The 70,983-nt window shown below is 36.9% G+C and overlaps 6 protein-coding genes and 1 non-coding gene across 7 annotated transcripts; 1 reads left to right on the forward strand and 6 right to left on the reverse strand.

The window, feature by feature from the left end:
* Positions 1-5,012: 5,012 nt before the first annotated feature.
* Positions 5,013-5,217, reverse strand: LOC145221158 (small nucleolar RNA U3). The gene has a single exon (XR_013858653.1). It is a non-coding gene; the product is annotated as a small nucleolar RNA U3 (small nucleolar RNA).
* A 1,352-nt stretch (positions 5,218-6,569) lies between these two features.
* Positions 6,570-13,442, reverse strand: LOC145220451 (scavenger receptor cysteine-rich domain-containing protein DMBT1-like). Its single transcript, XM_080087659.1, has 13 exons — positions 13,339-13,442; positions 11,962-12,125; positions 11,542-11,692; positions 11,268-11,443; positions 10,805-10,955; positions 10,173-10,218; positions 8,929-9,094; positions 8,606-8,763; positions 8,046-8,217; positions 7,790-7,860; positions 7,498-7,687; positions 7,178-7,286; positions 6,570-6,788 (listed from the first exon to the last, which is right to left on the reverse strand). Exons 1-13 carry the CDS (start codon positions 13,397-13,399, stop codon positions 6,634-6,636), a joined length of 1,770 nt encoding a protein of 589 aa, XP_079943785.1. The 5' UTR covers positions 13,400-13,442; the 3' UTR covers positions 6,570-6,633.
* A 1,756-nt stretch (positions 13,443-15,198) lies between these two features.
* Positions 15,199-22,559, forward strand: LOC145218477 (uncharacterized). The gene is made up of 5 exons (XM_080085882.1): positions 15,199-15,480; positions 15,561-15,639; positions 15,703-22,217; positions 22,298-22,376; positions 22,440-22,559. The coding sequence occupies exon 3, from the start codon at positions 16,109-16,111 to the stop codon at positions 21,842-21,844; it is 5,736 nt and encodes a 1,911-aa protein (XP_079942008.1). The 5' UTR covers positions 15,199-15,480; positions 15,561-15,639; positions 15,703-16,108; the 3' UTR covers positions 21,845-22,217; positions 22,298-22,376; positions 22,440-22,559.
* Positions 22,560-25,087: 2,528 nt separating this feature from the next.
* LOC145219426 (uromodulin-like) lies at positions 25,088-28,583 on the reverse strand. The gene is made up of 8 exons (XM_080086792.1): positions 28,550-28,583; positions 27,926-27,971; positions 27,255-27,420; positions 26,709-26,866; positions 26,140-26,311; positions 25,835-25,905; positions 25,545-25,734; positions 25,088-25,233 (listed from the first exon to the last, which is right to left on the reverse strand). Exons 1-8 carry the CDS (start codon positions 28,581-28,583, stop codon positions 25,135-25,137), a joined length of 936 nt encoding a protein of 311 aa, XP_079942918.1. The 3' UTR covers positions 25,088-25,134.
* A 3,510-nt stretch (positions 28,584-32,093) lies between these two features.
* On the reverse strand, positions 32,094-33,605 carry LOC145219427 (transcription factor Adf-1-like). The gene is made up of 6 exons (XM_080086793.1): positions 33,545-33,605; positions 32,988-33,143; positions 32,712-32,874; positions 32,545-32,648; positions 32,364-32,482; positions 32,094-32,303 (listed from the first exon to the last, which is right to left on the reverse strand). The coding sequence occupies exons 1-6, from the start codon at positions 33,603-33,605 to the stop codon at positions 32,094-32,096; spliced, it is 813 nt and encodes a 270-aa protein (XP_079942919.1).
* Positions 33,606-41,884: 8,279 nt separating this feature from the next.
* LOC145220084 (uncharacterized) lies at positions 41,885-44,867 on the reverse strand. Its single transcript, XM_080087377.1, has 13 exons — positions 44,810-44,867; positions 44,365-44,480; positions 44,118-44,244; positions 43,960-44,051; positions 43,742-43,904; positions 43,417-43,571; positions 43,289-43,365; positions 43,118-43,223; positions 42,709-43,058; positions 42,524-42,609; positions 42,271-42,448; positions 42,087-42,175; positions 41,885-42,008 (listed from the first exon to the last, which is right to left on the reverse strand). Exons 3-13 carry the CDS (start codon positions 44,230-44,232, stop codon positions 41,905-41,907), a joined length of 1,515 nt encoding a protein of 504 aa, XP_079943503.1. The 5' UTR covers positions 44,233-44,244; positions 44,365-44,480; positions 44,810-44,867; the 3' UTR covers positions 41,885-41,904.
* A 7,421-nt stretch (positions 44,868-52,288) lies between these two features.
* LOC145219428 (uncharacterized) lies at positions 52,289-55,885 on the reverse strand. The gene is made up of 15 exons (XM_080086794.1): positions 55,798-55,885; positions 55,446-55,550; positions 55,232-55,380; positions 55,143-55,167; positions 54,755-54,918; positions 54,490-54,625; positions 54,341-54,432; positions 54,123-54,285; positions 53,806-53,951; positions 53,659-53,747; positions 53,489-53,594; positions 53,272-53,424; positions 52,883-53,010; positions 52,711-52,796; positions 52,289-52,467 (listed from the first exon to the last, which is right to left on the reverse strand). Exons 1-15 carry the CDS (start codon positions 55,883-55,885, stop codon positions 52,289-52,291), a joined length of 1,809 nt encoding a protein of 602 aa, XP_079942920.1.
* Between the last annotated feature and the right edge of the window lie 15,098 nt (positions 55,886-70,983).

Raw genomic sequence — 70,983 nt, forward strand, 5'->3', positions numbered from 1 at the left:
TATATCTTTTATTTATATAGGCAATCTTATAATATTTGTTTAGAAGAAAATAATGCAGGAAATATTTTCGTCTATGCTATCAAATTCAGAATTTGCAAATGTGTGTAAACTGCAGTGTAACTCAAGTAACAATTACCAAAAACAATTTTTAGTTTTTTATTGATTATCAGAAATTAATCGACAATCTTTTGGCTTTAAAATAAATTTGAAGGTACGTATTAAAAACAATTCCAGTCATAACTGTATTATATTACCTGCGTAAACTCCGTGACTTGAAACTATCTACTGATATTAGGTAAAACAAAGGTAAAACGTACCTCTGGATTATTGACATAAAACCAAACATCACACAAGCTGGCATATGACGTTCCATTTCTACATTGCGATTGAAAATGCAAAAAGAAATCGTTGATAGTGTGGTTTCCCTCGTAGAGAACTACTGAATCAGTTACTGGTCTTTGACTGTATAACTAAAACGAACAAAGTTTAAATGGATAATTGAAAAATGTCATAACGCAGTATAAACGTACTTCGAAATTCATGTAATCAAAACAGTGGTCAAAATTTCCGATACCAAACAAAGCAAAAAAGGGACGCATTTTTCGACTTGAACTCATTATGTTTCCAATGCCGCATCTTTTACAGTTGATTATTTAGTTAAATTTTAACAACAACAAAATTGCAATTTAAACATACGTAGCATCCAAATCATAATACACATAACGATTATAATGATCAGAACAATCTATTTGATATTCGTATGGATAATTGCAACGATGTCTTGTGTAGAATCTGACCTGAACAAACACTTTTGTTATAATTTCCTTGATCATATCAGAATGGCAATAGCATACCCTCATTCCGTAATTGTTTCCAAACAATTGACTATCATCCATCAAATAAGAATGAGAACCATAGTTGTAAAAATAGTAATCAGTAATTAAACTCGTGATTTCTGTGGATTTTTTCTCAAGTCGATTCAACATTGAATTCACATCAGGATAAAAAACTTTAAGCAAACATAAAACTTGCTTTAGTTTAGAGCGAATTAATTTACCAAAGTTGGGAAGATTCCCTGCATACGTTTTTTAGAGTTCAACCGCAGGCTAATATACACTTACTGTTAAAATACAGAAATTCATACATAATTATTTAGCGATTGGGACTTTCAACATTTATACTTTAGTGCACTTTAAAGGCAATCAGTAATGCTGAGAGGTACATAATCTTATATTTGCAAAAGCTACATTTAAGGGTATTTCTTACCATTCTTGGAACTTATTTGATATCGAGAATTAAACATTTTTTGCATATTTCCTCCATAAAATTGCATAAATCCGTTCTCTGTTTGATATTGCAAAAAACTTTGCTCTCTGCTGATCTCTAGTGGTGTTTGGTTTAAAACATGACGTAACATAACATCTTTTCCCTGAAATTGATTTTTCCATTGTAAAAAATGGGTTAAGTCACTTTTTATCAATATTTGCCTGATATTCAAAATAAGCTTGACTTTTAAAATCTGATCGTGTACAAGTAGAAAATGTTCCAAATGCGTTTGTGTTCATCCAATTTTGGTAATCTGGAATTCAAGAAGCACGTAAAATGTTTTCTTGCATTAGTACAATATAACTTACCTATAATATTATCGTTGTTGTTTGACGATGTAACAAACCACAAATCACTATAAATTTCTTCTAAACTTAAATCATTGTCGTTGATAGTTGCAGCGAGAATCCATCCACCACCACCAGCAACCATGTCACAGTAAACCTGTAAACAAAACTCGTTCGTAAGAGTACATTTGTTATTCTAAAAGTTGCAATGATGTCATTGATGGATTGTCAGAAAAAAAAGACAGACCATCTTTTTTTACATTAAAGGCAGAATTCTCGTTAAAGGCAAAATTGTAAACAACTCTCAGACGCCAGGCCCAGTGAAGGCCTTTCACCGACTTAGCCGGTCACCAGATATTTTCCACATAGATTTTTCGGTATAACGCCAACAATAGGCCTGGCGTGCTGTCATTTATATATGTGTGTGCCGTGATTGCTGGTGTGCATGAACGCTTCCGGGCTGGTCTGCAATCAAGTAAACATCGTCATAAAATATAATTCCACACCTCAAACGATTTGAGTGACGGTTGTATGACGTAAATTCCATCTTTGAAGCCTGTGTCTCTCAGTTGAATACATGAACGAGCAGGATTTGGGAAAGTACCGAGCGGTGATTTTGTTGTCTCAGATTCTGTTGTGTTCAGAGTTGTTTGTCCTGTTGTCGGCGGTGCTGAGCAATACAGAAATTAAATTAAATATATCCTTTATTCATGCAAAACTACGACAACTTTGTCTAAGTGGCTCCTTCAGCAAATTTTTTATTCAGTTGTGTTTACAGTTGTTTGTCCAGTTGTCTGTGGTGCTGAGCAACAGAAACACTATTTTTAATGAAACTTTTAGTTCTACAACACTGCACTAACTTTATTTAAGTTTTCAACCTCCCGTAATTATACTTGGAAAGTCGTTTATTCTTACATTTGTGTCAAAAAGAAACATATAAGACTTACATTTAGATTAAAATGTTTGATAACAGCTGACTGCATAATGGCTGGTTAATATTTTTTGGATATGTTTAAACCCAAACATTTATTTTCAGTCAAGCTTAAAGTTAAAAACGTTTACAAAAATCAGTCTGAAGTACTCGTCAGAAACTCGATTATGGTTTATGACTTACTGTGATCAGTTGCTTCGTCTAAGTTCTGAAACAATAAAACGTGCAGTTTGCAGTCAAACGCAACAAGTGTAACAAGTTAACTGCACCTGTTTTCCTGTGAAATTGAGTATCCCGAAAACTAGACCCAAAGCAGCCAGAATACCAACTGCGCACACCAAGACTACAATCCAGTTTGATGTGTTTGGTTTTGCAAAAAAAATTCTTGGACATTTTTTACCTGACTGCGTGTCGACAGTTTCTGTATAAAATAGAAGTCATTGTTTCTCTAAACGTAGCCTCTCCACCACAAAAAAACAGGAACTTTGTTGCATTAAAACCTATTGAAATAGGATTAGACTTAAAAATAAACTGTTTGAAATAAATTAACTGAGTTTGCAGGAGAAAACTGTTTTTTTTTGCGCTACAGTGGTCATAAATGATGCAACAACCGTAGTTTAAACACAGTTTAAAATATTGTTTGGTAGCACTCAACACAGATTTAAAATGTACTGCGAGTGTTGTTTTTTTTATCAAGCATTTACAAAACAACTTACCAGAACTGTGTACAGTTTTAGGTGTTGGTGTTGTTTTAATGGATTCTTCATATACGTCTGTGGAAGATTCCACGTACACATTTGAGAAGGGCCCCTGTCGTTCTGGTTTGAAGGGGAAAAGTCACAGTAAATATTCGAGAGTAAGTATTTGTGGTTTGTGTTATGTTTCGACAAACATTTTAAATATGTTACACAGCATTTTGGACAGATGTAAACAAAAAAATTGAAGAGATTTTTTGCAAAGTTAAAAATATCCTTTAAAATATTACCTCGTTTCTTTCTGTTTGCTGCAGGCTGGTAACGACCTTGTTTGATCTCAATAGTTTCGTAGTCACCAGCATCATTGTTCACATAAGTATGAGCCATGTTTGATTTCTGTTATAACCCGTAATACCTACCACTGACCTTCAACCTTAGCTGCATTAAGTATAACATACATACAAATTTTGGGTGTTTATATTGCTTTCCTTCAAAAATTTCTCGGTTTAAAGTTTTGCATCTCTATTAAAACATAAGGAAACGCCCTAACTTCAACAGAAAGTAGTCCAAGCCTTATGTCTATTTTTCAAACTGCCGAAAACCTGACTCGATTTAAAGACCCGTTACCACGAATTACACCTTAAAAAGCATTGTATCGAAATCACAAAGATTCTACCCTTTAGCTTTTTCCGGTCTCAACGTTTTATTGATAACATACGTCCGTGGTCTGAATCTTTTTTGATCTTGTTTCGTTTAATTCTGCTGAGGTACGTTGACTCAAACAAAATAATTAAATTAGAAGTCACACAATGGACAAGAACTTGCGTCATTGTAGACTATGTCCTAAAAGTTTCTCTCAGTTCATTTCAGTTAGAATTCTTAGTTACCAATTTGCAATCTTTTTTGAATTTCCGAATTAGATAGAAAGGTATTCACATTTCTCAACAGTTGTGTCTGTTTCAACATTTTAACCAAGATTTAATTGGGTTAAACTAATAAATACAAAACGCATATGATCATTTCATAATCATTGCAATATTACCAAACTATACAATAGTATACATTTTTAAAACATTTAAATGACTGCTGTCTGCTCACGCATCGTGTTACAAATGCTAAACAGAAAGTAATGTACATCACGTTCAAGTGGTTTTAACGGTAGTAAACCTATCGCCTTAAAAGAGTCGTTATCACAAATGGTGTGCAATAAAACCGTCAGCAAGGTTGTTCAATGTTTGTTAGGGTCGTAAAAATCTCCGTACTTGTATATTTTGCTGTTTCGCGTTGGGTTTTTGTGTACGAATTGTGTCTCGTACAATACAAACCCAAGTTAGTTTAAACCAGTCTAGTAATCCTGCTAATGTTATGTTTAAAATCCAAGTGTTGGTAAAAGTTATGTTACAGAATATGGCGCAAACGCTTGCTACTAACAAACTTTGAAATGCAAAAACTAACAAATAGCAAACGCAAAAAGGGAACCTGTGGGTGTGTGATTGTATGACTATTTTTAACAGCATTGTTTCAAGTAAATAAACTGTTTCTGCCAGGCAAATTTGTAGCACTTCCAGTAGCTACCACTGCGCTTTTTGTGTCTCATCGCCCTTGTTGCTTTGTAGCAACTCTGTGTTTTCAATTTATATCACTGATGATGGTGTCTCGTATGGGACATCGAAATGTCGGCATATTATCAGAAAAACTGCTGGAAGAACTACAAGTTTGTTAAGTGTTTCTTCGGGCATTTAGCAATATAATAAAACGTTGTTGCTATTTACAACTGCTCAGAATATCCTTCTGCCTGCAACCGATAATGGGAACTGCCCCAATCTTTGAAATTTTTGACATTGTCGTAAAATTCTATGCAACACCAAGCTTCATGCTCAGAGGAACCGCTTAGTCTCATCATCGCAGTTCAGTCTGACATACTTGGATGACGTTTTCAAGATATTTACAAAAGATTCCTACAGGAAAAAATATTCATCTTGAACTAACAGCTTGACGACAAACACGACCTAGCGTCTTGAGAAATTTGCTTCTATATTTTTAAAAAAGTAGAGATTATGATTTCGATTCTTCATGTAGACAGACAGCATTGTTACAAAACCAATACACTGTTACATGTTTAAGTTTATTACTACGTGATCAGGTTGCTTTTTTGAATGAGTTGCATCTAAACCCAACATAACGCAGCTTTACTGGACAAAACTTCAGCACTACGCAACTACTCAAATATACCGCTAGGTGGGATAAAGAGAGTCCAAAGCTCAAATCAAGATACTACTCATCCTGGAGCACTCACAATAAAAGCTTAGCAAAGTTGATATTATGCATTCTTCTTTAGTTTTTTTACATTTTGCGCTTGGAAATTCTTCGTTAAAAGTTACCTATTTTAAATAAAAACACAAAACTAATAACTTTTTGGTTTATGGTAGTTTGTTTTATATTTCATATATTTTCATGTAACTTTATTTCATATAAGAATAATAAACTCGCCACACAAAGTAACAATACAGATAAAATTTCACAGCCCTTTTCTTTTTTGTTTCTGTTTTGAAAAGTTTTGGTTTAGACAAAGTTTTAGGCTAAAAATGGTTTTTATAGTATTTTGCATTTTCAAACGTGATGATTACGGTAAATCACCCTTAAGCAAAACACGGTCAAATTTAGCCTTAAAGTGGTAGCAGCTAACTACATTGTGACTGCCCGATTCCCTGCTTTCAAAACGACAGAAGATTCACATGTTAACAACATTTTTTGTGTCTTTTGCTTTCTTGCACTAACAATTAGCAGTTATGCATCATTTGGCACAGTACATTTTTTAAAATAGCCACCGTTGATAACAAGTGTTGTGATGACTTAAAATTTAAGTTGCTGAAAACATAATTGTAGGAACTCAGTTGCACTAAAACAATAACCAAGCCGGAAATAGCTGCTCAAACCTGAAACGCTATAGTGGAAGGCGCAATTGGTGGACAATGTCTAAACGCGCTACAGCTGCTTCGTATTACAAATCGTTAAGCGAGGAAAACTTGAAACACAATAAGTTTGGCGCACTGTAAGCAAAACTACAACTGTTGGAAACGTTGATTTGACCACTCAAGAGGGCTCAAAGCCGTTAAAGTAAACTTTCCCGTAATTAAATCTGTTTTATCACAACTAAGTTTGTGAATTGCTGTGTAAAATGTAGCTCATATTCATAGAAAACAACACTTAACCAGCATCAGTTTTGATAATATTGGAGAATTAAAGTTTCACTTATAAAACGTACTTTATGTAATTGTTGAGTAATTGTATTACATACGGAAAGCAATGTGAGCTTTACCCAAGGAATTTACCAACGACAAATGTTAGAATGCAAACACATAACAATCTTGAGTATATGGGGAAAAACTTATATCTACAGACGAATTTGTTTAGCTGTTGGGTTCAGGGAAATTTTGCTCCATACAAGGTAACCAGCTACCATCACTACAGCAGCTAGAAGAACAAACATCCCAAGTTGGAAGATGTTGTGAGCTGCTTCATTGGCTTCATCTCTATCTCCTGCAGTGTCTGCAATAAAAAAACGTTTAACTTAGATCTACACATATGAACGAGAACATATTTATTACATAAAATCTGCACTCAATTGAACTTTTAGGTTGGTCAACTTTAAACAATACTGTATATATAAATATCATCGTACGCCAGACCTGGAACTGAACTTATATCTAATTAAGAACCTTAAAAAGGCATCTACATACAATATGAGTTAAACTAAATTTATAAAGGGGCAAGCATTTATTAAGTTTACAACTTTTTGCTTTTAAAGATTTTGCCAGAGACTTTGGTTGCGTATTCAAAAAGCCAATATTCGCTTATCGAAATAGGTATTGGAAATAGGAGATTAGAATAAGGTTGCAAGTTAAGTATAAATGATATTTCATTTGTTGTGCTGTTACCTTGCACATGCAAATACTTGGTAGTTTGTAGGATGTGCACTGGTCCTGTAGAAAGTCGTTGGTTGCGTCCATTGTTGTCAACAGATCGTCGACCTACACCTCCACATGTCTGCGAATAAATTAATACACTCTAGTTATTGCATTAGGGATTTACCATTAAGTGTTTTAGTTTAAAAACTTGAAACAAATTTAGACACACCGAATCTGTCTAACTCTAAAAGATAATAGTGACAAAAAACTCTTAGGTAAACTTTTAACTTGGTTAAGAGCATTTTCTAGTGTTTCATGTTTCGGAGAGAAATATTATCAACCCAACTCACCTGTCCAGGGCATTGTCCAGTTGAGTTTTGACAGACGGTCACGTCGCAGTGGATGTAGATAAATTGTTCTGCGTCGGTAAAGTTTGTCCACACAAAGCTCATCACCTTGAATGTTGCAAAGTTGGATTCGTAATTTCGCATCAACATTTTTGCGTCGGCAGCCTCGCCCTCACTGGGTGGCGCGTCGCATCTAATATTTTGACACGAGTTACGCACTGTCAAATAGGGAACGAAAGATAAGAAATAAATAATCAAATCGGTAATCCATTGAGAGTATACAAGTAAAGCTTACCCGCTTTGTACAACCGGGTAGTTCGGCAAACCACTGGAGGTTTCAACGCGTGTGGCCCAACATTCTTCAAGCTGTGCACAAAAGTTGTAATTACAATCTATTCTGCGTAAATGGAAAATTGGCGAGATCAAAACCAAATTACGAAGCCCGTTTGATAAACATCAGGTGAGGCACAACTTTGACATTTTCAAAAATATTCTGGAAGCTCTAATCGATAATTCTTTGTTTCACAAGAATCTTTTTGTATTCAACGCACCCGAACAATATAGTCATCGCTGCTTGGAGAAATTTCATTTAGTCTGACTTCAGCAAAAATGTAGTTAGGTACAGTGACTTCTCCGGGCAAGCTTTCGTTGAAATGTTGGTTGGCAAAGAGATTGAGAGCGATATCAAAGTTTCCTGTATTCTGAGCTGAAATTTCAGCGGATCTACAAATAGGTTACATGTCTCAGAAATTGGTACTTTAGGCTTCAAGGTATCTTGATTTGAAATTTCAAGTTTCTATGGGTAAAAAGTAATGCACATTTTTCTGAGGATTTTGTCAAATTAACTGTAATTTCGAATTATTGTCTTTACCGTTTATTTTTTCCATGTTTTTTGACTAGCACTAAAAATCAAACTAAATTTCCTCAACAATTTCCTGCAAAAGCAACGCTTGTGTGTGGCATGTTTTTTTCGCATTAAATGACGTTTGTCATTTTTATATTTCGCATATTGTTATTGTTGACTGTGGCATGTGACATGGGCTCCCGCATCGAATGACATGTGCCATGTTTATATTTCTGATGTGGTCTGCTTTTTGCTTTGGTTTCTCACCCTGCTTGTGGTTGGACGTGGGATGACGAGAGAAATAGGTCTGCTTCAAATAGACAAGTCACATTGAGCTTGTTTTGAACGTCACGTTGGATCACGGCAGAGGATGGAGCTAGGTATCTCCAGATCAGGAAAGACGCCGATACATTGCCGTTCTCATTCTGTCACATATACAAATTTAGAAGCTGATCAAAATGTACAACAGCCAATCGCAACTTTATAGAATACAGACATTAAAGAGCTGAATACAATGTACACTTTCAATGCACACTTACTTTGATTTTGCTTTTGTAATGTATTTTAACAACTGATATTTTTCGTGTCACCTTGTAGAAGGCTTCGCATTGGCCAATGTCAAACACGAACACTGGATCTGATCCCGTGACCTTGCAGCTGTCATTGAGTTGAGAAGGGGGAGTTTCCCGGTTCAATGCGATGTAAAGTGTGTCACCGAGTTCGTAATCTAATGTCATCTGTTCATCAGCTGTGACTCTGCAATGATCAGGTTTTTGCTATTTACAGATCAATTTAATTCAACATGTCTTCAAGGAATACATAGTAAAACCTTTTTTAGAACCACTATAAGAGAGAAAACAATGACTAAGCATGACGTGACACTACTATTACATCAAATGTGTACAATATTGTAAGATGTATACATCGCTATTCTATCTTGAACATTATGTAGCCACGGTGTAGCTGCAGTGCGTTTAGCGCTCATCCGTCAATTGTGCCCTGCGCTGTTTTGCGCTCTATGACGTTTTAACGCTGCGCAGCTATTTCCGGCTTATTGATTGTTTTAATCCAGTGGTTCCCAAACTTTTTCATATTTTTTATCAAAACGGTCCCTTTGCCATTATTTCGACGGCTCGCGGTCCTTAAGCCTAAACGTGTATTTCATAAAAACGAAAGTTGATTGCAGGGTTTTAGCTAGTTATGCAAAATTGCGCATAACAATCATCCAAATACAGCATATGACATCACAAACAAGACAAAAAACATTACGATTGTGCGCGAACAATTGCATTTTTGATAGTTGTCATTCAATAAAGGCCATTGTTTAGCAATGGAGACAGTCGATTCTCAATTCTACTTTGATTTAAACTTATTTAGTGGCACAAACTGAGGCCAAATAAGATTATAGAATTACTTCAACCGCTTGGCGGTCCCCCTAAAATTGCCTCACGGACCCCTAAAGGACCGCGGACCCCAGTTTGGGAACCGCTGTTTTAATCCAATTGGGTCGCTATGCATTCTTTCATCCAGTAAAACAAACTAAACTCGACCATTTCACGGCAGTTACTAAATTTGACGCGACAATTTTCGATACAGTGAACGTTGGTTCAGTTGCAATCGAAACATTTTCTTTGTTTCATGCCGCAAAATGTATTTTTTGCCCTGCAATTGGCCTCATAGTAACGTTATTTTAACGGGGAAAGTATAAATTAGCACTTGTTGGTAACAACGTGTATCCCTTCGTTCATATAGCTTGAGGTAGTTTGTTTTCGTTTTGAAAGTGTTCAATATATTATTACTCTATTGTTAGGAGCTAACTACACAACAAACTCACCTTATGGTCAAATCTTTTTCGCTGCATTTCACTGCTTGCTGCATGTCTAAAAAAATCCACAATAATCAATAATCATTCTCTAACTTACAACAAGCAGTTAAACCAAAACAATTAAAATTTAGCTGATTGTTTTCCGTTCCGACCAGTTTGGCTGCATTTGGTTACTTTAACCTTGCAACACAGCCTCTTTAAGTGAGTGGTTTTCAACCTGTGGGACGTAACCCATTGGGGGCGTTAGCCATTTTAACTGGGAGTCGTGAAGGCCGATAAATGGTATCAAACATTAGTATTCATAAAATCCAACCGTTTGATTTACACTTGCCATGTAGTGAACTATGACTATAAAAAACAAATGCCTTATCACGTTGCTATTACGAAGAAATGTTAATGCAAGTGACCCCGGCGCGTGTAAGTGTCGGGCATGCGTTTTGGGTCGGGTTCGGTTTCAGCATTATACTTTTGGGTTCGGGCCGGGTTCAAACTCGAGTTTGTGCTCACTGACCCACACACTGATGGCAAACTTGATCTCAGAAGCGGCATGAGATCAAAACCCGCGATAAAAAGAAAAAAATTCACTCACCTTGTAGATTTTACTGTCGCATTAAATTTAAAACAAACAGTTTTTTACATACTTTCTTCTAGGACCACAGTTGCATTAAACCCCATTCCGCCAACATTTCTGTCACTGAGAAACATAACAGTGAGACTTGTTGCGTTAACTCGGTGTTCAAATTCTTGAAGTAATCCACTAAGTACCTCCACACGATTATTGTCGATCTTGAACTGAATAAAAAGTTGTAAATTATCAATTAATGTAAAACTATCAGAAAGCTTGGTCGGTTTTCTGTCCGAATGGGCTACATTTCGTTATCAAGTTGCAGTGTAATTTAATAACAGTGGTTTAGATGATGTCTTTCGAGTTTTAGGTCAACTAGATTTGGGTTAGATTTCACAATGTTTTGGCGGTTTCCAAGCACTAATTGGCGACCCCACCCCCAATGAATAGAGTGTCAAAAACAATGACTTTTTTATTTAAAAGCAATAGGTAAAGGAACCGCTCTCATTATTTGAACTGGAACGTAATGATAGACTTACGAATAACATATCATAGGTGTCTTCCGTGTCGAATGCTGAGAATTGGAACAACAATGACTTTCTGGTATCGAGTTGAAAATTCCATGTGCACACTTGATTAGTTGGGTAGTCGCTCGGAAAGTTTGGAGACATGAAATTAAACACTGGTACAGTTGCATCTTCCCCACACAAATTTGCTGAAATGTAACAGAACGAACGCAATGAAAGCTGCTTGATTCGGACCTGACTTTTCGCTCGTTTCGCAACTTTAAGGTAAATCTATATATTTTCTTACCTTGAAGAATTCTGAAATTCACCCTTTCTGTTGTATAGTTTGTTACACATTGAATGAAGGCTCTAGGGCCGGTCAAGACCACAGGAAAAGACGGGCCTCCTCCCTGCAAAATCCCCACGAAATTGCCTGTGTTGTCAGTTCCCTCGTAAACCTAGATAATGAAAAAGAGATTTCGGTTTCAGATTGGATTTATATATGATTCTCGGAGTCTCGGGGTGTCGTGGAGCCGCTTGGCATCGGGTTGTCGGAGTCTCGGGGTCTCCGAAGTAATAGTAAAGTGTTATAAAACGATAGTTGAAAGCAAACATGTTGTGGCGATATGAAGTCACTCAAACCCAGCATTGTAAACTAAAATAAGATTCTTATCAACCCCAGTAAGTGCGAACGTAGGCGATTGTGCAGTTTTGAAGGGAAATTTACCTTACAGAAGTTATCTGCTGCCAGCTCGGCTGCTCGTGTATAGGCGACCATTTTGGCGGAACCCAGAGTTGAATTGAATTGAAGGTTGAAACTGTCACATGATGTTTCAATGTAGCCCACATACTCATGGTATGTCGACATAGCATTGCACTGAGCATCCGAAACTAAAATGTATTTGCAATGTCAGAAGAAATATGAAGTTTGTCACAACCAAGCATTTCATCAAACTCGTATATGTGAATTAAACAAATAGGTTTTCAAAGTATTAGCCTGCATAGAGTTTGACTGGCTTAGTATGGACATTCGTCAAAGCTTCGGATAATTTGCCGAATCAACCGAATTAAATTTGACGTCACCCTGCGATTCTGACGAAATTACATGAGTTTTGCTGAAAAGTACCGTATTTACTCGATTGTTAGCCGCACAAACACGGAGGGTAAAACACCTTATTAGGTCAATACGAAGTTTTTATAAAATGCCTAAGCGAAAACTTTATTCCAGTACTATTTTGTTTAGATTCTGCTTGCGAAAAGTTTAATCGGACTATTGTACTCATTGACAAAAATGGGTATTATTAGCCCAAGTTTTAAAGCAAGAAGTGCTATTACAATGTAGCGACTCAATTGCATCCAATTAACTTACCTCCGTGTAATAAACTTAGACTGGATAGAACAGGGCAATTTTGACAAGTCGACTTGCCATTTTTAACGGTTTTATCAAAAAAAACTGTTATATAAATATAAAAGTTATAGCTACAAACATATGACCAGCGTTAATTGCAAACTAACAAATTTAAATGAGTATCAAACGATTCCCCCAGTCGTGTTTACCCACAATGGACCGACTTCCCTTTCCATAACGTTTGACCGTTACGCATCTATTTCCAGGTTGGTGACTATTCGGTGCGATTGTGTCGCTTTGTTTTGCTTGACCAAGCGAAATAAACTCAATGGTTTCACCCACGAGTTTTTACCTGATTGCACGGTTCGTGGCCTAAAGTTTTACGAAGTACACTTTTCAGTTGTTGCAGTCTTTCGTTTGTTTTTTGTAAAATATCTTATCTTAAGTAAGGTATTTTATGTGTATTGTATAACCACGGGGATTTTTATGCTTTATGGTGAAAGTAACGGCCCAAATAGACGTAAAAAGCGACATGCTTATATATTTCAAACGTTTCGGCAAATGCTCATGCCATCATCATTTTTATGTTTTTTGTAGATAGTGGTGATGTTATATATACGCACACATATGCATATATAACTTACAATCTTAACGACAAATAATTTTTTTTCATGTAAGTTGCTTAAATCTAAACGATAAGAACTACACTTAAAACAAGAATAACTTTTGATAAAACAACATTTTGAAACCACTTACTTTTGTGTAGCAAACTCATCGAGAGGACAAAAAGAGCAAACTTTAGGAGTCGAAGTGACATTTTTTACCGTTTTTTTTTTTTCAAATGATTAACTGTACTAACTAATCAACTGCCAAAATATGATCAGAATATAATACAAATTATACCAATTTCACACCCAACACTTTCATTTATGTTGCGCAAATGCAAATGTTTTTAAATACATCACTAAAATACTAATTGTACAGTACAAAAGCTCGTATCCAACCTTCTTACAACTAAATACATTTGTTTTCGGCAGAGCTGATATTATAAAGCTACCTCTATGCTAAAACCTTGTGCCAAGCGGGTTTCCTCATCTGCGTTATAACATACAGTGGCCTATTTAAGACTTACAGCCGTAAACAGCGCGAGCCCCGTAACACAACGCAGGTGATTCAAACCGGATCAATACAGTCGCGTCGCTTCCCCCGTACCGATGCCGCTACATCCAACTGTGTTAAACGAGTGCTATGTACCCTACACGAGTCTACAGCGTTCTTTTCGATACACCGCGCTGGAACAAAACGTAGATAATGTACATTTACTGAAAATCGCTCACGAACTACCAACAATACCAATGGTGCTTCTGAACTAGCGTTTACAACAGCTTGAAACCCATTTAACAATTAGTTTGCCAGATAGTATTTTGCAACTGTTGTTTGCATAAGGATGAAAAATTAGATAACTAGAAAATAGTAACATTAACATCAAAAAATGTAAAATATGGGGAAAAATTTACACAACAAACAGAAAGAGCCCAACAAACATATATTTTCCTCTCAGTGGACCGATTACATGAAAAAAGAGCAAGTAATTTTCTAGGAGAATAAGAATTACTAGTAGAGAAAAGCTATTTAGTTAAATGAAGTTAATATACGACATTAAGCTAAATACTAGCGTTCTTTGTATCAAGGACTTCCTATCCAATCAAATTGTTTGATTGAGTGCATTAGAGGCCTCGATGTAGCAGATTACGTGGTACGTGCTTTTGTTACTGTCCGTTTTTCAAACATTTTCTGTCACACATTGCGTGGCACCTTTTGGTCGGTGGCTTACTCAAAATTTGCTTGACCCTCTAAGATGCTTGCTAAATAAGCACGAGGTATTTAACCAATACAGTAACCAACCAAATCTAATTTTCAAACCGAACCCCTTTGATGCGGTGCAAAGCGCTGTGATTCTGCTGCTTGAAGAAAAATGTTTACCTGAAGCAGTGGTTCCCTACCTGTGGTATATCGTAGATTTTGGTTTTCAATTTCCATAATTAAATATATACAGTAGCACTATAAATCAGGTATTCTGTCCCTTACTATTTTCAGCCCCATTCAGTAACACAATGCCCTAAAAGAGCGACCGCTAGGTTGAGCAGCAGAGTGAACGTTGTACAGAATCTTTCCAAAAACACTTGTGGGACAAATTTTTACTGGAATTGCTAGCTTGCTTGTTTCAGAAATATTCGAGTCTGCACGAAAAAAATAGGTCTATGTCTCGGTCTTAGCATTCAAACAAGGTTCCGGTGGTATGCAGGGATAGAGAATTTCGTCAGATGGTACGCGATTAGTAAATGGTTGAGAACGTTTGTACTTGTGGAATCAATATGCTCTAGTTGCAAAAAATACAACGAGACTGGATGTGGTTTAAAGAGAAAAAATAAAGCAAAGTAGTTTTTCATGCTACGCGTACAAAATCAACTAATTTCCTCCAGTTAGTTGGTCATGGTAATTAACGCAAATAAAAGGCTGGATGTAGAGACCACAAGATGTCGTCTTGTGTTTTGAATGGGTTGCAAATTACACGCGTGGTTTGAAACCTCCTGCTGGTCATTAAATCCTTAGCCAGTGTTACATCTCCACGTTCAGTTACGCATGATTAACTTGTCTCATTATTCCACTGCTATGACGTTACAATCGCCATGTGCGTAACAGTAAAATTAGAAGGCTATTGTCTGTATGTTGCAATGATTAGTTCATTTACTGTACAACGTGGTCGAGTAAGGTGATTTATTACTGCATTAAGTAAATTCGTTTGTGTTGCATTTTTAGAGACGAATAAGGCTAAATTAAATATTGTGACGACTGACTAATTAATCTTCAAGTGAAGGCTGTTTACCGTGATTGTCGGTGAGTGTTTAATTCGATTTGTGACCTAAATTAATTCATGGCTTTATGTGTGACTTACGGCATGCTGTATTTTCCTATAGTGATTGCAGCGATTGTTTCATCGTCTTGCAACTGTTGATACGTGTACTGTACCTGTTGACCTGTGTCGCAAAATAGTTGGTAAGTTAGTCATTGGCATTTTGTGCGTTGGCATATGTCAATGTGTTTCGTTTTCTTGTTTAGAAAACCGTTCCCGTTCCCGTTTCGTTCTCAACCCTGTTTCTGTCCGTTCCTGATTGTGTACGACGTTGTGGTTGTTGCCGCTGTTGTCGCTGTGGATTATTACACGTGATTCGGGAAGTGTGGTTTGTGTGGGAAAGGGCGGGGCGTGTTTCAACGTGACAAACCCCTTTGTGAGGCTCAGCCTTGCAGGTCGGCCGTTCAGAGTCTACATAAAGAAGTTTTCAACTACTGCTCGTTGAAAAAGAAGTTTTCAACTACTGCTCGTTGAAAAAGAAGTTTTCAACTACTGCTCGTTGAAAAAGAAGTTTTCAACTGTTGCTCGTTGAAAAGGAAGTTTCAACTGTCGCTGATTGAGAGAAGCTTTCTACTCTTCCTTATTGGAAAGAAGCTGTTGCTTGGTTAAAAAATGAATTCCGACACGATTGAAGAAGATAAGGGTGAACAGCTCATCAAATTGCAACGTTTATTGCAAGAATCCTACACCCAAACGGAACGTTTAATGGTCAGTCCCAATAACTTAGTTTCTGTACATTCATCGGTGCGAATTATAAATGAAAGGTACCGACTTCTTGTGGAGCATATTACTTCAAATTCACCTGAAAATGAAGACCTTGTCAAGGATTTGTTAAAGCGATACGCTGAGGAGAAGACGGAGTTTGATAGCAGGGTTGCTGAATGGATCGAAAAGGCCCAGCCTGCTACGTCCCCACCGCCACAAGTTGGTTCAAAAAAGTCGGTTAAAAGTTGCACTTCTAGTTGCCCTACTTCAGCAAGTACGAGTTCCAGTGTTCGTAGAACTGAAGCACGAATTAAGCTTGAGATGGCTCGCGCAAAGCTTCGTCAGGCCAAGGAAAGACAGGACGAGGAGAACGAGCGACGAAAGAAGCTGCTTGATGACGAACGCAAGTTGCGTGATGAAGAACAGAAGTTGCGTGAGTCAGAGCGCCGATTGACAGTCGACGCAGAAATTCGCGAGGTACAACGTCAAGCCGAACTAGCCGAAATCGAAGCTCGCGGATGGGAAGGTAAATTCGAAGCGGAATTCGTTTATCCGCCAACCGTAGAGAGGCCTTTTGTGCAAACGGTCACCGAATGTCCAAAACCTGTACCGCGTTGTGATAGGCAGGAGCTGCCTAAAGTAAGTCATCAGCATCCTATCTATGCTACTCCGCAATACGATTGTCAAAATAGGAATAATCCCACAGTAGCGCAGGAACCTCGTTACAGCTCAGATGAGCGTTTTCTACCGCGTCCGAAGATAATGTCATTTAACGGCGATCCAATGGAATACTGGACGTTCATTCGCAACTTTGAAGCGCACGTTGCCACTAAAGTTCACTCTGACGATTTGCGGTTGGTTTATCTGCTGCAACATTGTGATGACAAAGTGCGACCTAAAATTGATCACTTGACGAAAAGGCCAGTCGAGGGTTACCGACAGGCACGTCAAAAGCTATTTCATGAGTACGGACAGCCGCACATTATCGCAAATGCCTGTGAGCAGCATTTGAAGAAGAGTCCTCGCTTGAAAGGAGATCAACCGGAACGACTAATGCAGTTTGCAGATCTGCTGGAAAAATGTCTCACTACACTGGAGGATATCGATGAATATGCCGGTCTTAATTCACTTGACACCATGCTGCAGCTCATTGACAAGTTGCCCTATCGCTTGCAGGAAAAATGGATAGAGCGATCAGTCGAAGTTCTACATCGCACTAATCGTGAAGCCGGGTTTAGCCACTTTGTTCAGTTTGTTTCGGAGCGTGCTGAGGTGGAAAATTCCCTCTACGGGAGTAGGATTATGGGTTCTAGGCGCGACAAGGATCCTGGTCCACCGATGAGAAAGCCAAGACCGTCTGCGTACGTTGTGAACCCAGTAGAAGTTCGACAGCATCCGACAGAGAGGCCGACTACTTCCGCTACGTGTCTGTTCTGTGGTAAGGCTCACGATTTGTCCAGGTGCTTTGAGTTTAAACGTAAAACGTACTCCGAACGTGTGGAATTTGTCAGTCGTAAGAGATTGTGCTTCAGATGCCTTACTTCAGGTCACCGTGTTAGACGATGTAAAGCGAGAACTGCCTGCGAAGAAAACGACTGTTCGAGTCACTATCACCACACATTGCTGCATAGGCCTGCTCCAGCCGCAAAGCCAAAGTCACCAGCGACACCGGTTGAACCACAAAAGGTCGCTTCATGTTCAGTAGCAACGCCCGGCGAATGCGGTTACGACGACGTGTATCAGTGTGTCGTACCGGTTGAGGTAAAATACGAAGGCCGGAAGGTTTTAACTTACGCATTTTTGGATATCGGCTCTACCGGAACCTTCTGTAACCAAAGGTTGATTAAAGCCCTGGGCATGAAAGGTGAAACTAAGGAGATTGTTTTGCAAACACTGACAGATGAAGCCAAAGAGCATACGGCTGTTTCAGTGAGTTTCTCTGTTTCTCCAGTAGGTGGCGGAGATGATATATTTCTCCCTAAAGTAATAACCGTTGGTGAAATCCCCGTTCGTCCTAATCCGATTCTTAGCAAAGAAGCATTAAGGGGTGCCCCACATTTACGTGACTTGGATTTTCCCTTAATCGAGAAAGGAACTGTAACATTGCTGATTGGTCTGGATAATCCAGACGCCTTGTTCATTGAGGAGATGCGTCGTGGTCCAAAAGGGAAACCGTTTGCTGTCAAGACACCTTTTGGATGGACATTATTTGGCCCTTCACTCCTTCCGTGTGCATCATCGAGGTATCAGGTAAACTTCGTGAAGTCTAGAGGCAGCTCTTTACAGAAGCAAATCTCTAGTCTGTGGGAGACAGATTTTGGGAACGAAACTGCTGTTCTAGATTTCCCCACGTCGCGCGAAGACAGAAAGACGTATGGTATCATGCAAAAGAACGTGAAAATGGTGGAAGGTCACTATGAGCTGCCGTTGCCGTGGAGAGAAAGCTCAGCTTGTTTGCCAGATAACAAGCCAATGGCCGAAAGACGGCTGACGTACTTGAAGCGACGCCTGGAGAAGGATCACTCACTGAAGGAAAAGTACGTGAGCACAATGCAGTCCTACCTCGAGAAAGGGTACGCAAGAGAGATACCTCGAGAAGAAATCGAATCGGTTGATGGTGTTTGCTGGTATTTACCACACCATCCTGTACTTCATCCCCGTAAGCCAGACAAGGTTCGTGTAGTTTTTGATTGCGCTGCAAAGCACAAGGGCGTTTCCCTCAATGATGTGCTGATGCAGGGCCCGGATCTCGTAAACAGTTTGGTGGGTGTTTTGACTCGATTTCGCAAAGAGCGGTACGCTTTGGTGGCCGATATAGAATCGATGTTCCACCAGATTCGTGTTACCCTTAAGGACAGGGACGCCTTGCGATTTCTGTGGTGGCCAGGAGGGGATTTGACAAATCAACCAACAGCGCATCAAATGACTGTGCACCTGTTCGGGGCGACTTCATCCCCTAGTTGCGCGAGTTTTTGCTTGAAGCAAACAGCCTTGGATTTTGGTCAAGATTTCAATGCACAAGCGTCTTCGGTCGTCAGAAGAAATTTTTACGTGGACGACTGCCTGACTTCGGTTGCATCTACAGTGGAGGGAATTCAAATGACCAAAGAGATTTCAGATTTGTTGTCACGTGGAGGATTCCACTTGACAAAATGGCTCAGTAATAACCAGAAGATTCTGTCAAAAATTCCTGAAGAAGAGAGGTCAAAGGCAGTGCGAAACAAAAGCTTGAGTGATGACGTCACAGAGAGAGTGCTTGGTGTCCACTGGAACGTGCACGAAGATACGTTTGGATTTAAGGTCAACCTTCCTGAAACGGCGAAGACTCGAAGAGGACTTCTTTCTGCATTGAGTTCACTGTACGACCCTCTTGGATTCGTTGCACCGTGCACGCTTGGAGCCAAATTATTACTCCAAGGTTTGTGCAAACGTGGAGTTGGCTGGGACGACTGCATTTTGGAATCGGAAGCAACACAATGGAGCGAATGGCTTGGGCGTTTACCGAAGCTTCATGACCTGTGTCTTCCTCGTTGTTTTAAGCCCGATGATTTCGGCGATGTGCAAAGTTGGGAGTTACACCACTTTGCAGATGCTTCCTCCGTGGCCTACGGAGCTGTGTGTTATCTGAGGATAGTCGACGTCGGTTCGCGTGTTCACTGCGTGTTTCTTGTTGGCAAGTGTCGACTAGCGCCGCTGAAAACAGTGTCAATTCCAAGACTGGAACTGACGGCGGCAGTTCTATCCGTGAAGCTAGATGAAATGATGCGACGAGAGCTTGGCTTGCCAGTGCATCGGTCTGTGTTCTGGACAGACTCCACTGCCGTCCTACAGAGCATCAGGAATTCGAAGAAGAGATTCCCTACGTTCGTTGCTAATCGAATTGCAAAGATTGAAAGGCAAAGCGATCCTTTAAGCTGGAGACATGTTCCTTCAAAGCTCAATCCGGCAGACGAGGCGTCACGTGGATTGACGTCAGAAGCGTTAGTGACGTCTGGCCGCTGGTTGCGCGGTCCGCAGTTTTTGTTGGAATCTGAGGATCACTGGCCTGTGAGTCCGATTGTTTTACCCGACTTGCCTGCTGAGTTCAGTCCCGTAAAAAAGCAGGAAGTCTCCATACATATGGTCGTAGAGAGGCAGTCCATAGTTGAGAGGATCATCCATCGGTACTCTTCGTTGCATCGTTTGAAAAAGAGTATCGCCTGGCTGCTTCGATATAAGAAGTTTTTACTGTCGCGTGTTCGCGGTAACAAGGCTGTGGTGGAGAATCGTGGATCATTATCTGTTGAAGAATTAAATGCTGCCGAACTGGAGTTGATTAAATATGTGCAGCGAAAGCATTTCAGCCCTGAGCTTGCTGCGTTGGAGAAGGGATCTCTTTCCAAGACCTCTGTGAAACGTCACATGTTCAAACTAAATCCAATGGTTGTTAACTCCGTGCTTCGAGTTGGTGGTCGACTAGAAAAGGCTTTCATTCCGTACGATGCCAAACATCCGATTCTTCTACCACATTCGTGTCATTTTACTGACTTGGTTATCGAGAGACATCATCGTCTTGTCGGACATTCTGGGATGGGCCACACTTGGTCGTCGCTGCGCCAAAGGTTTTGGATACTTAAAGGTGGAGTAGCCGTACGCCGAGTGATTGGGAATTGCCTGTTCTGCAAGAGAAGAAATGCTTCCGCTGGAGTACAGAGGATGGCAGACCTTCCTTCAGCAAGACTGCATCCGGACGAGCCCCCGTTTTCACACGTAGGGGTGGATTATTTCGGTCCCTTTCCAGTTAAGCAGGGACGGAGCATCGTGAAACGGTACGGGGCAGTGTTTACCTGCCTATCAATTCGAGCTGTCCATATCGAAGTTGCCCACAGCCTATCTACAGACTCGTTCATCGACGCGCTTCGTCGCTTCATTGGTCGGCGTGGGAATCCTGTAAATATATATTCCGACAATGGGACGAACTTTGTCGGTGCAGAACGGATACTGAGAGAATCACTGCAGTCTTGGAACCAAGTTCACATTGAGGAGTACCTGAAACAAAGCGGAATTCGTTGGTCGTTCAATCCCCCGACAGCCAGTCATATGGGAGGTGCGTGGGAACGAATGGTGCGCTCCATCCGGCGAATTCTGACGTCTCTGATGACACAGCAAGTTGTTTCCGACGAAACATTGTCAACGCTTTTTGTTGAGGTTGAGTCAATACTCAACTCGCGTCCTCTTGTTCCTGTCACCTTTGATCCCCGAGATGATGAACCGATCACACCCAATCATCTCCTGCTCATGAGATGCAACTCGAATTTGCCTCCTGGCTTGTTCGACAAAAAGGACTGTTACGTGCGGCGCCGTTGGGCGCAAGTGCAGTACTTGGCGAATCAATTTTGGATCCGCTGGGTTCGCGAATATCTACCGAACATCATTTCCAGGCAGAAGTGGTTCCAGAAGAGGAGAGATCTCCAGATCAACGATGTGGTTCTCGTCGTGGATGATTCACAGCCACGCTCCAAGTGGTTGATGGGTCGCGTTGCGGATACATTTCCCGATAAAACGGGAACTGTACGCTCGGTGCTTGTGCAAACGCGATACAATCGTGTCAAACGACCGATTGCAAAACTTTGCTTGATTGTCGCCGCTGAAAGTGATGCTTAGTGTGCTGTTTTGTTTATTGAATTTCGTTGAACGTTCGATGTTTGTTTGTGTGTGAAATGTATTTACCCGGCTCATACATTTAGGTGGGGGTATGTTACATCTCCACGTTCAGTTACGCATGATTAACTTGTCTCATTATTCCACTGCTATGACGTTACAATCGCCATGTGCGTAACAGTAAAATTAGAAGGCTATTGTCTGTATGTTGCAATGATTAGTTCATTTACTGTACAACGTGGTCGAGTAAGGTGATTTATTACTGCATTAAGTAAATTCGTTTGTGTTGCATTTTTAGAGACGAATAAGGCTAAATTAAATATTGTGACGACTGACTAATTAATCTTCAAGTGAAGGCTGTTTACCGTGATTGTCGGTGAGTGTTTAATTCGATTTGTGACCTAAATTAATTCATGGCTTTATGTGTGACTTACGGCATGCTGTATTTTCCTATAGTGATTGCAGCGATTGTTTCATCGTCTTGCAACTGTTGATACGTGTACTGTACCTGTTGACCTGTGTCGCAAAATAGTTGGTAAGTTAGTCATTGGCATTTTGTGCGTTGGCATATGTCAATGTGTTTCGTTTTCTTGTTTAGAAAACCGTTCCCGTTCCCGTTTCGTTCTCAACCCTGTTTCTGTCCGTTCCTGATTGTGTACGACGTTGTGGTTGTTGCCGCTGTTGTCGCTGTGGATTATTACACGTGATTCGGGAAGTGTGGTTTGTGTGGGAAAGGGCGGGGCGTGTTTCAACGTGACAAACCCCTTTGTGAGGCTCAGCCTTGCAGGTCGGCCGTTCAGAGTCTACAGCCAGTGTTGCTTTCAGTCGTAGATCAACAATATATTTCTGGTTCTAAACTTATAAGAGGTACGTAAGGATCTAAAGTTAAGAAAATGTTATATGATTATAACGCATTTCACTTAACAATAGTAGTTGCTGTGGACTTGATGAATTTGTTACATCTGTTTTTATCGGGGGCTGGAAATAACTTTGATTTTGCTGATCTGTTGACATCATTTTCAAATTCACGTTATTAGAGATGGAGCATAGTGTGTCTTTGTTTAAACGGCAAACCTGGGCTTTGAAATGACAATCACATTCATAATGTTATTGCTAATATGGACATGATACCCTTTTGGACATGATCATTAGAATATGAGAATTATTCTAAACCAAGTGAGCCATTTTCCACTTGCCACATTGTTTACGATTGCGGTTGCCCTGTTTGCAGCAGCAAAAGAAACAATGTGCGGAATATCATTTTTACAAAAACCTTAAACGCCGAAAATTTTCTTAGTAATTCTTTTACATTCCGTGCACATGTTTTGCTGATGCGGGCTTTGCAACTAAATACAATGTTTGCATCGTAGACTAAATATCCGGATTAGTGTCTGTTATCGAAAAAGTGTTGGTCTAAATGGACGAAAACTTGGTGCTGAATTTACTTTTGTAAAGCAAAGCAAAAATGAAGAAATAAATTTGTCTGATCGTACTTATGGCAACGTATTTTGTTTCCGTACTTGGAAAAGGACTGCCTGAATCAGTAAGTTGGAACAACCTTGGACGAGCCGTTTAATGTTTTGCTGTTTAATCTTTGGTTTTTATTTAAATGAACTACAAAATCTGTTAAAGCGGTTTATTGCAACTTGTTTGCCGGTGTTTTCACACCACTTTTTGTAGGGAATTTTTCCACAACAGCTATTGCCTCACACAGTTTTGGATGAGTTTTTTTGGAACACTCGAAAAAAGTAGGTATAGGTTTCAAATTGTTAACTGTTGACCAGGACGCATTTAATAATTCGTTTGAATACACAAGCTTTGAGTGGTAAAATTTTGCTTGTTGCGCTACGAGGCAGTTGTTTGCGTTTCGGCAACAGAAAAAAATACGAGCGTGCTAACAAACCAAAACTTGGAACAATATCTCTTCCTTCTCTAGTACAAAGCCTAACTTTTCCTAAAAAAGGCACATGCTTATGTATTATAGACCAAAAGATTTGTCGAATGCGCAAAGAAGCAAATTCTAAAGCAAGAAATCTTTGTTGTGTGGACAGTAGACCGTGTTGTTCAAACAGCAATCAGGAATAAAGTAATGTGAAAAGTGGCCCATTCGATCAACAAATGTGGCCTTTCAAAGCCAAGTGTTGGTAAAAAACACTGTTCTTAAAGTTCATGATTTCGAAAACTCCGTTGAAGCAAGCGACAGTCAGGGCAATCTGTTTCGACCTATACAGTCCCATTGTTGCAGCTACTGCAACTAACTAATGACACTCCAGTTTGTTGGGAATACTGATTGATTTGTCGGTTAGCTCTTATACGCAGACCGATGTTTTAGTTCAGTTTTTTAAGTTTATCACTAATCTGTAGCTTGCCATGTTGGTTGTTGGAAATTCAGTATTTAAAGGAGCCCATGAAATGAAATATTTTGTCTCATCCTATTTTTAGAGCAATAGTCAGGGGAAAATTTCATAAACTACAGCGACCGCTAGTTGGTACAGAAGAGTACACACTGGAAAAGGATAATGGACGTTTCCAACAATACGTGCGGGACAAGATGTTATTTCGCAGATCTAAACTTTTCAAACTTAAAATAAATAAAAAATTCGGTGTTGATATTCTGGACAAGCTTCATCCAAAGCCAACGAGAAGATTAGTTTTGAGGAAAAATAATTTCTATTGTCGGACTCGTATCATGTCGATCGGAGAGGATTCAAAAAATTATTTAAAATAGTTGTTTCAAATCGCGTTTTTAAGGAATGTTGCTGGATTACTTTGTTGTGTAAATTGATGATTATAGAATATGTTGATCAGTTTAGACAAATACTCAGTACGCGCTTTGTTTTGTCACAAACGCAAAAGCTGCAGTAGTGACTGTGATGATTTTTAACTGTTTTTTATGAAACAGCCTAAATATTCATTTGGTTTGATGCAAGAATCTTTTTTCATTCTACTCTTTGCGGGAGATTCTTTACATAACAAAAGTATTTTAGCTTGTCTGAGTTCATATTGAATTTGACTTCGACACAATCTAATTTGCTTATGTTTGTAAATCAAATCGAAATATTTTCCCACCGGTCAAAGAAAATGGATCTAATCTTGATGGTAACCTCGAGAGTTTTAGGTTTTTTTTTATGTTTTTTGGTTTGTTTATTAAATATTTTTTAAATAGTTGTAGGTCGGGCCGAGTTTTCGGATCCATTTAGTTTTGACTCGGATTGCAGTTTGAACCCAAGTAAAAATAAAGCAGGCTAGATCTCACTTTTGATTTAAATGTTATTTTGGTAAACTGTTCTTGTTTAATCCAGGCAGTATTTAAACCAAATATTGTGCCCTGCAAAAAGTCTTTGGTTGCGTCCATTGTTGTCAACAGATCGTCGTCCTACACCTCCACATGTCTGTAAAAATGTTAATATTTTATGTTTTCGAGTAATTATTGTTGTTGGTTTGTGAAATTTATACCAAGTATGTTATTTTGGGTCCTAAAGTATTTGCTTGAAAACATAATATTTGTTTTTACTTCATCAAAACGTTGAAACCTTGGTAAGCTCAATTAGTGATGCACCAAACCTTCCTCAAAAGGTTTGGGTCGAAACCGAAACAAAGGAAAATGGTGTATACGCCTGGAATGTTTCAGCCAACCGAAACCTCGGTACATCATTTAGGCCCAATATTTTGTTTTTAGCGAAATATGCTGAAATCAACTCACCTGTCCAGGGCATTGTCCAGTTGAGTTTTGACAGATGGTCACGTCGCAGTGGATGTAGATAAATTGTTCTGCATTGGTAAAGTTTGTCCACACAAAGCTCTTTAGCTTGAAAGTTGCAAAGTTGGATTTGTAATTTCGCATTAATATCTTTGCGTCGGCAGCCTCGTCTCCACTGGGTGGCGCAACGCACCTGACATTTGTGACACAGAGTTAAAAATAGAAAACGAAAGATAAGAAATAAAGAATTTAAACGGTAATCCAGTATATTAGAAATTATATATGTAGCCTACCCGCTTTGGACAACCTGGTAGTTCGGCAAACCACTGGAGTTTTCAACGCGTGTCGCCCAACATTCTTCAAGCTGTGCAGAAAAATTGTAATTACAATCTATAAGTAGAAATATTTAAAAGCTACAAAGCAACCCTATTCTGCGTAAATGGAAAATTGGACTAAAATTTTAGCGAGTTCACATCCCAATTACGAAGCCCGTTTTATAAACATTAGGTTAGGCACAACTTTGACATGTTAAAACATGTTCTGGAAGCTCTAATCGATAATTCTTTGTTTCACAAGAATCTTTTTGTATTCAACGCACCTGGACAATAAAGTCATCGTTGCTAACAGAAACGTCATTCAGTCTCACTTCGGCAAAAATGCAGTTAGGTACTATGACTTCTCCGGGCAAGCTTTCGTTGAAATGTTCGTTGGTAAAGAGATTTAGAGCAACGTCAAAGTTTCCTGTATTCTGAGCTGAAATTTCAGCGGATCTACAAATAATTTACATGTTTAGATATCGGTACATTCGCCGACTAGGATTATTGATCTTTTTTCATCCAAAATGTAACAAGTTTCAACAGTTAAAAAGTAAATGGACATATTTCTGAAAATTTTGTCATTTCGTATTGATGTCTTTGCCGCCTATTTGTTCCGAATTTTTTTAATAGCGCTAAAAATCGAACTAAATTTCCTCACCAATGTGCCTTAAAGACTTTGCGCGTGTGTGGCGTGTCTATCCTCATTAAATTACATTTGACATGTTCATATTTCGCATATTGTGTGCTTGTGATATGTGACATATGTGTCATGTGACATGGGCTCCCGCATCGAATGACATGTGTGATGTTTATATTTCGGATGCTGTGAGCTTTTTATCTAGTGACTTACCCGGCTTGTGGTTGAACGTTGGATGATGAGAGAAGTAGTTCAGCGTCAAACAGACAAGTCACATTGAGCTTGTTTTGAACGTCGCGTTGAATCACAGCAGAGGTTGGAGCTAGGTACCTCCAGATTAGGAAAGACACCGAAAGGATTCCGTTCTCATTCTGTAAAATATACAAATTTAGAAGCAGTTTACGTTTCTGACAATCAAATTTTACAACAGCCACTCGAAATTTTAAGTACAGACATAAACACATAAGGTGTTTTAGAAGCTACAAACAATATACACAGTTTCGACCTATGTGTTTTCATCAGTGCATCTGGTGACAAGACAGTGTCCCGATGGTATAGCGCGGCTAAATTGCGGTACTTCAGTTTCTTGTGAGTAACAGGCTAAAAACTGCTAGAATAAGTAGAAACATTGTGCAGTGTATTTTAGTTTACTTCTAATGTAATGGATCTAAGCTTTCAAGTGTAAAGTTTTTATCATCGCACATTAGTTTTACTGTATATTATATTTGAAGTGATATTTTGGATATTTTTGATTGTTACCTTGTAAAAGGCTTCACATTGGCCGATGTCAAACACGAACACCGGATCTGACCCCGTGAACTTGCAGCTGTCATTGAGCTGATCAAGGGGAGTTTCCCGGTTCAATGCTATGTAAAGTGTGTCGCCGAGTTCGTAATCTAATGTCACCTGTTCATCAGGGGTAACTCTGCGAAGATCAGGTATTTGCTGTTTGGACAAAAATTAAATTCAGCAGGACTACAAATGCTTAAAGAAATATGTATTAAGACCTACTATACAACCACACGACTAAAAATAAGAGAGAAAACAATGACTAAGAATAAGGTGTACTATGTTGTAAGATGTGCGCATCGCTACTCTGTGATAAACAGTATGTAGCCACTCTGTACCTGCAGTGCGTTCATCGCTCGCCCATGAATTGTGCCCTGCACTGTTTTGCGCTTTATGACGTTTTAACGCTGCGCAGCTGTTTCCTTCTTGGTGATTGTTTTAGTGCTATTGTGTCGCTATGCATTTTTTCATTCAGCGAAACACACTTCGCGCTGCCTTTTTCCGTGCATAAGCGTCCTAGTAATATATTTTTACCGAAAAAGTGTAAATTACATTTTTGCCTGTACTGCGCATAGAGAATCCAGGATATTTTGACATTTGAAAAATATAATAATTATCTCTATTGTTACTAACAAACTCACGTGATGGTCAAATCTTTTTCTCTGCATTCCACTGCTTGAGGCATTTCTACATAAATAACACAACAACAATGATTCATTTTCTAACTTATACTCAATGTTGTCTCGTTTAGACAGAGAGAAAACAGCAAATTCGTCCAGTTCGTTGAACTCAGTTTGAAGGTGAGGAACGTTCAACGAGCAGTTTACTAACTTTCCGTTCCACCAAATTTTTATTGTTTTGATCCTGTATTTTTCGATTTTTGAATATTAACCTGATGACCGTCACCAAGTGGTAGGAATGTATTCATTTTCTTTCCACATTGATTTCTTCAAAACCAATCACACTTTGGTAATTGTTTTGGTAGAAAGATTCCGCTTATTTATTTTGTAAACCACAAAATGCTTAGGGAATATAAATTCAACTACAAAATTTACAAATGCATCATTTTTATTATTATTAACCTTGGACAGTTTGAAGCAAGTTGCAAGTGGGGCCGGGCTTTTCGGGTGGGGTCAGGAATTGGGCCAGCCCCGTGCTTTGTTTATTGGCAAAATGATTGTTAAAGAAATGCACTGCCTACAAGTTATAGTCCGGTAATTATTGTTATAGACCGGTAATAAAATAAACAAACAATTTTTACATACCTTCTTCTAGTACCACTGTTGCATTAAATCCCATTCTATTAATAGTTGTGTCACTGAGAAACATAGCGGTGAGATTTGTTGCGTTAACTCGGTGTTGAAATCCTTGAAACGACCCATTAACTATCTCCACGCGATTATTGTCGATCTTGAACTGTTTAAAAAGTTGTGAATTAGAAAGCTTAGTTGTCGAGGTGACGGTTTCCTTGCCCAATTGGGCTGCATTTCGTTACCAAGTTGCGATTTTTTTTAAGTAACAGTCATTTGGATGTAGTGTTTTGTTTGTTCTAGACAAACTATTTATTTGTTTTACTCAAAAACATTTCAATAAATCTTGTGTCGAAAACAATGCATCTTCAATTTAATGCAATTGGTAAAGGAACCGCTCTCATTATTTGAACTGGAACGTAATGATTGACTTACGAATAACATATCATAGGTTAATTGAAGGTAGAAGGCTGAGAATTGAAACAGCAAGGACTTCCTGGTATCGAAGTGAAAATTCCAAGTGCACACTAGATTAGGTGGGTAGTCGCTCGGGAAGTTTGGAGACATGAAATTAAACACTGGCCCAGTTGTATCTTCCCCACATAAGTTTGCTGAAATGTAACAGAATAAACGTTCTTCCCCTTTATTCCGAGTTTGGACAAAATTGGCTTGATTTGGACCTGACTTTTTACTTGTTAACATTTGTGTCTTAACTTTATGTTGGCGAATCTAGAAATTTACATACCCTGAAGAATTAGGAAATTCAATGTTTCTGTTGTATAGTTTGATACACAATGGACGAAGACATTCGGGCCGGTAAGGACCACAGGAAAAGAGGGACCTCCTCCCTGCAAAATCCCGGCCAAATTGCCTGAGGTGTCTGCTCCCTCGTAAACCTGGACAATAAGAAAATGTATTAGTATTTCAAATGGATTTATACATGAGGCTCATGGTCTCGCAACTAAGTGAAGAGTAGAGTGTAATAAAACGTTGATCGAAAGCAAACATGTGGCAGCTATACGAAGGCACTCAAATCTAGTTGTATATTGAAAATTAGACCCTCATCAACCTCAGTAAGTGTCAAACCTTAAACAGAATTTGTTTAGACAATTGAAGACATTTAAAGGGAAATTTACCTCACAGAAGTTATCTGCTGCCAACTCGGCTCCTCGTATATAGGCGACCATTTTGACGGAACCAAGACGGGAAGTGAGTTGAACCATAAAACTGTCACAAACTGATGTTGCAATGAAGACCGTAATCTGGTCGCTTGAACTCGTTACATTGCACCGAGCATCCGAAACTAAAATGTATTTGCAATGTCAGAAGAAGCATGAATTATGCAGCAAACAAGCTTTCATCAAACTTGTATATGTGAATTAAGCATACGCGTTTATCGATGCATTAGTAGCCTACATAGAGTTTGACTGGTTTAGTATGGACATTCGCCAAAACGTCAGAAAATTTGCCTAATCAACCGAATCAAATGTGACGCCACTCTGCGAAGCTGACGTAACTACATGAGTTTTGCTGAAAGGTACCGTATTTACTCGATTGTAAGACGCACAAACTGGAGGGTAAAAACCTTCCAATACCACAACTTACAACAGAGTAAAAAGCGTAGTCATTGCCGAAAGAACATAGTAGCTGTTTTTCCTAAATTATTCAGTTTAATTCAGAGCAAATATTAGCCAAAAAAGTGTTTTTACAAAATGCCAAACCAAAACTGTTTTGCAATACTATTTTGTCAAGATTCTGTTAGCGAAAAGTTCACTTAAGGGCTGTACAGACATACTGCGTTTGCTTCAAGCGTTCGCGTCAGCCGTGCGGAACGGCATTTTATGCGTCCCGCCGCGTTTGGCGTCGTGCGGTGACTTTTGCACACAAGACGCGGTTGCCGTGAGTCTGTGACACATGCTGTTCAAGCGTTCTGTATTGACCAGTTGCTGGCATTTTAAACAATGGATGATCAAGACATGTATTTGCTTTTGCTGCTACTTTTACAACAACAAACTCTCATAATATTGTTGTTGACACTTAATCTTTCTCATAGAAGGTAAGCACCTATTTTACTTTAAATAATGCATGTTTCTTGGGCATTTAAATATTGTTGTTTTGGTGATTAGAGAATGGGTTCGAGAAATTCTCTTGGACAGAGAGGAGTTGGGTGAATTTAATTTAGTCCAAAACATGCGCTCAGATCCAGAAAGTTTCCACAAATACTTTCGAATGGACAAAAGAGACTTTTGATGAACTGTTGCTGAAAGTTGAGCCACTTATTCATAAAAAGCACACACATTGGATAAAAGCAATATCACCAGATGAAAGACTGGCAATCACTTTAAGGTATGGGTCAAGTTATTAACTCTTATTTACCTTTTGTAATGTATACTTTGTTTGTATAAATGTTTTAGATATTTGGCAACTGGTGACTCTCAGACCACAATTTCCCTGAGCTACAGGGTTGGACAATCAACTGTTGGACTAATAATAATGGAAACATGCGAAGCCATATGGAATACATTAATGCCTGAATATTTGAAGCCACCATCATCACAACGAGAATGGAAAAAAATTGCTCAAGAATTTCATGAACTATGGGATTTTCCTATGTGTGTTGGGGCAATTGATGGAAAGCATATTGTTATCCAAGCACCAGGAAACTCTGGTTCAGAGTTTTTTAATTATAAGGGATCCCACAGCATTGTTCTTATGGCAGTTTGTGATGCACAGTATTGCTTCACAATGGTTGACATTGGGGATTCTGGGCGTCACAGCGATGGAGGCGTGTTTTCAAATTCAGAATTGGGAAAAATATTTCTTGAAAATGACCTGAATTTACCACCAGAGGAATATCTTCCAAGAACCAATGCTATGGTACCATATTGCCTTGTTGGAGATGCAGCATTCCCTTTGAAAACAAATTTAATGAGGCCATACCCTGGCAGAAGACTTCCAGAGGAAAAAGGTATTTTTAACTACAGACTGTCTCGAGCAAGAAGGGTGATAGAGAATACATTTGGTATTTTGGCTACCCGTTGGCGCATCTTCAGAAGGCCAATAATTGCTGAACCCCACAAAGCTGTTGTAATTACAAAGGCAGCTTGCTGCTTGCATAATTACCTACAGACTAAAAACAAACAAAGGCTACCACAGGAAAGGCTATACTGTTCACCAACCTATGTTGATCGTGAGGACAGAATGGGCAATGTTACAATGGGAGAATGGCGAACCAACTTTCAACAAAACACCAATTTACATAATATGGGGCGGACTGGATCTAACATGTATGCTAAAGATGCTTACCTTATTCGTGAAAGTTTTAAAGATTACTTTTTATCTGACTTTGGAAAATTGCCATGGCAAAATGCAGTGGTAAACCGCATCTAAATCAAAAGTTTGTTATTGATGTTATCAGTTTCTGTTTCACTTCTGTTCTTTTCGTCACACTACGGTTTGGTTTCATTGTTTATTGAAAATAAATTCTCAACAAATGGGAAGAACAGGAAAGTTGATGAAAAGAAAGAATATAATGTATGTACACTTAAAAGGAGCAAGTTTAATTTTTGTTACTGTCTCCAGAACTCTGCTCACATAAGTACTGCAGTATAGTGCTCATTGCCTGATCAGCAAGGACAGAACCCATCTTTCTTAATTTGCATGCAACTATTCTGCCAAAACTATCATACTCATCATTTGGACCAGTGGCTTTTGACTGAATAGCTTCAATTGTTTGTTTATTTTCTTTATACATGTTGCATATGTTTTCCTGAAGAAACATACAGTTATTGCCTTACAAATTATAGCCAATGTATATCTTCCAACTTACTTGAAGCTCTCGGTTAGCCAGTTTCCTTTTTTTGCTTGGCTGTACTGAACTGGTTTGCTGGAAAGAAGGGGCCTCACTAATTTCTGTGTCTGATTCAACAGGTTCCAAAGTTACCAAATCTATTGATATAAAAAATTCTAGAAATGGAATATAACCGAAAAATGATTAATGTTCACAGGACCTTCATCAGCTGTAGTACTGGTATTGGTCAAATCCAGTAGTGTTTCCTCTTGTAGTGAACCAAGAGAAGTATCTGATGTAGTGGGTGTAAAGTTTCCAACCGTTCTAAATAAGATAAATTTGTATATGTTGGTTAAAGTTTTCTAAATTCCCCCCAAATGTACTCACATTTTGTGCCGTAGATGATCAAGCAAAAAAGTAAGGGATTCATAATGTTCCCAAACGGATATGGCTGTCCCAGCTGCACCACTTCTTTTCATATTTTCATTTTTTTTCTTTTCTTTGGAAAACCGATCACGCAGGCTTTTCCAGCGCTTTGTGCATAACTCAACTGCAAAATAGCGAAAACTTTGGACATACCCATAGTATAGCATTAACAGAATATGCAATATTAGTCTCATAATAATGGGGCAACTGACAACACATGTTACAGCTACACATTACCTGGTTGTCCGGTACTCTGGCTAATCTTGGTCCACATGTTGTCTTTTTTAATTTGGTCCTTGTAATATTTGTCTTTGGAATTGTACAAGTATGGGGCATCCCGGATCATTTGTATTAAAATTTCATTAAAACTCATATTTATTGTTTTGCTAAAACCTAAAGACATACGTTTTAATACAATGTGGCAAATAAGCGCAGTATTTTTAGCCCAAGTTATCACAAAGTCCATTTAGTTCGATTTCGTTGACACCAAACATCAACGCGTCACGCGGAAAAGTTAAAACATTTTTAACTCTGCCGCTTGACGCGTTGAACGGAGATTTTCGCTCCGACGTCGCCGCCGTTGACGTGTGTGTTAAGTGCACCGCGTGCCGTTTGACGGAAAAACGCGCCGCTTGAAGCAAAACGCAGTATGTCTGTAGAGCCCTTTAGATTATTATGCTCATGGACAAATATGGTAATTATAACAGCACAAGTTTAAAACCAACAAGTATCATTACAATGCACAGCTAGTTGATTTTCACTTTCTGCAACTTAATTGAAAGAAATCAACTTACCTCCGTGTAATAAACTCAGACTGAAAACAAAAAGAGCAATTTGAACAGGTCGGCTTGCCATTTTTTACGGTTTTAAAACTTTTTATTAAGACAGAAACTGTAACTGTAAAATTTATTAACTATGTTATTAAGAGAATCCATATAAAAATATTAATTTATACGAATGGTTCGGGGAGCGTGATCCACCAACAGGCATAAAACACCTTCATTGGGATTAGTTTTCGGCAAGGTCCTAGGTTGGATCTCGGGAAAAGATGGAAATTTGAAGTGCTTCCGCAAAAACACCATACTGACATAAAAATTGCGTCCGTATGTATTTACAACCATACTATCACTGACTTAGTTAGTTCATTTTCAATATATTTTTAATTGTCAGCTTATTAGTCAACTTTTAGCCAGTGTTGTTTAGCTAAATTTGACCAAACCATAAAACTATGTCTACATCTTCTCAGCAATACCAGCTTTATAAAGCTACCTCTCTGCAAAAGCCCTTTGTATGTGTCAAGCGGGTTTCCTCATCTACGTTTTAACATACAGTGTCCTACTGACAGCCGTAAACACCGCAAGCCCTGTAACACAACGCAGGTGATTTAAACCGGATCAATACAGTTGCGTCTGTTTTCCTGTAACGATACCGCTACATGTAACTGCGTATTAAGTAATGTATGTGTGTCGACAAAGTTCTTTTAGACAGCTCGGATGAAATAAACTGTTGTATTTAAGACTCGAGCCATGTATATGTTATAAAATTGGTTTTCGTTGCATTTAATAAAAGTATTTTGCCTGCGACATATGCCCACGACAAAGCAAACTAATTGTTTTCTGGTTTTTTATTTGGTAAAGTAAAATATGATCTTACGGAGTTTCATACGAGCATTCGCCATGGCATTATTGTTGAACATCGTATCTATGAAATATATTAGTCCAACAGCATCCAATGACATTCCGTCTGATCTTAGAAATACCAGTTGAACTTGCTCAAAACGTACAGCGTCTTGTATTTGCCGACGTCCACGCTTTGCTTGGTGCACGTTTTTGGTTTTGTTTGTATTTTTTCACCAACTAGTACCTGCTCGGATAGAGCTGTCTTTATGTATGCTGTATGTCCACTAAATCAACTACATGCCACTGTCAAACATTCAAACAAATATGTTTGTTGTGTTTTTGTTTTCTGAAAATGCTTTTATTACATGTTTTGGACCAACACAAAAAATCTTAATGTAATAATTTAGTTTTGTGCATGTACTGATTGAAATTGCGTAGACTAGAATCTGGAACGGGTTAAATTGCTGACGTGTGTTATTTTTATTATTGCAGGAGATGTTTAAGATATTTTGCTACGAGTCGGAGTGAGGTGGGCCTAGTAAAAAGTCATCATTTACTAATCTGTTCGTGTTATTTTAGTTATTTTTTTTTAGTTTCTGAATGTTCTTAAGGCGTTTTGTACATGCCATTATTATAATTTAAAGTGGTTAATATTTTTGTCCTAATTAACTATTAGACTTATACCACAATCGTTTGTTTGTTTCATCGTTTGTTGTTGTTGTACTTGCTTGTTACCAACAGATTCGTATGTACTAGCTTCATTATTGTACGTATCAGGCATGTTGAATGTTACCGCAACCTGCAACACTATAAACCGTTAAGAGAAACTGCACGTCGGTTTGTTCATCTGTCTTGTGGCGACAGAATTACTCACAATGTAATTAATTGTGTGTATAGCGTTCATTTTAAATGCCAGGCAAAAATTTGGAATCAGTTTCAAAATATAGTTTTCGCCAAACACTGAACAATAAGAATGACAGCAACATGCAATCTGTTGAGCTACGCAGCAGGCATCTGACGTCAACAATCGGCGCCTATGCTGCCTCCTGTTCTGTCAGTACGTCACACACATGTAGCACAGTCGAAGAAAACGCACTGCAACGTAGGCAACGCAAGGTTCGAAATCAAAGTCTGTTTAACCAATGTAAAGTTCGAAATGAGGTCTTCAAACGAAATTAAGCAGCATTAAACAACAATTTACTATAAAACTGTTAACACTACCATTTATTAAACTTTTGCGTTTTGCTAAAAAACAATCCGTTTATTTTTATGACTGCTCAGTTTGACAGAATTTTTTTTTTCACATTGCAAACGCTGGCCTGCATATAATATATACTTTTGTAATTTGGTTAATGCACGATTTAACTCGATCGCCCAAAATCTTTTTACAGTTTCAAAATTCCACTTTGCTGCTGCTGAAACCCTTCATATGCTTTACACGGGTTTCCTCACATGCATTGGAATACACACTGTTCATGTAAGCAGTTCCCTATCCCTTGAAACAATTGATTTGATTCAAAACGGAAATATACTGCTTGAGCGCATACAACAATACCATACCATGGTATCAATGTACATTAAACGCGTAGTAAACATATCTGCTACACTGGATTTATAATTGTTAATAATTGTATTTGTGTCACTGTCATAACGATTTGGATGTTTATGCTACCGAGGACCAAAATGATACAAAAAACAGCAGCCCACTTAATTAACTAAACATTTTGATTGTGAAGACAAGAAACACATCATTTTTTTCCGTGTATGGTAACTAGAAACGTGTGAAATCAATATTTCCAGTAAAATTTTCCGTTTACTTGCACAAGTCGAAATGTAGGCTTGTCGCTACATTTTCTTAAACAAAGCGAAAAACGGCGAAGAGTTCAGAAAGTCGCTGCAAGTATAACCTCACTATTTTTATCAATATTATAAAATTAGTAACAGCTGCGATTTGTTGCAAAACTTACAATAAAAAACTGTGGAAACGAAATGTTTGAAACAAACTGGTTGTCGGACCCTTTCTCAGCAAACACTTCGACTGTTAGTAAATAATGCAGCAATAAAACAACTGTTTTTATCTGTAAAAAATAAGTTATTTAAAATAAAATCTTCAACCAGTAATAGAAGCAAAAAACTATAAACAGCTTTTTCAGTTTTATGTGTGTTTGGCATGTTGTTGGTAAATATATTTCAGTGATAAAACGTGTTTTATAGACTCATCAATAGCATGGTGATAGTTTCAAATTTCATAACATTACAATTGCTTATTGCTACATACACTGACTTTTACTCAATCTCTGTAGGAAAGTTGCTTTTGGCAAGTTTCACAGCAACATAATTTGAATAATCTGATTGGTCATATTTCATTTGTAGATTCAAGTGACTGTGAAAGCCCATATAGCGATTAATTACGTGGCATATGTTTCCTGCCATAAAACATAACATGTGGACGGGGTCCTAGCAAAAATACCTCAGCGTTGGTTACGAGCACGAACTTTCAATAATTACATTGTACATGGAGCAGAAGAAATTGTACTGGGCAGTTCCCTTCAAATAACTATTTTGACGCGTTTAGATGTGACATAGAGCGACATTTACTTAAACCAGGTAACAAAAGGAGACAGCAATCGAGCCAACTTTGGTTTGGCGACGCACCCTTGGTAAACCAATAACTTAAAACAGCTTAACTCTTTAAGTGTATAAAGTTTTCAAAATGGCTGCAGGCAAAGCAAACTTTTTTTTAAAAGAATACAATTTAAGCTCTCAGCTACGTATGCTTGAAAGTAAAACATGAAAGTAAGAACAAATAGCGGAAACGAAAGGTTTCAAACCATCTGTTTGTCAAACATTTTCTTTTTAAGTTGTCGGCATATCCTATACGTTCATCACATCAAAAAAGTGCTACAACAGAAAATATGGGATACTAGTAGAAATTAAAAACAGAGTTGTTTTGTTTCAGTGGCAAATAGGACAACAAACTTATCGGATTAAAACAAATACAAGGAAACATGAAGAAAGCACTTTGCCTCATGTTACTGATTTCCCTTGTTTTGCCAATGGTTGCAGGAAAATGGAATTGGCGGGAATTTGTAAGTTAATGTCGATTTTAGCAACGTATTTTGTTTTTCATGATATCAGAGTTTCAGGAAATATCATATGCTATCAATTCTCGTGTTTATGGCTAATTTGTACCGTGAAATATATCTCCTTTCCCGAACAAATGCGCAAAATGTTTCAGTGTTGACAACTTTAAATTATTTGTGTGGTTTGAATTGACGATATAACGTGACGATATAAAAGTTCGTATAAAATTCGTTTTTGTTGTATTTGATAACCACTGCTTTCGCCCGACTCACAATAAATGAGTGGCCTTTTTGGCGCTATGTAGTTGTCTTTAACACTGACGTTTTCAATTGCTTCGACTAAACACAAAACTACATCGGGGTTTGAACCAATAACCTTCGGGTCTATGGTTGGTTGCTTCGTAATAATGTTAAACTTTGCTACACAAGGTAACAGTTAAAGTCGAATCAGGAACTTGTTTTGCATACAAGTCTAACAATTTATTTGATACGTTGCCATATCTTTTCAATGCAGAAACGTAGCATCAGACACACCAAGAAATTCTAAAGAAACTGTGAGGGAGGACAATAAAAAGTCAGAAGATGAAATGTATTAGTGTTGTTACTTTGGACAATTTTATTCTGTTGTTTTAGATAGTTCAAGAGAGATATCAAAAGATACACGACTCGCATTCGGAATGTTTATTTTGAAAGTCATACTTTTGGTTTATGATACTTCACCAGGTTGTGTTCAATAAAGACTCCAGAGTTTACTTCTGAGTTTCGAACAAACCAAATAACCTTTACTGATTTTGCATTATCATAAATAATGTTTATATCATGCAATTCGAAATGAATTCAAAATCACAACACAGTGCATATAATGCAAAACGTAACAAAACTGTGTAAATTAAGCTGATTGCTAGATTTTCTTGTGAAAGAAATAAAGCGAAAAATGGCAAAAACTTTAGATCAAAGCTTTACTATTGTAACAAGTGAAGCTTTAACTATTTGTAACAATATTATAAAATCAGAAACAACTGCGATTTGTTGCAAAACATGCGAACGGATTGGAACAAACTGATTGTCGAAACATTTCTCAGCAATTTTTCGACGTTTTCTGTACGTTTTTAAGCTCGACCATTGCCTAAACAAACTGTTAGTAAATAATGCAGCAATAAAATAACTATTTTTGTCTGAAAGTTGTTTATCGAAAACCTTCAATCGTGTAATACAAGCAGAAAAAGCAACTATAAACAGATTTTTTCTTAAGTTTTATGTTTCATGGCATGTTGTTGATAAATGTATTTCATTGCACACAGACATTAAGTTACTCTGGCAATAAAACTTTCGCTCACCAATGGCATTTGGGATAGATTCCTACTTCATAAAATAACAATTGCTTATTGCTACACAGACTGACATTTTCTCATCAACTGTATAACTATAGACAAAGTTGCTTTTTGTTTCACAGGAAGATAATTTTGAATAATCTGACTGGTCACATTTTATTTACAGATTCATGTGACTGTGGAAGAACACGATTAATCTCGTGACATATTTTGCCTGTCATACAACCTAACGTGTGGACGGGTTCCTGGCAGAACTACACCAGCGTTTTCAACTAGTACGAACTTTGTTCTTGCATTTGTTATCAATATAAGAGACATAACGTTACTACATACTACAACAATATTATGCTTGTTGTGATTTGCAGTTTATGGCAGATATCAACGGTTGATAAACAATCCAATTTAATGCGATGGTCTATGTAACAAAGCACAAATCAAACACTAATGATGCAGGCAATATATTCGACACAGAACAAAATTCGTTAAAATGTCCGAGATTACTAAAAATCAAATATGAAGTAATCGTGTAACCAACAAATGAATGAAGTGCCATCTATCTGTCTTAGAGGATACTTGGATGTCGTTTATATAACTATTTAATTAATCCGTAAAAGTATCACATGGGTCTTGATCATGAGACCTTATAGGTCGAAACAGTGTGCACTGTTTGGTTCCCAAGGAGTTGATTGGCCATTGTTAGCTAGTTTACTCTGTGGTTAATGCCCAATTGCATCCAACAGAAAAGGTGAAGCATGGATTTTAGTTTGTTACTCCCAACAAACTGGAGTGCCATTGGATGGCTGCACTAGTCAACACGACATATCTTTCTTCACCAGTGACACTGTTGAGTAGAACAGTCTGTCTGCACAGCTTACCATCTATTGCGGTGGTTCCCAACCGGTGGGTACGCTACGGCATTCCTGGCGAACACCTTTAAGTATAGTATTTATTGCGAATGTTTGACACCAATCGGCTGTTCTGACAACAATTTGACATAAACATTTTCTGGACATAACCTTCGCACAGCGCGTCTACTCATATTTTCCGCTAGGTGCGACAAAGAATGACCAAAGCCTTAATGAAGATCCAGCTAATCCTGGATTGGGAGCTGCAAAATTTGACCGGCCCGTTTTTCCATGAATGCACTATTATGCTTATTTGAGGCCGGGCCTAATTCTAACGTAAAACAATAGGATGTGTGTAAAATATTCCATGTACTGGCGCATATTCTATCTAAAATACAGTAGATTTGAATGGTTTAGTGAACAACGTTAACTTAATATAGTTTTACCGTTTTTATGTTTACTCTGCGTAATACATATTGTTTTCACACTGAAACAAGCAATTTTTTCAGCCCAAGCAAACCTTTTAATGAACACCAAGCCAGTAAAATTACTCTTTACTGTGAGTTAACATGTGGGTTTTCAAACTTTCACTTTGTGTAAATCTTTTATCACAAGTAACACATGTACGTTCCACACTTTTTGTAGGTTACCAAAACAGTTTTATTCTTACCTTAGTTTGCCTCATTCAAATAGAATCCAACGATTAAACACGATAATTACAGATACAAAACACACAGCAATATAGCCATACCACGAGATGGGCGACATCTCACGTAAGCTCGATTCCAAAACTTAAACACATAAATCATAATCGTTACAGAGCTCCCTCCCAATTAGGTTTGCGACCCGCAAACTACAAAACAGACTCGGCAACAACACAGGCACAAATGAACGACAAGAACGAAAAGGGCACAATACCAAGACATTTGCACTCCCGTTAACCATAATCGTAATCGCCCAATTGCCCGGGAGGGCGGACACAACGACTACGCCCTGTATACTGCGCAGGCTGCTCAATAGACTGTGGAGCACCAACGATATCTTCCATTTCGGGTTAATCATCTGCCAGCGTCATATCTTCCTGCGACAACTCCTTACCTTCAGTGCCTGTTTCCTGATGGTCACGCAAATGGAATGGTTTAGTTTGTCAAAGCTGACGGCGACCCCAACCGCGTGACTGAATCCGATAGGTTGAGTCACTCAACAACTTAATGACTTTGAAAAGTCCAACCCAGGGCTTTCAAAACTTCTTACGAGACACTTTCGGCATCACCGGTTCGTGAAAATAGACGAGGTCGCCCACACGGAAAGGGGAACCATGAATTCGCTTACCGTACAATGTTTTTTGCCGTTTTTGCTGGATCCAACCATGGTCATGCGTGATTTTAAATGCAGTCCAGAGTTCTGCTTGAATTTTCTCAGCGTAAGTTCCAGGTGTCAAGCGGCAATTTGGAAACAATCTCATTTGCCATGGTTTCAGCACATTAATCTTGCATGGCCATTTCATACTTAGTGAAGTAGTCCAGCATTTGGATATCCTACTCTACTGGGAACCATGGGTGTTCGACGTGCTTTCTGGGGCGATTTTCTGGATTGAAAAACCGTACGCGACCGACAAAAGGCGACTACTGCATCCTTAGGCCCCGGCCAATAATATCCTTGTCTAATTCGATTTTTTTTATTAAATACTATTTTATTTTTGTGGTTAACAACTACAAATATAGCTTGATTAAACACAAAACCGACTTTTCCTAAGGATAAATACCTAAAACACCCCAGAATTCGACTTAATCCATCATAAAACCTGGGAGGACAGGATTCAAATTTTGCTTATTTAATCCAAGATTAAAATTTAATCTCGGTTGGTAAATACCACTTTCAGGGATTATCCCATCATTAATATAGGTTTAATCCAACTTGCTGAATTCGACCCTAAAACGTTTCATTCTAGGTATCTCAAATAAAATACATATTTTTGTGGTTACATGGATTTTATTGTCTTGTATTTGTGATTACAATGCATCTACAAATGAAGCACGTGACCGCTACAAGAGTCAAAATGATTTCAAAAAGATTATCGGACATATATCAACAAATTAATTGATTAGGTAATCTTGTAATTATTATTACAATATATCTACAAACAAAGATATGAGTTAACAATGAACTCTAGGAGATTATCCAACATATAAGCAGGAATTATTATTTATAACCAAAGTACGCAGTTATTTCACTAAAATCCTTTGAACAAATGCGTTACTTCAATTTGACAAAATTTAGCGATAAAATATCATAATTGTTGAATTCAAATCTCTCTGAGAATGAGCATAATCAACTGGAGTCGTTTCGTGCAACAAGGTGTTTGGCAAACCGTCCCAGTCTGTTTGATACAAAAATGTTTTAAAAAAATGTCAAACAAGTACATAAATGTGTCCAAATCAATATCTTGTATAATTACTTGTAAAATCATTGCAGTCATCATAATATCGAGAATCTGGGTTATTCATTCCTCCAAGACACACGTATTCGCTTCGCCAATCGTTTACCCTACGAAAACAATAAACAATAGCTGTTACAAAGACATTACTCTTATTCTTATCTTAGTATAAATCAATCGGTATATATACATCAGTCTTACTTACTGAACGGCAGGACACATTGCGTAGACGCTCCCAGTTTTTCCATAAGCACGAAACTGAACAAAACCAGTCGGTATAGGTTTTACACTTGGTGGCAGCATCGAGTTAACCACTGAATTGTTTCCTATGGAAAAATGAACTGGTACTGAAAGTACGTCATCATCATAGGTGCAGTCCGGACCTGAAACAACAACCAATTAAAGTTTAAAACAGCCGCATGTATTTTGAGTAATAACCGAACATATGCTATACATACATAAATTGTCAAACTCGGAAATAATTTCCAGTAATTTGGTGGTGACTGCGTTTATCTCTGTGTGGGTAATCAAAACTCCGTTTTTCCTACAGAAACAATTTTGTGTGCTCAATTTCATTACTTTTCAGTTCTTTTAAACGTTTTCATTGACATTTTTTTGCCTTATTTCCGCAATAGTAATTTACCTTGAAACCATTGTGTAACCAAAAAGTGTATTGGATACCGGTTGGTAAATATCCCATTCAAAAGTGTAGGTTATACTGGAAGATGACTTTGTAAAATTTACACTTGGAGTGTCCGATGACTTCCAATCCCACAAAAAAAAATAATAATAAAAAAGTAAACGAAACGAAACGCATATTTGGCGACGAACGCAACCTACCTTTTTATTGATGACATAAAACCAAACATCACACAAGCTCGCATAAGGCAAACCATATCTGCAACCCGCTTCATAATATAAAAAGAAATTGTTGTGAGTGTGGTTTCCGCTATATGTCACTGTTAAATCGGTGTCTGGTCGTCGACCGTACAGCTGTAACAGTAAATGATCAAATTTTAATTTTGAAACATTTTACCGCCATATTCTCATACAACGAATCGGAGGTCGTCCAAACATTGTTCCGTGTTTGTCACAGCGAACAAAACAATGAAGGGGTGTATCTTTCTACTTGATTGCATCACGTTCCCATTTCCGCATCTTTAGTTTCAATATAAAAAGTAAAACTAAAGTCAAAACGAAAATTTATGTACGGTTTGACCTACCCATCATCCACCCCATAATCAACATAGTCATTTGGACAGTTGGCTGCATGGCATCTTTGACCGGCGCTGAATAAAATCTACACAAACACTTTCTTAATCATAAGAACAACAAAACCAATATGACCTACCCTCATTCCGTGTTCGGTTCCAAACAGTCCTTCGTCATAGAGCAAATATGAACTAGGACCATAATCGTAAAAATAGAAATCGGAAATTAAATCTGTAATTTCTTTGGATTTTGCAGCAAGTCGATCCAACATTGAACTCACATTAGGATAAAAAGCTTTAAGTACAAAAAATAATTAACATTGGTATGATCATGAAAAATCAAATCACGAAATTAGGTTTAAAACAACAATCTCATTTCAAACTTCAGCATACTTGCTGATACAACAGTCGTTACGGTATTGATTCGCCGAAATTATACATTTTAACGCATAACTTTTGTCCTACCATTAGTTTGTTTCAATGGGTAATAAATATCGAAAATTCTATGCAAGTTTCCTCCGTAGTATCCCATAAAACTGTTTTCAGTTTGATATTGCAGAAAACTTTGTTCTCTACTGGCCTCCAGTGGTGTTTGATTTAGGACATGACGTAACAGAATGTCTTTTCCCTAAAAATACCACGGTGTAAAATAAACTAAGACCCTAAGTAACTACATAATTTACCTGATATTCAAAATAAGCTTCACTTTTGAAATCTGATTTGGTGCAATTTTCATATGTTCCAAATGTATTTGTGTTCATCCAGTTTTGGTGATCTGCAATTGAACAACATATAGGCTAACAAACAAATTGTCAAAATGTAGGGAAATTCAATTTTTTACTAAAGTTGTTTTGGTTATTAACATTCGTCGTAAGAAACCATGATTGATCATCAGATTCAGGCATAATGTTGTTGACAGTGGCCGCGAGAATCCATCCACCACCAGCAGCTATCATGTCACAGTAAACCTGGAAACAAGAAATGAAAGGTGATTGTCTTTCTAGAAATGTGCAAATATTGCTTAGACATGCAACTTATTTTGCTAACTGTATTTCTCAAAAGCTTTCTACAAAATTCCGTTTAAAAACCTCAAACGATTTGAGTGACGGTTGTATGACGTAGAATCCATCTTTGAACCCAGCGTCTCTCAGTTCAACACATGATCGAGCGGGATTGAGGGAAGTACCAAATGGTGGTTTTGTTGCTACAAATTTAGTGTTAAAAAAGTTTGACTAGTTGTCTGTATATCTGTTGAATTAAAGATAATAATAATAGTTATTATTAAAAACTTCTTATCTTGTGCTGACATGATTTATCAAAGAACTTTATTTAATCAAGCGTAATTGTATATTTGAGAGTCGTTTATTCATGTACATGTTTCTTTGCCAAATTAACATATTCAACAAAAGGTGAAACAAATTCAGTGACTTTAACTGAAGAATGTAGAAAAACATCAAAGTTTGGACCAGAATTCCTCTTAAGAAAACATGCAATCAAACTTCTTTGATTGAAATTTTTTGGTCTTGGACTTACATTCATAAATTTCTTCATTTTGATTCTGAAACAAAAAAAATGAACACAACAGTTTGTTCTAGAGTATATATTTTTGCAAAAATGACACACCTCTGCGTCTATGAAATTGAGGATTCCGAAAAATAGTCCCAAAGCAGCCAGAATACCCACTGCGGAAACCAAAACCACTGTCAAAGTTAACGCTTTTTGTTTCTCAGATGAATTTTTATGACTTTTCTCTCCCGATTGTAAAGACAATTGTCTTTTGGCTGGTTCTATATAATTCACAACTTTGCACAATTATTGCAGGGTATAACAGTTTGAATTAATCAAAATGATTCGCAAACACAAATTGCTCGTAAAAAACTCGCTCATACATACACGCTCCCCGACACACGCACATATCTAGGTGACATTTGGATGTTTACCAATAACTTGCTGAGTTTCAGCTACCGGTCTTGTTGATTCGATAGGTTCTTCATATGCGTCTGTTGACGATCCTGCATACACATTGAAGAAGGTCTCTTGATTTGCTAGTTTTTGAAAAACAAAAATATTTCAGACTATATTTCAGAGTATGTCGTTATTGCAGAACCTTGTTTTCCTTCATTTATTGTATTAGGGATATTTGGTGTATTTTGTACTTCTTTGAACACAATAGTTTCGTTCTCTTCGGAATTTTCTATTTCATAAGTATGACTCATGTTTCTATGATATCTGCAAAACGTAAAAATATTTGTACAAGGTTCACATTATATGATTGGTTTTAAGTGTGTTTTTAGTTGCACTATTTATTGTTTCATACTGTTTGCGCTTTAGTGTTAGTTTTAATATGATGCCTTTTTGTCTGGTAAAGTCAACACTACACAGCAGTTCATTTTCTCCTTTCTCTTACTACAAACAGGGTTACTGACATGTGTCAGCCTAAACCGAAAGTGCTTTAAATCAAGTGTGCTCTATATAGACGCGTTCAATCTTGATTCACCAATTGTCCTATCCATCTCTTCTATTTATCTTCTGTCATTAAAACAAGTAAGGCGTAACCGAGGGACATCAATAACATCTAACATTCCTTTCCACGCTTTATACTGTTTGCTTTTGTTGGAATTTCAGTACAGTTTCGTTTTTGTTTTCCAGTTCAACCAACATAACACATCCGTTAATTTCATTTCTCTCTTAATTACATTATGTCTTATCTGGTAAACCAAATAAAACTGAAGTATTGCCAGATGGTAGTCTAAACAGAAAGTGCTTTACATGTTCTTTTATATAATGTAAATATGGAAATATTTAAAGCCCTGTTATCGCCAACGATGAATATTGATTTATTTTTAACCCTAATTTATTTTATGATTAAAGTACATTTCGATGTGATAAATTAAGAAGTGACGTTCTTCAAAAAGCATTATACCCATGCGCGATGATCAAATCTAAAACGCCTTATTGTGCACTAACTATAAGCACTTGTGTTGTTGCAATTGTTACAAATTAATCAAAATGTAAATTTAGACTTGCCTAAGTAGCAATAACGGAAACCGAAATTAGTCAGTTGATCTCGAATTTGGTCTGGGATTTTTGGAAAGGCGAGGTGGTTAACTGTTACTAAATAATATAAGCTTGCGCAAACCTATCTACGATTATAGCAGGATCATCGCCCCTAACTTGGTAATTACCAAGATTCCCTGCACTGAAGGCTTACGGATGTGCGGCTTCCAGGGCCTCTAAAATACACAATCTACGCAATCCACGCAATCTACGGTTAGGGCTTTTAAGGTCTGGGTGAGAGTTTATAACAAAAATAACACTATAATTTAATTTTAGATACCCATTTTTGGCCTAATGTTCTTCATGTGTTGAGGGTGGTACTAAACACCATATGAAACAGCGTGTTTACACTTGTAAGAAAATTGGCTGCAAAAGAGTATCTGAGATTGAATTATAAAGTATTTTGCATTACGAGGCCCTCACCCTGACCCTAATAGCTCAACCGTCGACATCTTCACTAGTTTTACAAGTAGATTGCTTAGTTTGCGTTAAGTCGATTTTTCGAGCAGCTCTGCTTCCAGTACGAAACAACGGGACACAGCACTACCCCGTTTTTCAACTACACTCCAAACACCACGAGATCCAAGAGAGAACTGCCTCGTGTCTCACGTGGGAGCAGCGTCTTACATGATCTCACAATTGTCCACGCTGGACACGTCGACGTCCAAATCATTAGTGCGAGACAGTAATTGAACAGGCAGGCACATCTATAGGTACGTTAGAACGTATCATCAAAAAATAAGGCGAAACGCAAATACAAACTCATATTAAGTTAAATACAGACAAAGTGTGCGTTTAAAAATTAAATATAATGAAGTAAAAACAATGATAAATCTAAACATATCGGTCAATAAAAATACAAAAGTAAAAATAAACTTAAATCATTAAGCGGTGAAATTTCTATTTGAAGGGAACAAAGTAAAAACAGTGATGGTGTACAATAAAACAAAGAAAACAAAAAATGTGTGTACGTGCTCATTACAAGGTAACCATGTGGTTTACAAAAGTACATTGTTTGGGTATTTGCAATAAGATGGTAATTTCTGTTTGGTTACATAATTAGTGCACTATTTGCGAAGAGCAATTGAGTAGATTTTGGATATTTTCTAGATGTTTACGTGGTATGCCGCATTAACCTAAAAATCGGCCCACAAGCAAAAAATATATACAGAATAAATTAAAATTTACTAACGGCAGTCTCGCATGAAGCACCCAGTGAGAAAGTGTGACTGGGTTATTTACTGGCAAAATATGCCTTGTTTAGAGGGAGCAGTTCTCGGCACATTGCGCGTTGGCAATATCATACGCCAAATGAAAATCATACGTCACTATGATTTCTATATGAGTGTACCGTGATCGCTGGTCAGCATCGACGCTTTAGTGTTGATTCCTGCTAATCATCTATGTCTTAACCAATTAGTAGTCGATCTGGCGATCTCCTATAGGTTTGCCACATGAGGCAGGAAACGACGCTCGTGATTCAACTTTCGGCGGGTTCTTAGGCTCAGTTCGTAGAGCGCAAGTCCCGGAAAGACTTCTGTCGTGGGTTGGAATCTCATTGCAGGCTAGATTTTTTTAACCTACACCTTGCCATCAGGTGGTAAATGCTTGTTGACCGAGCTGGTTTGGTGTAACGCCTTCAATAGGCTTGACGTATTATGATTGCAAACCATATTAAGTTGCACGTTAAGGTTCGTAGAAGGCTTTTTGCTGATATTGGCAGAGCATAAAACGTACGTCACTATGTGCACAATATTGCTTAACTGGGATGCAACACCTGTAAACGTTATGTTACAAATAGTCCATCTAGTTGTGAAGTTATGATGTCACGATACGTTTGTGATGTAATCGCTGCAGCGTACACTGGTTAGTGGCATAAAAAGTGTATCTCGTGCTTGGAAGTGTTGTTTATCCGTAAGATGTAGTGTTCTTCAAATGGCTACATAACGAACAAGCGTGGCTTGTGATATTTGGACAATTAAACAAACAACTCTAAATTAATTTTATGTGTTTAATTTCGCAAAAGTAGTGAAAAAGGCATTGTAGTTTCGGCACGAAATTTGAGCAAATGGGAGGTTGCTACAATTATATGTAATTTTGCGCTACATTTCCGCGCATGAAAATAATCATATACCCCAACTGCTCATTAACATCCAGAAAAGATAAAAAAACGTAAAAATTGCCATTGTTACGTCAAGTCTTGTTCAGACTTGCTCTGGAGGGAATCGCTGAAGCGAGTGGCGCAATATGGGTTTTCCCCATGCATTTTAAAAACAATAGGGATTTCGCGTAACATGCTAGAAATGTACAAACCATTAGAAAGAGCGCATGTGAATGAAAGAAACGTATATCTGTAATGCACGAATATAGGCAATTTCTGGGGTGACAGCATAAATATTTTACAATGGCTGCCACCCCGAGGATTTTTAGTGGGAAGGAACGCTACCTGCCACTTAGTTTTGCTGGTTTGTACGTGATACGAAGTCTGCTAATATAATACTTTTGATTTCTCAAAATTACTTACTATACTATTTCTATACATGGACAGCAGTGTTATAATAAAACAAGATTAAAACTTGTATTGGTAAATTGAGAATGACAAGAATTATGATATAATGTTAAACTGGAAGATAATATGTCACAACCAAACAAAAAAATCAAATATTTTGGAGGTAAGTAATATTTTCTACAAAACACAAGATAATATTGAGTTGACAAAATTAGTTAAAATGCGTTCAACAAGGTTAGCATACTCATATACATTCACATATGATGAAAAATATGAAAAGTAATTTTTATTCACATATGATGAAAAATATGAAAAACTCTAAAAGCTGATTTTTTGAGTAAAACTTTCGAACCGTTTTTATCGATGAATTATCATATAATCATTGAAGTAATGTGGCAAATCAAAGCCGAAATTGAGTATCGGTAAGTGAATACGGGTTAAACTATATTAATTCCGAGATTATAAAACAATCATAACGAAAAACAATTTGGCGATAACAAATTTGTTTGCAGTTAGTTAACTTATCGTATTTATCGATAAAATATCATAATTGTTGAATCCAAATCTCTCTGAGAATGTGCGTACTCAACTGGAGTCGTTTCGTTCAACGTAGTTTCTGTAAATCCGTCCCAATCTATTTTTAATTAGAATTATATTTCCAAAAATTGGTAGTTAATATTTATTCTTAAAAAGGCATAAAATAAAAAATTACTTGTAAAATCATTGCAGCCATCAAGCAGTATTGAGCTAACTGACTTCAACTGGCTTCGCAATGCGACAGTCAGCTGTGCAATAATTTCCTTTTCGAGCATGTCCGATTACAAGCGTCATTTATAAAGATCCGAACTGGGCCAAACCGCTAATCGGATACAGTCCACTGGAGCTGGTAAAATCAAAATGCTTTCTCCAGTGCTGTAATAAAAAACGTATCAGTGTATTCATTTGTACGCGATATTCGTGTGACTTTAACCTGAAGCAATATATCTCGCAGTAGCCAATGTGACAACAAACAACTAATTAACTTTCGAACACACGTGACAATGTCACATTTTTCAAACTATAAACGGTCGACGTTGCAATCTATTTTGACTTTCGGCTTTAGAATGCAACATTATACATTTGTTAAGTCCTAAAAGCGTGAGAGGACCGGAAATTATTTACAAACGTTCGATTTTATTTTTTAAGACACCAACGTTCGTAATATGGGCTTTGCGTAAGCGTCCGGGAATGTATACGATGTGAATGTATATGGTGTATCATGGCCGATATGTATGTTTTGTTCAGTAAAACATCAATGTTTGATTTTTGTAAAATACTATTAATTAACATTTCCACAAACTTAGTACCGGTAGATTGGAATAAGTTGGCAATTCCTTAAACGATTATAATTACATGTACAGGAATTAAAAGTTAGGTTATTGTTACACATTTCGGTCGCTCATCTGTCCGTTGCATTATTACAAACTGTACATGGATTCCAATCGGATTCAACGGAAGAACAATATATTAGTTCAACAATGTTTTTGGCAATTCGTCCCAGTCTGCGTTTATTACAGAAATTGAAAAACAGAAGTATGTGCATAACTTGCCCATTGGAGTTTTATTTAAATGTACACAGTCTCCAACAACCAACAAGTGGGGATGTTGTTTAATGGTTGTTACTTCTACTGTGGAAAGCAAAAAAACAACGCCCGTGTATTAATCAATACAACATTTCGAGTGACATGTTTTATAGAAGTTGCACGTTTGTTCCACGTGTAGTTTGTTTTATTTTAATATACCATACAAACTTGTTTGTTTACTGCGAGCTACTGGTTCTGTTTGATCTTATGTGACCCAAAACGCTGACGAACAACTTAAAATCAACTGACAAACAAGTTGCTGATTAAAACCGCCTGACTATTTTCTTGCAATACCAACAACAAATCGTAACAGACAGCTAATTACAAGATATGTTTTTAAAATTATCGTTTTATAATAGAGTAGATAATAACTTTTAGCCGGTTTAACATGTACACCAAAGTTTAATTTATACGCGTTCGGTCGCAAATGTTGTTCATACAAGAATGTATTAATAACTATGCGTGTGCTGACTAGAGTTTTAATTTAACCGCATTGCTTCTCATACGTGTTTAGCTGGTCGAGTGGGAAATGGTGGGGGGCGTATTTTACGAGCAAGCAAACAATGAATCACTGTGATATGAAAACAAACAACACGGCCGTAATGCGGTTGAATATATAGCAAGCGTAAATTCACTCTTTGACCTGCATGGCAATACAAAATTAAAAACTGTTTAACACAAATCTTGTTGACGCACAGTAACTAAAGAAAAAAAATATGCCGTCACATTTGTGACGCCATAACTACTGTTTTTAATGTTAAATATGGCATCGTTTTTTTTATGAGCATTGAACAAGCAAACAATTGCACTTGGTATACTGAAGCTGGTATTTTGTATTGATCAAACACGTATGCAAATCCATTAATATGCAATCCATTTGAGGCAATAACAGGAAAAAGATCCAAAATGCAGGCAAATACGAAGTAGGGCGTTTTATGTACCCACGCCAGACTGTTCGAAATGTTCATGATCTGCCCACACATGATGCTGGTTTGAATTGAAAAAAAATCAATGGTCTTAAACAAACCACTTCATATAGTTTGGTTTAGGCAATTTAAATATTAAACATTAATTGATGCAAACAACAGGCCTACAATCTTTCACTCACTTTTTAACAAAAGGTAGTATTATACAATTAAATTTGAAGATGAAAAAAAAATATACACTGCAGATGTAACTATTTACTATAAACTGTAACGGGACTTGATAAACTGTGACAAACTTAACGATAAATTCTCATGGTAACAACATTATATCACGAGAGATAAAGTTCGTGAAATAATTTAATTACTGTAACACATATTCAATTATAGGTACGTAAATACGGGTTGAATCATTTTAATTTTTGAGGATTGGAAACACATGAGAAAAAATAAATCAGTTCATCGCATATGTACAGCAAACCAACCAAAAAGCGACTTTAACACTTTACAGTTTGTCAACTCATCGTGTTTATCGATAAAATATCATAACTGTTGAATCCAAATCTCTGTGCGAATGAGAATAATCAACTGAGGTAACTTCTTCCACTGCAGTGTTCGGCAATCCGTTCCAATCTGGGTTTAATTTAAAAAAATACAATTAAAAATTGTTTTAACGCACAAAATGATAATTTACTTGTAAAATCATTGCAGTCATCCAAGTAGGAAGAATCCGGATTCTTCATTCCTCCAATACACACAAATTCGCTTCTCCAATCGTTCACTCTAAACAATTTCAGGATTTTGTGAGTATAGGCAAATGCCAAATGTGAACCCTTTAAGTTTAATTCGTTTATTATAAAATACTGTATTTTTGGACAGTTTAAAATCCAAAAACAGAGGCTTACTTAACAGCAGGACACATCGCATAGACGCTCCCAGTTCTTCCATAAGCACGAAACTGAACAAAACCGGTCGGTAGAGGTTTTACACTTGGTGGCAGCATCGAGTTAACCACTGAATCATTTCCAATAGAAAATTGAACTGGTACTGAGAGTACGTCATCATAAGAGCAATTCGGGCCTAAAACACCAAGTTCAAAATAATCATTAGACTAAAAAGTAATGCAAGAAGCAGGCGATTGATTTGGAATAGGTAAAATTGCATGAATGGCAAATTATTCAAACCTGGTTGCATAAACATTTCCTTACAAAACAAACTACTTTCACTAGTAAATGTTTCAAATTGATTGTAAGATAAAACAAACATTTCTTCACAAAACAAACTGCGTTGTGATTGATTGTTGCTCAAATACACTTTACTCACAGAAGTTGTCAGTTTCTGAAATAATTTCCAATATTTTGTAGGTAACAGCGTTGATCTCTGTTTCTGATATTAAAGTAGCATTTTTTCTATGGAGGAAAGTCAAATATAATATAACACAAACATTAATGGCTGTATTATTTGTAATATCACTTTACACTTAGTAGTGAACAACCTTGCAACCATTGTGTAACCGAAAAGTGTGTTGGATACAGCTTCATAAATATTCCATCCAAAATCATAATATAATGCGGGTACATAATTGTATAGTTTTATAGTTGGCGCTTCAGATGAATTCCAGTTCTACGTGACAAATAACATGTTAATTTGAATTTGTTTCTCAGTTCAAATTACAGTGCTTGGTTTTAATGATGAATATTAGTCTTAACGATTGACCGATCAATTAGCAATTCATTTAATTTAGTTATTGTATGACTCGAGCGCATTTGGGTGAAAGTGATGAAAATATTCATATATTACCGCATTGGTTACAAAATGGTTTAAGTTGCGCATTTGCAAAGAAGAAGAATCAGCAACCACATTCAGGCTTCGAACGCAGCTTACCTCAGTATTAATGACATAAAACCAAACATCACACAAGTTGGCATAGAAACTCCCATTTCTACATTGTGCTTCATAATGTAAAAAGAAATTGTTAAGAGTGTGATTTCCTTTGTACAAAACTATGGTTTCTGTATTTGGTCGGTGAGAACGAACCTGAACATATCAAACATAAAAATGGAAATTTGTGAGATAAATTGTTAATGCGTTATTCCCTTACCAAAAATCTCACGCTGGAAACGCAATTATCAAAATTTCCCACCGCAAACAAGGCAAAAAAAGGATGCGTTTTTCGACTCGATTGCATCATGTTGCCAAGATCACATCTATATTGTTAAGCAAATAGCAGAAGTTTACGTAAAACCAGTAAAACTAAAAAAATTAACTTACTTATAATCCAAACCATATTGCAAAAATTTGTTTCGGCAGTTTGATTCATGTAAGCTGGGATAGCAAGATTGAGTTGTTCCAATGTATACCTGTGCAAACACTTTTTATTTATGGTTCCTCAAAAATACGGCCGTGTGGATATATCACCTGCATTCCATGAGGGGAATAAACGTTGTTATCGCGTACCGAGCTTGAACCAGTATCATAAAAATAGAAATCAGAAATATGCTTTGTAATTTCTTTGGATTTAGCAGCAAGTCGATCCAACATCGATTTTACATCAGGAAAGAAGGCTTGGATATAAAAATAGTATTAATCAATTAAAATCATCCAGAACTGGCATCAAATAAATCACCCTTACAAAAATGATTGTTAGCACACACCAGATTTACATAATTTTCAACAACAAAAAATATAGTGTTACCACTGTCAAAAACGAAATATCGCAAAGTTAAGTACATTACCACTTGTAGATTTTAATGGATAATGATTAGTAAACAAATTAAGCAAATTTCCTCCATGATTTTTCAAAAAACCGTTCTCTGTTTGATATTGCAGAAAACCTTGCTCTTTGCTGACACCCAGTGGAGTTTGGTTTGGAACATGACGTAACATAATGTCTTTTCCCTGAAAAATTGTAGTCGCAAAAAATGTTCCACTTTTTACAACACACAATATTTACCTGATATTCGTAATAAGCTTGACTTTTGAAATCTGATTTTGTGCAATTGTCAAATGTTCCGAATGAATTTGTGTTCATCCAATTTTGATAATCTGGAATTGAATAGTAAAAATGAGCTGTAGCAATTTGTGTTACATTGCCAAATTTACTCAAGTAATTTTGGTGATTGTTTGACGTCGTAAGAAACCACGATCCACCATAGGCTTCTGTCATATTGAAATTATTGTTGTTTATTGTGGCCACGAGAATCCATCCACCACCAGCTGCTATCATGTCACAGTAAACCTAAATGCACATGTATTTCTTAAATTTTTATACTTTTCAATATTTCCTCTGTCTAAATACATTTATGCATTGATTATTATATTCCTTCCAAATACATCGATAATGTGAGCAAAATGATTTGGTAAATACCTCAAACGATATGAGTGACGGTTGTATGGCGTAGATTCCATCTTTAAAACCAGCATCTCTCAGTTCAACACATGAACTTGCAGGGTTGCGGAAAGTACCAAGCGGTGGTGTTGTTGCTACTGTTCCAATTGTGTTAAAGTTGATTTGTCCAGTTGTCTGCAGTGCTAAAGAAATAATTTAGCAACACTGGAACAACAACTATATATCATTACCAAGTTTGGGGGTTGTTGTCACATATTCAGCATAGTGAGTTTTCAAACAAAACTAAAATATTGATTTCTTGGACAGTTTTTCAAAAATTGTACGATCATGTTTCTCACATTTAGCATTGATATTACTTTTAGATCTATTTAGTTGACCCAAATATGTTTTCGAATATTTGACTTACTTTCATAAAGTTCTTCCGTTTCGTTCTGAAGCAAAAGAATTTTGTTGCATAGAAACATTGCATAGCTTTTACAAAAAAATAGTACACACCTGGTCTTTCGTGAAGTAAAGTATTCCGAAACCTAGCGCCGAAGCAGCCAGAATTACAATCACACACACCAAGATTATGTTCAGTTTCGAGAAGCTCTGTTTTTGCACACACTTTTTTTCACTTTTTTTCGATTGAACTTTGTCATTTTCTAAGTTGAAACAAAAAAGTTTAACTAATTTCACCTTTGATAAATTTTTTCTAAAACGCCCTTACCATTTTTTTGCACAGACGCATCTGTTGGTCTCAATGCATTTCCATTTTCTCTATGAAACTTTGGTAAGGGATTTTCATACTCATTTGAGAATGTCTTCGGAAATTCTTTTTCATAAACGCATGATATATGATTAGATAGGAAAAATATTTTACATTTAAGTGGAAGAAGTGATTATCAAAATAAAGGTATAATGCAGATTTAAGTTTTGCTCAATATACTTATAGCCAATTTAATTTGTTTATCTTTTTTTCTGTTTTGTACATTTCGATAACTACAATAAAACTTATTTTATATGCATTGATAATGTTGCAGTTCGTAAACTAACCATAAACTTTCATAAAATGTTTTTACCTGGGTGTCTTATATTAGGTGGAGCATGACGAAAATATCTTTCTTCAATAGTTTCATATGCATTAGCACCAATATCAACATCATCCATGATTAAATTCTGTCAAAATCTGGAAAAACGTATGAATGTGTATTTCCTCCCACAACACACATGCAAAAAGTTCATTTTTACACATTAGTTGCTTATAGTACAACACCATTTAAGAGAATCATTTGTCTTCTGGCAACAGGGTTGCATAAGTGATCGAAAGTGTTAATAGTGGTCACTCTAGAGCAGCGGTTCTAAAACTGGGGTCAGCGGTCCTTAAAGCCCGTGAAGCAATTTTATGGGGACCGCGAAAAGGTTGAAGTACTTCTATACAAGGACTTCCGCAGGTTTTCGGTTCACTCTGCCCTTTCGGCCGGATGCAAAATTTTTTTTAAAATTTGACCATTACACCATCCAGACAATTTATCATTTTGATCAGTGTTTATATTTCTACGGATTTTTATCAAATTTGGCCGGAGCACAAATTATCAGAGTTATATAATCGTTTTAGTACATACTGTTATCGTGCTCAAGTGAACTTTGCGTAAGGTGTAATACAGTGGTTCTCAAAGTATGGGTCGCGCAGGGTCAAAAAATGGGTCGCGCTATGGTGATTCAATTCTGCCCAAACAAACTATTACTGCATTAAGTAAACACAAACAAAATTACTTTATGCAGTAGTAGTAAAGTCACCTCACTCGACCACGTTGTACATTAAAATAAACCAACCATTACCACATACAGACAATAGTCGATTGTAACGTCATAGCACGGCAAATAATAGGACAAGTTAATCATGCGAAACTGAACGTGGAGATGTAACAGTTAGCATTTAAGGATGAGTAAAGAGATTATAAACCTTTGGGATTAGTAAGTATTCGTACAAGGAAACATTTTTAGATTTGGGATTTTTTTCTATTTCATGCATATCACAAAAAATAGTTTATATGATGTTTGAAGCTTGGGTCGTGAGATGATCATAAAACTCAGGTTTGGGTCGCGGTCAAAAATGTTTGAGAACCACTGGTGTAATATAAACATTTGGGGTAATAACGCACTTTATTTTGTCATAATTCACAACTGTGTGGTTTCCGCAGCGACCGACTGCTAGTAGCTAGTAGTTCCAAGAAGAGATAGTAAAGAAACGTAAGAACAGAGAAAAAGAAGCATTTCAATTACGCGATGGTATTTGGGAGTCTATAATCTTTAAAACCATACACAGAAAAAAGTTATGAGTTTTGAATATATCAACAACAAATTTAAAAATTAGCGATTGTTCAAATAGCTTAGTTTCAATCTGCCAAGGACTGGTAGAAGTGTTGCAAGCTGTAAATACAGTTTACCAGTAGCCTATATGTGGTGATTTGAGATTTGCAGTGAGCCTAAAAAGATTTAGGTATCTTCGTAAACTAATAGAGGAAGTGGGATGCTCCCGAAGAAGGGTGATGATCACAATCGGAGAGCTTGACCAGCCAGTCATTACTCGTATCACCTTCACTCCCCCCTGCCTATTTTTCTGACCTCATTTGCCCCTATGTGCAGACGCCGTTGCTTCTATAATACTATTTTGCGTCAGTTTGTGCCCCTGAATGGGTGCAAATCAAAGTAAAATTGAAGATTGACTTTCACCATTTCAAACAATAGCCTTTATTGCGTGACAACTAACAAAAATGCAATTGTTCGCGCACAATGTTTTTTTGTCTTGTCTGTGTTTTGGATCATTGTTATGCGTAATTTTGTATAACTAGCCAAAATTCAAAACTTTTGATTTGCTAAAATACACATTCCAGCTAAAGGACCGCAAGCCCTTCATATGAGCAAGTTTGAGAACCACTGCTCTAGTGGTTCAGTAAAACTTAAAATAAGTATTCAGTGTCAAAAGTTTGCGCCTTGAATTTGGAATAAGGATGGGTGCAATAAGCAATCTGCTAAGCTGCGCAGCTTCCATCTAACATCAACAACCGGCGCCTTCCTGTTTTACTATTACGTCACACATATGTAGCGCAATTAAATGTAGTGCTTGACAGCAACGCAGGGTTCGAAATCAAAGACCCTTTAATTAATACAAGGTTAAAAATGAGAGGTTTAAACAAGCATTGCCTAAACACCAAACAAACATATATCAAATAATTATTAACACTATATTGCACTAAACTTAAACGATTATCGAAACCCTGTATATCTGTATTTCTGACAAGCTTCATTTACATTTATTCTAAATCTCTTATGTGATAACTAAAACACTTACTGCAAATATTTCCATGAAAGGTTATACACAAGCCGTACATTATACAGTACAAACATTTGCCTATTCATAACAAATATTTAATTTTTCATTGTGTTAACAGTTTTTTTTTTGTTCAGTGAATTCTACCAAAATTACAACATCCCCGATATTTAATCTTTTTTTTTCCGTGGTCAGCTTAAAAATGCTACCTTCCTGTTAAAACACTTCGTATGCATGCGGGTTTCCTCGTATGCATTTGAACATACACTGTTAATGTAAATAGTAATCCCTTAAAACATTGGATTTGATTCATAACGGAAACATGTGTATCTAACAACATCATACCATTGTATTAATGTACATTAAACGCTCGGTAAACACATCTCTTTATCTTGGTTAGTTACAAAACTTTAAGTGCTTTAGTCGCTTTCGGCATATACAAGAACCATACAAACTACAAACAGCAACGTATTGCACTAAGCGAAACATAGTGACAAAAAATACTTATGCAATGTATTGAATTGTACTAACACTTTTGACATAGAACAGAGTTATTTAAGGCTCATGCATGGTCTAAAAAGTACGTTTTTAATCTCCCCGCTAGAACTGTAGTTTTTGTTTGGTTGCATAGTACGTTATTGTAGAAATAAGAAACAAATGATATTTCAACATCAATGCTTGTAATAAAACAAGAGCAAAACATTAATCATTAATCTTAAAGCAACTACAATCTTTATTATTTTACAAATAACTTAACTTAAATACAGCTTACTGCAAGCTGGACTGGATTTCCAACCTTTCAGCACTTGCTCATTCACACTATGAATGCAGGTACATTGGAACACTATATAAAACGTTTCACAAGATACTTTATCGTGGTAAACAACTACATATCCGTATAGATGACTCAGAGCAGAAGCTCAATAAAGATGATTTAGACCAGAAACTAGATAACGGCCATTCTATTATTAAATCACCCAGCATGAAGGCCTATGACGTTATACTTCATCCAAATCAGCAGAGTTAGGGTTGCAAAGACTGACTCAATATGTAACGCTTACGGTCGTTCTTAAGCCCCTCGGAGATAGAAAGCAAATAAAAGTATTTCGTTAAACAACCTCATGTATATGTCGCCATCAGATTACAGAGTGCCAAGATTTGAATTAATTTCTTGCCACTCACACACATTCTCTTCTCTACTTACCAACTTAAACAATTTAGTGTACGTTGTATATAGACTTGGCAAGGCTTAAGGTGCGAAAATTGACTTTCAAACCACTTAATAAAATCGTTTTAATTTTTGGTTGACTTCATACTTTACAGTCAGATAATCAAGTATTAAATGGTACATGGTAACGATCAAAATTCATCACTTTCATGCTTTGTATCTCCGTTGGGTTTTTGGTTATCGCATTCGAACATACCACTTATGATTAATCCGTTGATTAGTGTACGTCCCTAATGCTAATACGTAGCAGGTGAATTGTCTTACCAGCAGGCCACAAAGCGTAGACGCTTCTCTACGGCAGTGTCATCCATTTATGAATCATGTTGCTTTCTGCGCAATACTGTACTCTTAGGGTTAGCTCAAACCGGCTCGTGTTAATGTAGTTAACAAACAGGTAGCATCGGTTTACACAAGGTAACTTTAACCGACTGTTGCGTTAACCGGTTGATTAAGTGTGTGTAAATAATGCTAATACGTAGCAAGTTCGTTGTCGTCACAGCTGGTCACAACACGTAGCGGCTCTTCTATGTACCGTGTCATACATTTATGAATCATGTTGCTTTCAGCACTATATTCCACTCTTTTGTTAAACCAGCTGGTGTTAATGTAGTCAACAAACACGTAGCATCGGTACATCGATGACAACTTTAACCCACTAAACCAAAGTTCACAAAATTGTTTTAAGCCTTAGACGTATTTAATGTTGCTTATCTTGAAACGTGACTATTCGCATGGAAGTTTACTTGGGTTCTTAAAGTATAATATTATCAATTCATTATCATTATTCGCATAGTTCAACCGCCTTTTTCAGTAATTTTCGCATGAAACCTGATTTAATTGCACGAAAAATGTCAGAAAATGTTAGCATTTTTGTGTTATTTGCATCAGTAAATGTTTGTTTAAAAGGTAACGTAGTTAGAACATTGAAACTGCATTTTCATATTGGTGTTTTTAGGGTTGTTTGAATTCGAAAGATTAATTTTCGAAACGTTTCATAGAAATGTTTCCTGTGCAATTTTGGTTTGTATCGGACTTTGGACTTTAGATTCAAACATTCAAACATTTTATTCGTTTTACAATTTCATTTTAATTGTATCGTTTAAATTCGGTCAAATATCGGTCAAATTATATCGCCTTCTTCTACACCAGTGGTTCCCAAACTTTATCTACTCGCGTACCATTTTTTGGGTTCATGCAGCGTTCTCGTACCATCTACAATAATTGTTAGAAAACTCCAGAATTCACAAATAAAAAAATGATAGGCAAAATGTTTAATGAATAAAAATGTTACTAAACTTCACTAACTAACTTTACCTTAGTAACTTTAGCCTTTAGTAACAAAAGGCTCGCAAATATTAAACAAAAAAAGTCAGACTTTAAGGATTTATTACGTGGTAATAACAGATTCATTACGTCATAATACACCTATTTCGTCACAAAGAAACCCTGCTTTACAGTTCGATGCGTCAATACACCAAGGAATTGGAATTTAGTAGGGTAAAATTTCACGCTCTACGTAACTTGTGTAAATTAAAATAATGTTTACGATAATCACTAGAAGATCATTTGCGATCGTTTGGTGTGAACTGAATAAGTTGCTCCCCGCTCGCGTACCACCTTGGAGACCTTCGCGTACCACTAGTGGTACGCGTACCATAGTTTGGGAACCACTGTTCTACACGAAAGCTTGACCGGCTATTAAACCTGTTTTTCTAACCACTGCACCGGTCATAAACTTGCTCAAGGCTGTATTTCTATCTCTAGTTTACATGTTAACGAGAACCACGTCTTAAACGGCTTCCAGCCATGTTACATTTGACGTTTCTATAAGCAATTTAACGAATAATTACGGTTTAGAACTTGGTTAATCTTCTCGGGCTTTCGTTTTTACAAGTATACCTGTTTTACAATTCATGACGACATGTGACCTGACCGCTATAAAGTCAGCGTCTTTTAAGCTTAAAACCAGTGTGCATTAGAGTTGATATCTCACAGTTGATTCGTGGCGTGGTGACAATTGTGTTGCGTGTTCAGCCGCAAGTGGCGCTGTTGTGGCATACTTTGTCAAATATAGATTTGGGTATGTTACTTTAGTTTTGCATCTCTGTAGGTTTAGTTAAACAGCGTTAGTTTGTTTATAGCAGGGGTCTCCAAACTACGACCCGCGGGCCGGATCCGGACCGCGAAGTCATTTTATCCGACCCGCGACAACATGTTTTGGGTTGCCAAATTGTATTGATAACTTTGTAACATTAAAAGTTAATCTACTCCTTACAAACGTTTTCCTGTCGGAATATTCAGAATTGATATTAACATAGGATTATAACGCCAAGGATTGATCCAAAGGCAGTTTGTTACGCCACAGACGAGATTACAAGTGTTAATTGTGCGCAAACAATTGCCTTCTTTTGTCACTTATATACAAGAATCGCTCGTGAGATGAGACTAACTATACAGTTTAACAGTCGTATCACCAGTTTTTCAATGGGATTGTAGTTGCTGGCGTCGAAGTTGCTGACTTTTAAAACGTGATCTTTCACTCCAGTGATTGTTAGATGTTCAGTATCATTGACGTTCGACCCAATTCCAACCGATACGGTTGTGATGTTGGCCGCTCTGTTTAACAAACCTCTTGTTTGAATATACGTTTCAAACTGATTTAGGTTCTAAAATGGCAGTAGCGTAACCAAACGTTTTGGGGCAGTTGGCATTAGGCTCAATATGAAGTCAGGACCGAATTATGCCCGTTTGTTAAAAAAGCTAAGCCCGAACCCGGCACGAACCCTAACCCGGTCCGAATCCGGCACGAACCCGGTCCGAATCCGGACCGAAAAGCCCAACCCGACTTACAACTCTGCTTTGTTAAATGTTTACACTGTCAAAAAAGACGACATTGCTTAATCTGATGTCGCAATTGACAAAAAATATTAAGATATTATCTTATAGTTGAGACACAAACCCATACTATTAATTTTGCTTGTCTACAAATGCTAAATATCGAAATATTGAAACACACGTGAGGAAATTAAGAAATTCAAAAAAGCTGTTTTACAGCAGTTTAAGTGTAAAGTATTTTTTCGACAACCTTGCGTCTCCTGCTGATGATTTAACCTGGCTTGGATAATCAGATCGGCCATCTGTCATCACAATCATGAGGCGTGGAATGTTGCTGTCAGTTAGTGCGGCCTTAAACTCTTCGACTGCCTTGTCAATTCCCTTGTTGGTATTGGTAAGACCACCCGCGTATGAAGAGTTCAACACCAATTCTACAAAAACACTCAAAGCATTACTGAATAAAGGCAACTGTCAAATTATTTCCAAACCGTTTCTATCATAACCCAAGCCAAATAGTGCCACTGTAACAATTTTGGCGTTCTATTTCACATTTGGGAAAAGTCAAACACTATGTTTGAAAAAGAAGGCAAAATTGCCTAAAATATAAGCATAACCAATCTTGAGAAGTGAGTTTCACACTCACGTATTTTTGAGAGAGCAAAAAATTAAAAATAGTTATTAGTATATAGGATTAATCAATAAATACAATTTAAGAAAAATATGGTTTATTTAGCCCTAATGGCATCTTTTCTCCTTTACTCAAACATAACTTTGGTTAAAAAAGTGTTTTGTTACACAAACAGTTATAATTATTCTGAATGATACCCACCGCATAACAATTCAGCGCTCCTGTTTACCAACGGAATCGACAATCGAGCATTGTGACCAAAGTTAACCTTTACATCACCCACATTGATGACCTATAAAAGGAGGAAATTTCATTTGCAACTCAGAACAAAACAAACATGTACTCTAATTTCTATCGTTTACCAAGAACAGTCTTGCAAGATAAAATTAACCTCCATGACTAATTACAAGCTTATCCCGCAAAACCGTTTTTAGATGCTTACTGGAAATCCCCCCTTATGATTCTATTTGAACAAGATACTGCTGATAAGGATAGTGCTGTTAGGTGACGTGCATATTTTTTAAAAATTTAACGGTCAAACCACCTAATGTTTTTTATGTGCTTAAATCTTCGCACATTTGCTTAAGTCTTTACTAGTTGATTCTGTTTGTAAGTTTAAAGTCTGATACTTTCAAGGGGTGTCATGTTTACTCTTATTAAGAATCTTTTGGCATTAGATTTGTAGGTTAGTGGATAAGCTTTATCCTTAGGTTTCTTACTGAAAGACTTTCGTAACGTTGTTTATCCATTTCAACGCCTTTCGATAATTGAATATACCGACGCTTTCAGATTCATCCACCACAAACATGATGTCAATTTTCATGCGACTTGAGTTTCCGAGTGAGAGATCTTAACCATAGATTTTCTGTTGCAGATGTTGTCAGCAATAATATCACCTTTCAATTTTGTGCGGACTAGGGGCCATAATGATTTATTTGTGCGCCCTAAATTTCCCACGAGGCAATAACTGATTAAAATTAGTCTATAACTGATTACTACGTCTTTTTTACTACAACTATTACGGCAATGGTAACAGACTGTTTTAGCATTTATGACTTTGTTCGATACCGAACTCGGGCCAAACCCGAAAAGTTTGGTTGAAAACAACATACACGCAGGAAAATGGCCAAATCCATACATTTAGGACTATTGGAAATTAGGCGGTGTCTAGCAACTAGTTGGTAAGTAATTGATATTTCAAATGTACAACTTTGCTTTGGAGATGGAAAAATGTTTCTATTTAAACTTTACAAAATGTAGTTCTTCCTACCGTTATTTGAAGTTCCAATCGCGGAATCTAAAAAAACAAAAAGTGAAAAAAATACAAACATTATTGGTATGATACAGAATAACTTATTTATTTTTTTGTCCAATGCATGTATGGAACTGCTGTGATAATCATGTTACAGTCCAATGAGGTTATTTTAGTGAACAGAGAAAAATAAAGACATATCACTTTTGACAAATCTTTTAAAAATCGCGACATCAAATTATACTGATTCATTTTGATATTTCTAACCTGTGCAAACGATGGTAGTTTCAGGTAGAGTCTCAATAATCGATTTTCGTTTCCTGTTCATATTTCCTGAAACAAAACGCTTTACTTTAACGCAATATTTCAAAAAATAACTGAACTACGTGTTCATCACAGACCTGTCTCAGAAAAGTGTTTTTGTCACAAGTCTGCTTGTTGAACGATTTTATTGGAAAATAAGTACAACGCAAGGGCACAAAGGTGGTTAGAATAGCCATGGTGGGGCAAAAGGTTCAATGACCTCTACCAAATATTTGAAGTTGCATATTGAGAAACTTCAATGCAGTGTGGTTTTGTATCACGTCATGACTAAATTAATAAAGGAATACATATTATTTCAATAATGACAGTTGTCCGCTAATTGTAAGTTTAAAGTTTATGTAGCCTATATTCTTGCAGACACGAACTACGTAAATGAAATAGACTAATTGGTGGTCCCATCGAAATCCGTTTTGGAAAACCCTGGTAAAAATACCTCTTACGCAATTTGTATTGGACCAGAAATTATTTGGCCCCTCTCAAAATTGTTGGCTGTCTACGCCTCTGCATAGTGGACCTCATGCATTTGTGATGTACTGTTACCATGAAGCATATTTACAATTTTCTAACCTTCCTCACGTCTGTGGGTCTTTGGACATTGGGATTTCCGGATTAAACCAGTCACTTTGGGACATTCTACAAAACAAGCAACAAAAAATGACACGCTTCGTTAACATTGGTGTTAACTCTTATTATTTTGACGGTTTTCTTACCATTGATTCGGCCTTGTGCTACAGAATCACACGGGCTTACTCGAAAACCCATCCTTAAAGTTCCATCTGCAACAATTTTCCGGATAACTTGTTTATATAGGTGTACAAAGTCTGCATCGCAATTTTTTACCCTAACCAGTAATCTTTATCTAAAAGGCCCTGATTATAATTTATATTTTAACCCCAGTCTTTAGTTTAAACAACGCTGAATTGATTACGGTTTCACTTCACTCTAGTTTATGAAAGTGCACATCTCATGAACTTACCTGAAAATGCCATGCTTGAAACCAAAACAAAATAAATCCATGGACGTAAACTTTAATTTGTAAAAAATGCATCAAACAAACATAAGAAAACCATTCAACGTAAAAAAAACGTTCGTGAGAAGAGCATGGTAAATTTATAATTTATACTTACCTTCAGACTCTGTCCAGTTTTCTGAGATTGAATATTTGGAATAATTTGCATTTACAGAATTCCAACTTTCGATGTTTTTAAGTCTGCAAACGTCACCATTTCCTAATAACACAAACAAGGATTATTTACAAATAGAAGTCAAATAGTCCAATGGTTTGATTTAGTAGATTGGCAAATCATGTTTAAACTTTGTAATGTTACCTTTCCTAGTTAAATAGGTTGTAGATATGACCTTGTGACCTAATCTTCTGTCTACGCGCTTTAACCGTGTGCGTGGTCCTGTGATTGACAATGCTTGGCACATGATTTTGCGACAGCTAATTGCAAGAGCACGTGTGCACAATTAACGCCTTTATCCACGTATATATGAAACCGCAATGGTTTACTTAAGCCCTCTTTGTTTTATTCTTTCTGGTCTTCCACCTTTCTTGTCATTCTGGTTTTCCTTTCTGTTCTAATCCGTGTTTTCTGACTACATTAGCGTGTCAGGATTTAAACTAGTACGCCAAATGAGCAATGTTTTTAAATCTTATGTTTGATTTTAAATTCAGGCGCAAACTTTTTTGGAACCAGACAATTCGATTTTAACATATCAAGATTACAGTAGATATTTAAGTTTGTTTCTTGGTGAGAAATATAAATAGTTTTCTCTGCAATGCAATAAATAATTTACCGTCTCCATGTATTCCAGTCACGGATGAATCGTAACATGCCTTGGGGTAATACGTGTAACAACATTCTGAAAAGTACAAGCAAAATGCTATGTTTAAACCAAACAAAAATTAAATGAAACTTTCTATCACATAATGAAACAAACTAAATTGAGTTCAATCTTTTACCTGAATATCCGTTCCGATTTTTCAACGAAGAATTATCGCCAGAAAATATCGCTAGTGTTATGTGCAAAGTGACAGTTCATGTTTTTTTTTAATCTTTTGACAGTTTGCTGTGTTTTGTTAAATGCGCCCAACCATTAGGTTAACAGAAAAAAACACGTTTTTTCCAACAAAGATCATAACATACATTTTAATATGTGACATAGCCTATATAAGCTTGTTGTTTCCCTGAAACCCTAAATACAGGTCCTTCTGGCATAGAACATGTAAAATCTAATTTTGTTCTCACCGTTCCTTGCCGGTTGGAAGTGGTTTTCAATCGCGTAATGACTATAGTTACCGCCTGTGGACAAAACTTGTATCAGTGTTGCAAGTAAAGAGTCGTAACAACACAAAACTTACGGGTTAGATCATAGCAATCTCCCCCTGTGCAAGAGTCACTAGGTCCATAGATGCTTGGAACTGAGGTGTGATTTGTGCAGTAAGTTATCTTGTACCCTAGAAAATATTTATAAACAACATCACTACTTCTTTTTGTGAAGAATGTACAACATAGCCACATTTTAACACTGAATCTGGAAATCGGATTATACTTCAATTAAACGGTGAAACATACTTTTAAGCGGGGCAAGCCTGAAACAAACTATCGAATTTACAAGTACAATCAAAATATTCAAAAGTTCCGAAACAGACATGCAGTACAGATCGCAATTACATATTTCTTAATAAAACTGCAATTGGTTTGAAATCAATAAGTATGCTATTTTACTTAGTTAAAAATAATGCAATATGCAATAATCCATTTACTGAGCTCTTACAGTTTTCCACAAAATATTGTAGAAGCTTAAGCCGATTGTTATTTGAACGTCTCTTTTCTTGCAAAAAATGCAAGAGCACTCACCTTTAGTTTCCAGAAAACACCAAGCTAGGAAAAATTCCAATATCAACTTTCTCATTCTGCTTAATTGATCATACGTATTTTTTTAACTTTTCTTAAAACGAAAAAATATACCATAAAGACATTAATGGTGTAATCAGGTGTAATTTGTGTAAGACCAACACTTATACGTGTACATATACATGTACAGCTTTGGCATAATGGATTGTTTTGTTATCATAAACTTTCTGTACTAGGATATACTGTTTGTCATGACTGGACACGATTAAAACTAATTGTCTAAAGAGCTTCGTGCAGTCAACTATGTTGTTTACTTTATACACGACTTTGCACGCATAAAGCGGGTTCCCTGACGAGCTTCGTGCAGTCAATCATAGCATTAAGTGTGAAAGGTGCGTATGCACTACGCTCTTTACCTCAAGCTAAAGGCAAGCAAGATATTGCTCATACAAGACCTCAAACAGCGCATGTTACATGCACGACTTACAACCCTTTAGCGGTTATTCCAATTAGCTTAGTTACGTCATCTTGCTACACTTACACTATTAGACACAAAAAGTGGCAAATTAACTTTGAATTCTTATTTTTTTTTCAAAATTGCGCCTGCATATATTCACGTCTTATCGCAACAGCTATCAAAGCAAACTGAATCGAACGTTGTTAATAACGTTTAGTGTATGGACTAAAAACGGCCAAAATAGGCTTTGTTAAGAATGTACAATGAATTTGAGCAAATCTCCCATACGTACAGATGTGAAGACATGTCGACTTCCGCAAGAAAAGATGGAAAACTGACCAAAGCGTTTGAAAAGCGCCACTCTTCCTCGGTACCATATTTGGTCGCCTTGCTTCTCCATTGATATCTCCATGGAATTGCAATAGGGCGTTGTCCAAAATGTTGACATTAAAAATATATCATACATTTGACAACGGGATCTAAATTGTCCAGGCGCAGTCGTTGGGTTGCTCCATTATTTCCTTTGTGAGATTTGAGTTGTTTTGTATCCAGGTTTTTTTAAGTTGCAAAATGGTGCATTATAGCCATCGACTACAAACTCCTATCTAATGAAGTTTCGCAGATCTATGTTTTATTGCATGAATTTATTACATGCTTCAACTTTTCCTGTGGTCACCAGCTTGATTAAAAACGAATCATTGATAAAGTCGACATTGGAAAAAATCGTACAACACGCTGCAAGGGCAGGGGTCGGCAACTTTTTAAGCGGCGCGTACCCATTTACTTGTTTTTTTCCAATTGATAATGACTTCTCGTGCCAACATTTTTGTGGATAATAGTGGTTTGTGTCAGGTGATCTTAATAGTAAGCAGAAAACTAAGTGTTTTGTGCATGTGGATTAGTTTTTGAGACAATGTCATGATCAAAAAATAAAAACAAGTAGTAAAATAGGTTGTTTAGTACTTTAGTGTAAACACGCAAATCGGTTGCCGTGCCATGAAAAGTAGTCTAGTTTAAAAAATGTTAAAAATGTAAATGTGTAAGATGTTTAATGAAAATATAAACCGGCCAATACGCAAAATTTGTTTTTATTCCCTGCTATAAGTAACAAATCGAATATAATGTTCTATACCTGCAACTATCTACCGTTTCCAGGTAATATTTGTTTGTACCATTTTGGTTACGCTTCGTGTACTTTCCCTAAGGCAGTGAATCGCAAACCGCATTCCACTGTCACGTGTTCCGTTAATTGTACCGCATTCTTCCTGAAACTATCCAACAGGGTTTCTTTTGCTGTTGAACCCCAATGTTTTTCCCTAACACGTAGTTTTTAGAAAAGATTGATTATAACAACCATGCAAACAGTTTTTATAGGTGGGTAGGTTATTGGGGCCTCCAGATAGGTGATTGGTAACTTAAACGTTTCTATGGAAAAATTATCATGTTAGTGAACACTAAGTTGGATAATATTGGATAATATAGGCTTGTTAACGTAGCAGCTACCATCACTAGATCGCTTACAAGAGACGTTATATTTGCGGAAATAGTTGCGTGCTCGCCCACAGCACACTACCTGCTGATGTAATAAACCATACAGGGGCGGCTCGTGCAAGGGGGCTGCGGAGCTGCAGCACCCCCAGTATTTTTACTTGACATTCCTATTCCAAGTTGTTGCACTAAACAATCTTTATATATAGTTTTTATGTTTGATCAGTGTATACTAAGAATAACTTTTATGGCATTAATTGGCATTTTATTAAAATAAAATTAGTAAAAATTTTGTATTATTTAAAAAAATGTAAAAAAAAATCAAAATAATGATAAGTTATCTATGGCGGAGCTGCAGCTCCAGTTTCGTGACGTTTCATGACGTTTTCAGTTGTGCGCATGCGCACTTGGAAAAGCTACATGCCGGGCGAAATAGGCGAGAGGGGGCTGTGGCTCGCGCAGCCCCTCCCGTGACGTAGCGCTAGTTGTGTGGTCTGCTTCGCGTCAGTGAGCTCCAAAGCCAAACCCGTGTACTGTGTTTTTAAGTTCGACAGTGAGTGCAGTTAAATAATTATTTTGCTATCATTAAATTTATTGTTTGACTGTTAGTCGTGACTTTTTAAGATGACTGTAAGTGAGTTTCAGTTTTTACAGTTATCATTGAATTAAACAAGTGTATCTAACACCTTGAAAAAGAAAAAAAATGGTCATCTAACACCTTTTGAAAGTCACAATTAATCTTTATAATAAATAACTGAATTAAAAAGATTTGTGAAAGTATGGGACAAAATATCTGCTACTCCAATGTCATGCAGGAATAAGCATCAACAAGAAATACTCAGTTTTAGTTCCTATAATGCTACCAAAGAAAAATTAAATTTCTGACTGTGAAGTTAAATGCCTCACTGAAATTCAGGCAATATCAAATGCTGAACAAACAACTGCAAGCAACAGGAATTTTGAAATGAAGACAAAAAAAGAGTGAAGGCAATTTAAAGTGTGGATTTCTTAACACACCATGTGGACAGTATTTGCAGTCAAGTGCAATCATGTGTATTGATATAATGGACATGTACTGTTTGTCTAAACAGTAGCTGCTAAATTGCTTCACAGGAAGTGTTTCTTAAGAATGAACATTCTACAGACAAGATAGTAGTGACACCAAGCACATCCTATTGTTGACAAAGAAAAGCGTGTTACTCAAATGAAAATGTTTCTGTAGATCTGATGTTTGTGATTACTTTGAAAATAATTAATCTAGAGATGATGTTTTGACAAGTTAAATTACTAGGATGAAAAATTCTTTTTGCTCTTTCCATGATTCCTTCAAAGGCAAAACAGTTCTTTTTAACACTGAAAAAGATGCCAATTTTTAATATTGGAGGAACACCAATATTTCCAAAAGACTTGCACTTGCAGTGCTAGTACTAAATAGAAAAACAGTTTCTTAGTTATCATTTGGGATTAAGGAAAAAGCTATCAATTATCATGGCCAAACTATAACTTCATTCATTTTGGTTGGAAAATAGAAGCACAAGATTTAAAAACATGGTTTAAATTTAAGTGAGAGTGTTGTAAATTTTAAAGCTTGAAGGCGTTTTGCAAAAGGAGTTATGAGCTATTTGCCAGCAAGCAGCAATTATAGCAGTTAAGAAACTAAAATACAATTAATAGTCTGTACACAAAAATTCAAGAATGATGTTTAAATGAACAAGTTCTGAAACCAATGTAATGTGGTTGTTAAATTTGTTAGTTATGATACCAATAAAAAGCTGTTTGGCTAGTTTTTTTGTGTGACAATAATCTGTGAAGTGTCATAGAATATGTTGAAAACGCTGACTGTGACTAAATTTACTTAAAT

Source organism: Phallusia mammillata, chromosome 3, assembly GCF_965637545.1.
Source record: "Phallusia mammillata chromosome 3, kaPhaMamm4.hap1.1, whole genome shotgun sequence".
Classification (NCBI taxonomy): Eukaryota; Metazoa; Chordata; class Ascidiacea; order Phlebobranchia; family Ascidiidae; genus Phallusia; species Phallusia mammillata.

Excerpts from the sequence above, each read along its gene's own strand:
- LOC145219426 (XM_080086792.1), bottom strand. The coding sequence starts at position 28,583 with ATGGGATTTAATGCAACAGTGGTACTAGAAGAAG. Across the intron at positions 27,972-28,549 it reads AACAGTGGTACTAGAAGAAG|AAATGCCTCAAGCAGTGGAA; the intron begins GTATGTAAAAAT and ends TTATTTATGTAG. Across the intron at positions 26,312-26,708 it reads AACGTTCAACCACAAGCCGG|ATCCGCTGAAATTTCAGCTC; the intron begins GTAAGTCACTAG and ends AATTATTTGTAG.
- LOC145219427 (XM_080086793.1), bottom strand. The coding sequence starts at position 33,605 with ATGGCAAGCCGACCTGTTCAAATTGCTCTTTTTGTTTTCAGTCTGAGT. Across the intron at positions 33,144-33,544 it reads TCTGAGTTTATTACACGGAG|GTTTTAGCAAAACAATAAAT; the intron begins GTAAGTTGATTT and ends GTATGTCTTTAG. Across the intron at positions 32,649-32,711 it reads GATCATCTACGGCACAAAAT|AACGGTTGGAAACTTTACAC; the intron begins GTGAGTACATTT and ends TATCTTATTTAG.
- LOC145218477 (XM_080085882.1), top strand. The coding sequence starts at position 16,109 with ATGAATTCCGACACGATTGAAGAAGATAAGGGTGAACAGCTCATCAAA.
- LOC145219428 (XM_080086794.1), bottom strand. The coding sequence starts at position 55,885 with ATGGATGATGTTGATATTGGTGCTAATGCATATGAAACTATTGAAGAA. Across the intron at positions 54,286-54,340 it reads AAGCTTATTACGAATATCAG|GGAAAAGACATTATGTTACG; the intron begins GTAAATATTGTG and ends ACAATTTTTCAG. Across the intron at positions 53,595-53,658 it reads CAATATGGTTTGGATTATAA|ATGTGATCTTGGCAACATGA; the intron begins GTAAGTTAATTT and ends TTAACAATATAG.
- LOC145220084 (XM_080087377.1), bottom strand. The coding sequence starts at position 44,232 with ATGATAGCTGCTGGTGGTGGATGGATTCTCGCGGCCACTGTCAACAAC. Across the intron at positions 43,366-43,416 it reads GAACCGAACACGGAATGAGG|ATTTTATTCAGCGCCGGTCA; the intron begins GTAGGTCATATT and ends GTGTTTGTGTAG. Across the intron at positions 42,176-42,270 it reads GCAATGTGTCCTGCCGTTCA|GGTAAACGATTGGCGAAGCG; the intron begins GTAAGTAAGACT and ends TTGTTTTCGTAG.
- LOC145220451 (XM_080087659.1), bottom strand. The coding sequence starts at position 13,399 with ATGTCACTTCGACTCCTAAAGTTTGCTCTTTTTGTCCTCTCGATGAGT. Across the intron at positions 12,126-13,338 it reads GATGAGTTTGCTACACAAAA|TTTCGGATGCTCAGTGCAAT; the intron begins GTAAGTGGTTTC and ends AATACATTTTAG. Across the intron at positions 7,287-7,497 it reads CTGGACAATGCCCTGGACAG|ACATGTGGAGGTGTAGGTCG; the intron begins GTGAGTTGGGTT and ends ATTTATTCGCAG.